Raw genomic sequence first — 64,603 nt, forward strand, 5'->3', positions numbered from 1 at the left:
AGATAAGGAGAGATTAGAGATAATGATGCCAACCACCTCATTTTAAACGATAAGAAAACTGAAGAGATGGTGTTTGACCCTAGAGCAGTGGGGGACCACAGGCCATGTGATTATCTACCATACTCCTATTAATCAGGTGAGCTCCTACAAGCATCTTGGTGCCCACATTGATAATGTTTACTTGGCAAGCCCATGTTGACAGCCTATGCTCTAAACTACAGCAGAGGTTACACTTTTTAAGAAGGCTCAGGTTGTATAGGGTTAACCAGAAAGTTATGTCCCTGTTCTACCAAGCTGTCCTGGAGAGCCTGATTAGGTACGGGATACAGGTGTGGTATGGTAACCTCTCTGTTCAACTAAAATCTAAGCTCACCCGCCTGGTAATAATAATAGTAATAATAATAGACTTTATTTATATAGCACCTTTCAAAACAGAGTTACAAAGTGCTTCACAGATAATAAGAAATAATCCACCCCCCACAGCAGAGGAAACACAAACAACAAAACAAAACAAAAATGTTAATGCAAAAAAGCAAGCTTATAAAAATGTGTTTTTAATAGCGTTTGAAAAGAAATCAGCGAGGTTGCAAGACTCAACAGGAAGACTGTTCCAGAGTTTTGGGGCCCTGACAGCAAAAGCACAGTCTCCTTTAGTTTTGAGTCTAGATTGAGGGACTGTTAGCAAAGCTTTGCTCTGAGATCTGAGGTTGCGTGCAGGAAGATAGGGGCATAAAAGTTCACAGATGTATGCTGGAGCTAGACCATGTAGTGCTTTAAAAGTAATGAGTAAAAACTTAAAATCAATCCTGAAGTTAAGTGGGAGCCAATGCAAAGAGGCTAAAATAGGGGTTATGTGATCTCTTTTATTTGATCTAGTCAACAGTCTAGCTGCAACATTTTGTACAACTTGAAGGCGTGAGCGTGCTTTACTGTTTAGGCAGGTAAAGAGTGAATTGCAATAATCAATTCTTGAGAAAATAAACGCATGAATAACTTTCTCCAAGTCAGAGAATGATAGAAATGATCTGATTTTTGACACCATTCGAAGTTGATAAAAGCAGGACTGAACTACCTTCTTGACATACAAAAATAACTCCTAAATTTCTGGCATTAGGCTTAACAGAAGGCGCTAGGTTAACAAATGTGTCACTGAAATCTGATGTGTCTAAAGACCCGAATAAGATTATTTCTGATTTTTCTTCATTGAGTTGGAGGAAGTTATTAGACGTCCACTTTCAAAAACAAACTAAAAACTTTCTTATTCTCCAAAGCTTATGATTACCTACTGTGTATGTATTAGTGTATTTGTGTGTGTGTGTGTGTGTGTGTGTACTTGTGTGTGTACTACTGTATTGTGGCACTTGTATTTTTGTGCAGTTGATTGCATGTGCGGCTGTGTGACGGGGTGGGGGTTTATGTTTGATTTATTGGGTCTTTATTGCTGTGTGGTATGTTTAATATAACTTGGGTGTATGCTTCATTGGTTCTGTTTCAGCACTTTACTCATGCTTATATTCCTATATTTATGTTGCTCACGTTACCTTTGTTCTCATGTTCTATGCCTTCTATGCCTTTTTTTCTTTTTTTTCTTTGTCTTTCAATGTAAAGCACATTGAGTTTACTTGTAATGAAATGTGCTTCATAAATAAATTGCCATTGCCATCCAGCATTTGAAGAAGTCTTTAAAGAAGTCAAACTGCTGGGGGATCCTGGTTTTACAGACACATAAAGTTGAGCGTCATCGGCATAGCAATGAAAAGAGATATTATGATTTTGTATTAATCTGCCAAGTGGAAGCATGTAAATACAGAATAGAAGAGGACCTAGGACAGAGCCTTGAGGTACTCCGTAGTTCATAGCGGCAGTAGATGATGTGAAGTTACCAAGAGTGACTGAAAACTGTCTGTTTGGAAGGCGGTGTCTGCAACTCCTACGATGTCTTTTAGGTACTTTTAAGGTACTATGATCTACTGTGTCAAAAGCAGAACTTAAGTCAAGTAGGATCAGGGCAGACCCTTCACCAGCATCAGCAGCAAGGAGGAGATCATTGGTCACCCTAAGTAGAGCAGTTTCAGTGCTGTGTTTTTCTCGAAAACCAGATTGAAACTTTTCAAAGATATCATGTTGGCTCATATGGGCTGTTAATTGTTTGTATACAATCCTTTCTAAGATCTTTGAAAGAAGTGGGAGTTTGGAGATTGGTCTATAATTGTTTAGTACATAAGGATCTAAATAATTTTTTTGAGAAGAGGTTCCACAAGAGCGTGCTTGAAAAAAGATGGTACATCCAGTGGCTAGTGAACCGTTGATAATGGAAAGAACAATTGGAAAGATATGTGGTAATACCTCTTTGAAGAGTCTGGATGGGATTGCATCTAGATGACACGAAGAGCAGTTAAGCTGACAGACAGTCTCCAGCAGCGTCTGGAGAGAGATCAATTCAAAAGAGGGGAATGAGACTGTAGGTGGGTGGGTAATAGTAAAGTTACAAAACTGTGGTATGATCTGACTCCTGATTTTTTCAATTTTAGCTGTAAAGAATGTTGAAAAGTTCTCACATGCTTCTGATGAATGATCAGGAAATTAGTCAACATGTTCAATAGTTCTGAACAATATTCTAGGATTATGGTGGCTTTCAGCAATAATATTGGAAAAATATTTTTTTCTTGCAGTTTTGACGGCAGAGTTGTAATTGGACTTTTGATTTTTTAACAAGCAAGGTCCACCTCGAGTCTGCTGTGCTTCCACTTATGTTCCATTGCCCTGCATTCCCTCTTTATTTTGCGAGTATAGTCATTCAACCAGGGAGTACCAATTGGACCAGTTTTCCTTTTGTTTTTAAAGGGAGCAATTTTATTAAGAATGTCCATACAGAGTGAATTAAACCGATCTACTAAATTCTCAGGGGAAGTATGTGCCGTGAAGTTATTGCATGATTGGTCAAATTCCCTAATAAACATGGCTGAAGTTGAGGAGTTTATTACACGTCTCTTTAAGCAAGTGACTGGGGCATAAGAGAGACTGCAAACAGAGAGGTTGAAGGTAATGGCGAGGTGATCAGAGACAAAAAGCTCTTTAGTTGATAGACTGTCCAGGGTAAGTCCATAAGATATAAGAGTATGGCCCCGATTGTGAGTAGGGCCAGTAACAGATTGGGTTACGCCAAATGAGTCACATAAATTTTCGAAGGCCGACCTGAGTCAAAGGCCAACAGGTCATTTGCACAACAAACGTGAACATTAAAATCACCCATAATAACAAATTTCTCATATCTGGACATCATAAATGATAAGAGCTCTGAAAAGTCAGAGATGAAGTTAAGTTTATGTTGAGGGGGGCGGTAGAGTACTGCACAGACAACTGGTTGTTGTATGTTGTTAATGCAGAAAAGTAGATGTTCAAATGAGGTAAATTCGCCAAAGGAGATGGGAGAGCATTTAAACTCATTGCCATGTATTACAGCCACACCACCTCTTTGGCCCAAAGGCCTAGGTTTAGATAAGTGGGAGTAGTTAGGGGGGGATGCTTCAATCAAGGAGGTGGCATCATTACATTTTAACCATGTCTCTGTTAGCATGAGAAAATTAAGATTATAGGAGGAAATAAAATCATGACAAATAAAAGACTTGTTAGTCAGAGAACATTGAAGAGACCACACTTAACAGATACAATCTGATCTGATGACCCACAAACCATAGTGGGTACAGGACGAACTGAGCGTAGAGCGTTAAAATCTACCTGCCACTTATTTGCATATTTATCAATAGACCATACATGTCTCTGAGAAATGCGGACAGGGATGGCTCTGATCATTCCACAAGGGGGAGGTAGTGACAGGGGTAGCAGTAACTGTATGGAGACTACCATACAGGTAGGGGGAGCTAGAGGGGGCTACTGAATGAGTACTGTATGAGCCCAGGACGGTACAGTCAGATGGACTCACTGCAGGTCATGAGGTAAAGGCCTTGCAGGAGTGCAACGTCAGTTCAATGTTGGTTGATAAAAGGCGCCAGCCTTCCTGGGAAGGATGGAGGCCGTCTGGTTTGAAAAGCTGAGGCCTATTTAAAAAGGCAGCAAAATTGTCAACAAAGGAGAAATCTCTGTTCATACAGTAACCCTTTAGCCAGATGTGGAGTTGGCGTAGGCGACTGAACTTCACGTCACCAAAATGCGGGGAGGCTTCCCGGTGTCCAGTAGATTGTCCACGAGGCGCACAAACTCCTGTTTGTGAAGCTCCGACTGTCGGTTTTTGATGTCGTTATCACCAACGTGAACAACGACTGCAGAGGCAGAGTTATGTTTTTCAATCAGCTGCAGAGCGGTGGGTGTAACGTCCTTTACGCAGACACCTGGATAACAGAAAGTCCGGCCACCGCGCACCGCCACGTGCCGGACCATAGAGGTACCGACAACAAGCACCGAGGGTGGGCGCCACGCCTGGGTGTGCACGCCGGACCATCTGCCGGTGTGGCGGTGGTGGGATGGAGCCTGATGTAGAGACCTATGTCGCTAGACATCGGCTGTCCCTGGAATTGCAGGTGATCGAGAGGGACCAGGCTGGGGATCTTGGCGCTTGGTCCGCTGACAGCCGAGGCCGGTTTGAGGCAGAGGGGACGGTGGAAGGTGGGAGCATCCCTCCAGAGGAGGAAACTCCTGCAGACTCAGGATGTTAAACTTGTTGGCGAGCGGGATGTCCAGAAGTGGAGGAAGTGGAGACGAGCGCGTTGCACTATGTTTACCTTTGCGGGCTACAGACCAGTGCTCCGGTTTACATCGAGTTCACCGGGGCATTCGAGTTCACCGGGGCATTCACTCTACCCCCACCGAGAGACCGTGCCTCCGCTGGGATATGACGGAGGGTAGAGCTGGCCATTGCTTTGGGCTTTGCTCCCAGGAGACACCATGGCTCCTCAGGCTGGGCTGAAACAGCCCCAGGCTCTGGCGCTCCTGTGGTGATTGAGCCGGTCCACGGAAGAGTGGTATCGTTGTCCGTGGTCACGTTCCGTTTACTGCAGCCAGACAAGCCCAGGACTGCGAGGTGTTTTGCTTGGGCCGTGGCGACTGTGGAAAACTCCAGGATGTGCTTGTCTTTCTCCCTGAGTTCGGCTTCCAAACAACAACGCTTTTCCTCAACTTTGAGACGGTAAGGTGGCAAGATCTACCCTCAGCCATCACACTTGCAGTAAGTGTAGCACTTAGACTCAGTCACTCAAGTGTACAATACACGACCGAGATGAGTTACACTACACCACTGCCAGGAGCCGAATTTTCCGCAGAGGTCTTCTCTGCTCCAGAACGAACGAACCCCGTACAGACTGCCATGAAGATGATAGGGAAGAAAGAACAGCAGTCCCTTGTGTTAATATATGAACAGTCTGTGCTCAGAGGTGCTTATAGAATACTGGCTGACCCATCTCATGTCCTCCAGTCTGAGTAGGAGCTTCTGCCCTCTGGCAGACGATACAGAGTGCCCAAAGGTAGACTCAATCGTTTTAAATTTAATTCATTTGTCCCGTCCTCAGTTAACATCTTAAATAGTAGGGAGGTAGTACGAGGCAATCTGGACTGTGTAATATAGCGATGTTCATGATAGGCTTCATCTTTAGCTACAACTGTGCAATTCTACAGGGGTGAGCAACTGGAATGTGAGGGTGTGTGCAATATGTAGTGCAATATCTTAGAGTTTTTTTTTCTTAAAGTTTTATGGCATTTTAGAGGTGCAATAACATTTTTACTAACGCTCTTACTTGAACAACGAAGGGTTGACTGTGTCATGTGTCTATGTAGTGTGTATCTGTCAATTGTCTATCTGTTACAGTGCAATGACTCCTGAGTCCAAGACAAATGTCCAAACGGGGACAATAAAGTATATCATATCCAATAAGTCAGCATTTATCTTCTTTATCTCTCCACACTCAGCAAACACCCACGCATGAGAGAGAGAGAGCTAAAGGTGTGTTTTTTTAATTATCCCATTGAGATCACTGACCCCAAGATTAACCATTCCATTTTTATTTGTCATAATCTGCAAAACCTGATCACCCCTCCCTCTTCTCCCTGGACAGCCAGTTCCATTCTGTCCACATATTTCGTTGTTCCCTCCCCTTTCACAGATCTGCCAGTTTAAAGATGGATGTAAAGAGCATGTTGTGAAGTGCAAGAGCTGACAAGCCCATTCACTGCAGATCAGCACATGAACATGAAGAAAAGGAACAGAGGTTTGGTTTGGATCAGAGCCCAACTTCTTTCTGTTGAGAGAAGTGAAACTATCTGACATTCACTGTCACTGAGAAGTGAAATGGCGCAGCGAGGAATTCAGCTGGACGAGGAAAAACTCTGCTGTTCCATCTGTCTGGATCTACTGAAGGATCCGGTGACTATTCCCTGTGGGCACAGCTACTGCATGAGCTGTATTAAAAGCTGCTGGGATGAAGAGGATCAGAAGAAAATCCACAGCTGCCCCCAGTGCAGACAGACCTTCACACCAAGGCCTGTCCTGGTGAAAAACACCATGTTAGCAGAGTTGGTGGAGGAACTGAGGAAGACAGGACTTCAAGCTGCTCCTCCTGATCGCTGCTATGCCGGACCTGGAGATGTGGCCTGTGATGTCTGCACTGGGAGAAAGCTGAAAGCCCTCAAGTCCTGTCTGGTGTGTCTGGCCTCTTACTGTGAGCAGCACCTCCAGCCTCACTATGAATCCTCTACCTTTGAAAGACACAAGCTGGTCGACCCCTCCAAGAAGCTTCAGGAGAACATCTGCTCTCGTCATGACGAGGTGATGAAGGTTTTCTGCCGTACTGATCAGCAGTGTATCTGTTATGTCTGCTCCATGGATGAACATAAAGGCCACTACACAGTCTCAGCTGCAGCAGAAAGGACCGAGAGGCAGAAAGAGCTCGGGGTGAGTCGGCAACAAATCCAGCAGAGAATCCAGGACAGAGAGAAAGACGTGAAGGTGCTTCAGGCGGAGGCTATCAATGGCTCTGCTGATAAAGCGGTGGAGGACAGTGAGAAGATCTTCACCGAGCTGGTCCGGTTCATCGAGAAGAGAAGCTCCGATGCGAAGGAGCGGATCAGATCCCGGCAGAAAGAGGAAGCGAGTCGGGCCGAAGAACTTCAGGAGAAGCTGAAGCGGGAGATCGCTGAGCTGAGGAGGAAAGACGCTGAGCTGGAGCAGCTCTCACACACAGAGGATCACATCCATTTTCTACACAGTTACCCCTCGCTGTCACGTCTCAGTGAATCTACAGACTCACCCGGCACCGATATCCGTCCTCTGCGCTACTTTGAGGATGTGACTGCAGCTGTGTCAGAGGCCAGAGATAAACTACAGGGCATTCTTACAGAGGAATGGCCTAAGATCTCATTGACAGTGACTGAAGTGGATGTTTTACTGCCACAACCAGAGCCCAAGACCAGAGCTGAATTCTTACAATATTCACATCAAATCACACTGGATCCAAACACAGCACACACACTGCTGTCATTATCTGATGGGAACAGAAAAGCAACACGTATGAGAGAAGAACAGTTATATTCTAGTCACCCAGACAGATTCATTAACTGGTATCAGGTCCTGAGTAGAGAGAGTCTGACTGGACGTTGTTACTGGGAGGTGGAGAGGAGTGGGGGGGGAGGTTCAATAGCAGTCGCATATAAAGATATTAGCAGAACAGGGAATGAAAGTGGATTTGGAAACAATGACAAGTCTTGGGCATTAGATTATTCCAACAATAGTTATCAGTTCATACATAACAATATCTCAACTCTCATCCCAGGCCCTCTGTCCTCCAGAGTAGGAGTGTACCTGGATCACAGAGCAGGTATTCTGTCCTTCTACAGCGTCTCTGAAACCATGACTCTCCTCCACAGAGTCCAGACCACATTCACTCAGCCTCTCCATCCTGGATTTGGGCTTTATTATCCTTTTGGATCCACTGCTGAGTTGTGTAAGCTCAAGTAGACAGGAGTGATTTAACCAGCAATGAGTGAGATTTTTTATTTTTTTCATTTTGTCTCCATCTTTGTTGCTCAGCGCTCATTGCTGTGGTGTTTCTGCACTGCACTTCCCAGAGATCACCTGTCAATCAAACAGTGTGGGCGGGACTGTGACGTCTTTTTCCTTGGATTTTCTGTTGATGCAGTTTGACTTTCTGTAGGTGGCGCTCTTTTCTTTGTCTTTCCTTTTCTTTGTGTTATATCAGTCAGTGATAGAGAGTATCCAAACTGACATTTATTCATATGAAAACAGAAACTGTTGTGTGGTCTATATAGTTCTTATGTTTGTTGCATATTTGTATTGTTGCTGTAATATTTTCTGCTATTTCTGTTCCACTGCATGGGCCTTAATGGAGCAGCACTAGAAGTCTCCCCTTTATTATAGCTGAATAGTTGTTAATATGTTGATTTTGTTCCCGGCCCCTTGTAACTTTGTTGAGAAAAGTCAACTACAAATGTAATCATTATTATTAGAATCAATAGGGAGAGCATTCATTGTTTTCCTCCACAGTGATGACATACTGGTTTAACAGATTGATTGTGTGGATGAAGTTAATATGTAGATGGAAAGATTGAACCAGAGTCCTTTCCCAGGCTTTAGTGATTGGATGTGTGAACAAAGTGAATGTTTGCAAAAATGAATACAGTTTTTTTCCAAGAATGAATGAAATATTTCTTGTGTATTCATTCCAGGAAGTGTATGAAAGCTGCTAGAGAAAATGTGAAACTAATATGACAGTATAACTGAGGCCATTTTCCCCCTAAAACACAACAAAGTGCAGTCTGAATGTTTAGAGCACATGTGGAATCAAAAGTGAAATGAAGCAGCAGTGTTTGTATCTTTTCCCTTCTTTCTGATGTATACGGGGGGATTTGTATACATTTCAATTCCCCATCACAGTACTCCTGTTCAAAGGATCAGTCAAGTGTATTGATTATTCAGTAGGAAGTTTGTCCTGCAAACATACAGCACAGTATTTTCTTCCCGTTTCATAATCTCTGGAGGTGAATTATCGTGCTGCGTTTGCTCTGACATTTGCAGTCTGGGCTGTTTTGGAAGAAAATCAAAGCTTTCGTCCGTGTGATTTTTGTGAAGCCTACAGGCCACACCTCTTTTCACAGTCTCATCTTCTCCTCTCTTTTACCAGTTTGAAGAGTTTTGAGTCTCCTGCGAGTCAATTTTCTTGAGCTCACTGACTGCAGTTTGTCTGCTTTACTTTGTTTTGTTTTGTAAAGAAAGTTTGGAGCCATTCAAATCAGCAGAGCCATGAAATGTTATTTTCAGCTTGTTTTTGACGTACAGTATTTGGTGTTTGTGCTTCTAATTGACTCTCTAACTCTACACCTCTCCTCTCACTGCTAAACCCAAAATAATCTGACAAATTCTCCTCACTTTGCAGAATACTTGTTATTTTCTGTCTTTGTGAGGACATTAATAAGAAATAAGCACAAAAACACACCTGTCTCCTCGGGTGCGGCACACACACACACACACACACACACACACACACACACAGTAAGGTCCAAACAGCAGCAGATGATGCAGTTGAATGAAACACAGAAGCACAGCTGCACAGGACGGACAGAAAGACGGCTCACAGTGTGTTTACAGTGATGCTTTACTGAACTTCACACACATTCAGACACAGCAGAGCCACCAGACAGAGGAAAGCAAACAAACAACAGAAAGAAGAAACAAGGGAACAGAAGTAAATGAAGCGGTGGCGTTTGGTCGCAGAGTGACTTTCACATCCGTTTGCCAGTTGAAAGCGACTCAGAGCTTCACATGGTCTCATCGGTCCATGATGTTTGTTTCCAACAGTGAGACTCAGAGATCCTTCAGACACAACAACACTTCATCAGCCTTTAAACTGCAATAATCAGCTGCTGATTTACTTTCACACTTTGTTATTGGTGCTGCTAGTTTGATTTGCTTCTTATTGTTGCTGCTATTCATAGTATTCCCATGATGTCACATGCATTTCCTACCAATATGGAGCTTTACAATACACACAGCTCATTGGCTGTGTTTGTCATGTGATTGTAATCACCTGGGGCCTAGACTACGAAGCAAGTTGAACAAAGTCAGGCTATCTTTGCCTTAGCCGGCTTCACTAAACCTAACATTGTTGATCCAGATAACCGGTCTCACGTAGCTGCTTATCAACTGGCTCTGTCAACCCAGGATTTACCTATCAGCTATGAGCGCGTTCACATGAAAGAGGCGGGGTTTGTAACAAATAGCCAATCACATGCAACATGGACAGATCCAGATCAGACAATTCAGATAAGATAAGATGAAACTATTGATCCCCGTGGGGAAATTAGATTGTTGCACAGCAAAAGTAATATGATTCAGCGAGGAAAAGGACATAGAATATAAGCGCAAAACTATAAAAATAAGAAATAGCCTAAAAATAAGTGAAAATAATAAAATAGGCTAACAAACAATAAAAGCCATAGACAATAGACCTAATTATAGGATGATATAAGCCCTAATATTTCCTGCTGACATTTTCAACACATGGGTATTGGAAAGAAATGGATACTAACACTGGGTTCTTCTCTCAAGAAGAACAAATTCTTATAATTAATAACTGTTAGCATTACAAAACATAACCACGAAAAGTAAAAGTTGTTTCTGCTTCCAAGGCTAGAGAGGATTACTGGAGGAACTGTCTGTCATCAGGACACAGTGGGCATATTTTTCATTGATAAAATAGTTTGTTGACACTTTGAGGCTGTAAAAAGATTTTCTATTCATAAAGTCGGCCTCATGTTCTTCGGGGCTGTGGTAATGGAATATGAAAAAGCCGACATTGAACCAAACACTGTCGGGAATCCAATTAAATAAAGTCAGTGCAATTAATATATGCAACAGTAACTTTAATCCATTAATAATATGGTGAATTAAGTAGCCTACCTGCTATATCTCTGATATAATAAGTTATCATAGAAAACAAAATGATTCTACTGGTCTGTAAACACGTCGCCCTGCCAACAGCACTTCTTACTGTCTGTTCATTCAAAAATAGCCTAAACAGTTTTCAGTTTTTTATTGTGATTTCCATTTGTATATTTGTGCATATCGTGATCCAGTAGGAATTGTGACTCCCTGTTTCCAGAGAGCTGATTGGTCAGAAGGCCTTTCATACGTTTTGATCCGATACCCTGAACTGAAGCTGCTCCGGAGCAGGTTAGCCTGTGGTTCCTGGTGACGTGGTCGGTTCAGGTTTCTCAAACGCTTTCTGACGTTCCTCAAGCGCTCCTCCAGGAAACCTGTAGCAGGTCTGTGTTTTCGACCAGGTGTGTACCAAGCTCCCTGTAACATTAGATTAAATTCAGCTTAAAGTGGCCAGGATGAGTGAGGTGTATACCACAAAGAGATGACTGCAAGGGATTTTAAGGAGCAATCAACAATTTTCCTTGAAAATGGTGTTTTTCTAAATATTGTTTGTGTTCAAGAATGACCAATTTCACTATTCATGGAACTCAATACTGACACCTATCAGATTGGCTAATAGTTATTTTATTTCCTCATTCATGGCAATGATTAGTTTTAGTTTTGTTTTTTTCTGAACAATATGGTTCCAATTTTGTGTACATGTTTACCCCTGTACACGGTCACACCCATAATGTGTAATGCTTAGCCTACAAAACAATTTGAACCATCACCTTTTTGGGGGGCTAAAAATTACTGATTGCTCCTTTTATGTATAGCTGGATGAACTTACGTAACCACTGCCTGTATCATCCTTAAGACATGGAAATTCATTCACCAACACCATGGCAAGTGCTTTCTTGGTGTCTGAGGTTGGCCTGTTAAGTAGACAACAGCAGTTGATGAAGTCTGTCAAAGAAATAGCAATATGGTAGTCTACTGCAGAAGCCAGTGTGATTTTACTCAGATTTCAGTTGGAAATATTTTTGCTATATTCATGATCAAACATTAAGGTTCACTAAAAAAGATGATGGCCAAATATGAATAATTAACTGGCTGGGCGTCAGGGAAATCTCCTATCTCTCATCTGTTTGAAAGCGTCTGGTTTCAAACAGATGCAGCAGGTGGGATACAAGGAGTCTTACAAGTAGCTTTCTCTGCTTGCTGGTGATAGATTGCACTTCATCCAAACTCTTTAATATTGACTTCCCCTCAAGAGTGCCTTCCAAAACCTGGCGAATTGCCTATAAAAAAATAGAATGAATCACAATGAAAGAGTGACATAACCTCTGCGAGGACTTTTTGCATTTTGTAGTATTTTCAAATAACTTCAGGAGCAATTGTAAATGCAAATACATGTTAAATTAACTCATCACTGAATAAATTAAATATTTCAGTTTCATTAGCGTTGCATTTTCATGTAGGTTTTCACATCCTTCCCACCTGACTACCTCTCCTTGGATTTGGATTGAAAAAGATCCATATATGATCCATGCCTCGTTTGTATCGTCCAGCTCAGAAAATCACGTTTGATCGTGTTTGTTGGGTAGCTCGCCTTGCTGCTAAAAACATTTAGGTTAGCTAAGTTGCCATTACCCTGCAGGCTAGCTAGTCAACTCACCACCTGATTGCGGTTATGTCCATCTAATAGTTTTCTCAAATAGTCTCCAAACTTAAGGGCAGAATCGCCAGTGTTAACAAAGGGAAAACGGACAGCTTGCCCACTTGCTTTCTACAGCGGTCTCCCAGTTTGTAACGTTATAGCAACACAAGCATTATCCCTCCTGAGTCAACGCCAAGCTAGTTTTAGAGGAAGGTCCATGGCACTGGCATCTGACAAATTAGTTAGCTAGTTAACTTTAGCACTGGCATCTGACAAATTCATTAGCTAGTTAACTTTAAACAACCCCGTGATGCTCACTGCGGTTACTCAACTCTCCCAAACCACAGTTTTTACTATGTAAATGCCGTTTTGTGCGTAACCTAATCTATTGTTTCAAGTCAAGTTGACGTTATTAGGTGGTTCAGTGAGCTTCTTTCTCCGATAACTAAAGATCCAGACGTTCAGGAGGTTTTTACCAGGAGCCGAGTTATCCGTAGAGGTCTCTTCCTCTCCAAAACATACGGACCCGGCGATTAAAACTGGTAAAAACACTGAATAAAGCAGTTTCACGTTAAAAAATCAGTGTTTCTCCGACGCTGTTTGGCGGACAGCTGCCGCTACCGTTTGCTCAGCTTGTTTCTCCGGTAAAAACACTGAATAAAGCATAAATAATAATAAAGTAATAATAATAAAGCACGGTCGGTATAAACACCATGCCCCTTCACTTAATTTACTGCCATAACGTTACACCACGAGAGATTCCTGCATATGTAACGTTAGCTGGCTAGCTATCGTTAGCTAAAAATGTTAAGATAAAAATGTGCAGTGGGACTGTAAATCCGGGTGAACAATAAAGCTAGGAGACCACCACACAATAAATTGCAAAATTCAAAAAGGCTGCAGATATAGCGTGGTTATCAGATAACGTTATAGCAATTGTTAAAGTTAGTTAGCTAGCATCTAGTAAAAAAATGCTAGCTAGTTAGCTAACGTTAGTTAATAAATGTCACAGAATAAAAAACACTAATCCCCCGCCATAATCCCAGATTGTATTTTTACAGTGAAATGAGTTTAAGATCATGCTGTTACCACAATTTATTAAAAATATAGGAAAAGTATTCATATAACCTACCATAAAATCCTGCCCACCGTGTGTTGTGCGAACCTCTGACCGCAAGAGATGGATCCAGAAAGTTCAACAATCAGACGAGCGGGAAAATGAATGAACCAGCAGCTGGGTCGAAGTAACCCAACCAGCTGTTCAGCTGCGAATGAACCCCTTACAACACCTTTGACCCAGCATGAGCAACCCAACAGTGTGTTTACAGTACCCCAAACAACCCAGAATTATGACCCCGCATAATTAACCCAACAATGTGTTTACAGAAACAACCCAGCACTTTTCTGAGTGTAATATGATTCAGCGGGGAAAAGGACATAGAATATAAGCGCAAAACTATAAAAATAAGTAATAATCTAAAAATAGGCGAAAATAATAAAATAGGCTAATCAAACAATAAAAGCCATAGAGAATAGACCTAATTATAGGATGATATAAGCCCTAATATTTCCTGCTGGCATTTTCAAACAGAAAGAAATGGATACTAACACTGGGTTCTTCTCTCGAGAAGAAGAAATTCTTATAATGAATAACTGTCAGCATTACAAAACATAACCACGAAAAGTAAAAGTTGTTTCTGCTTCCAAGGCTAGAGAGGATTACTGGAGGAACTGTCTGTCATCAGGACACAGTGGGCATATTTTTCATTGATAAAATAGTTTGTTGACACTTTGAGGCTGTAAAAAGATTTTCTATTCATAAAGTCGGCCTCATGTTCTTCGGGGCTGCGGTAATGGAATATGAAATAGCCGACATTGAACCAAACACTGTCGGGAATCCAATTAAATAAAGTCAGTGCAATTAATATATGCAACAGTAACTTTAATCCATTAATAATATGGTGAATTAAGTAGCCTACCTGCTATATCTCCGATATAATAAGTTGTCATAGAAAACAACATGATTCTACTGATCTGTAAACACGTCGCCCTGCCAACAGCACTTCTTACTGTCTGTTCATTCAAAAATAGCCAAACAGTTTTCAGTTTTTTATTGTGATTTCCATTTGTATATTTGTGCATATCGGGATCCAGTAGGAATGGTGACTCCCTGTTTCCAGAGAGCTGATTGGTCAGAAGGCCTTTCATACGTTTTGATCCGACACCCTGAACTGAAGCTGCTCAGGAGCAGGTTAGCCATGCAGCATGAGTTACCATGGTGATCTACTGGATAGCATGGATGTCATGGCTACATGCCTAAAATGTAAATGTAAAATAGTAATATAAACAAGGGCCTGGATTTGATTTTTCTCAAAGTTGTCCCTTTCTGCCAGTTTTTCCTTGAGGAGTTCAACGCCTCGGGCCAGGAGATCGGCTCTCTCTTCGTCCCACTGGATGTGGTAGGTGGCCAGCTGATCTTTAGTCTCATTTCTGCTCTTCTCCACATCCTGAAGAGCAGCTTTGACTTGGGTCAACTCTTTGGTCAGCTGAGCCTGGGCCTCAAGAGCGTTGTTCTTTTTGACACCGATAGAACGTATAACTCTTTGGAGGGTGTTGAATATGGGCTCCATCTCTTTCTGGGCAGCGAGCGCCTCCTCCTTCTGAATGAAGAGAGTGTTTTTCTCTTTCTCCCACTGGGTCAGGTTAAGCCTCACTCGCTCTTGAGCTGCTGTAGCGACGGCCCGGCTGGACTTCAGCTGAGCCTCGAGCTCCGAAACGGCGGCTTTGTCGGACTTCAGCTGGCTCTTTAGCTCCGGAACGGAGGCCGGATACACCTCAGCGACCTTTTTGGAGTTTTCCGGGTTGAACGGCGTCATCTCCAGCTGCTTCTTGGTGGTCTTGCTCTCATGTTCCATCTTCTGCAGGCTGGACCTCATTTGCTCCATGGCGGTCAGGGCCTGTTGTTTGTTACTGAGGAGAGAAGCCCGTTTGCTCTCAGATTCACTTAGGCGTGATCTCAGCTGCTCCTCCACCTCCCTCTGGGCAGACGTGGCCTTTTGAAAGCCCGATGACACGGCCCGTCTGTCTCTGCCGGTCCTCGATAACGGAATCTAGGCGATCCTCAGCTCGGCCTGAAGGTCCATGACTTGTTGCTGACACGGTCCTCCTGACTGAGCGCCCGCTGATGCCGGGACTCATCCAGCCTGTGATGGCTGCACCAAATCGCCGCACATAAAAGTGTTAGTAAAATCCAATCTCACTCCCTTACCTCACCTCTTTTCCTTTGTTCACATTTGGTTAGTTGTGGCACGTTTACATTCATAATACACATGCACAAACCACATAACGACACGACACATAGCTTTTGTTTCAACAACATGCTCAAACTTTATTACTGTAGCATTATCGATATTACATGTTTCTAATTTGAGTGCACGCATTTTAGTTAAACATGTTTTTATCATTTTGCTGTTAATTATTTTGCATTTATATAACGTAACACTCTTCCACTTACTTGCATGTCCACCGGCATCCAAACTGCCAAGACGCACCTACCATTTGGACTGCACTATTATACCGGAAGAGGGGTGTCCGATCAAACCAAGTGCTCTGGAACGGGGGGGGGGGTGTCACCTTTTTTTTTGTTGTGTAAATGTATTTATTTAGTAGTTAAAACCTGATTGTTAATTAATTTAAATGCAAATGTCTTTATATTAAGTATGTTCATTACTTATGTTAAATTGATTTGAATATAGTCATTTTCCTTGTTTATAAATTAATTAATTTATTCCCCTTTGTGTAAATGTACCTGGCCAGGTCTATATATACTCTGCCATTTATGAGGAGGCCCTTGTTTCTGTTCAGTTACATTTTTCTGTTCAGTTACTTGCATTATATTTTGAGCCCACAACAGTTATGTTTTCATTATTTTCTTTGTAATTCACAATTGGTTTTGTTACCCTTTGCCTTTTTTTGGGGTAAATAAAACCCTTAATTTTGCACTCTATCTTGTGTCCTCGTGCCTGCTTGCTCGGTCCATCACACAGCCGCTTCTTGAGGGCGACCGGCTCGTCCTCCAGACTTCTGCGTCGGCGGCTCCACTCGTCTCTCTCCGTCTCTCTGTCCTTCTCCGTCCGACGTGTACCGTTCTTGAGTTTTCCCGTGGCGTCGTGCTGAAGGACTCTCTTCGCCTCGCTCTCTCTCTCTCTCTCTCTCTCTCTCTCTCTCGCGGCGATCTCCAGCTCAGACACCTCAGGACCGTTCTGCCATGCGGCCTTCTCCTTTTCCCGCTCCGTCCTGGCGCTCTCAGCCCGGAGCTTGTCCACGGCTTCCTGCAGAAGGCTTCTCTTCCTCTCGCTCTCAGTTAAGGCCGCTCGGAGGTTATCGATCTTATTCTGTTCCACAGAGGGAAGCGTCTCCCGCTCGACGACCTCTAAAGCCTTTGATATCTTCTCCCGGGTCTTTGATAGCATTGCGGTGCGCTCGTCCGGCTCGGCCGCCTTAAGCTCGTCGTCCTTCATAAGTTTTGCGGCTTCCTTCTCTCTCTGCTCCACCTTTGCTTGTTCCACCTTGACTCGGGCGTATGTCTTGTCCACCACCAGTTTATATTTGCTGCCGATGACTCTTTCCTTCCAAAGCTCCCTTTTATCCTTCTCAAACTCCTTCCTGAGCTCTTCGATCTCCACGAGCCGCTCCTCAAACAGTTTAGTCCTCTGCTGAAGTTTGATGTTAAGCGGGTTGAACTCCTCCTGAGCCGCCATGTCCAGCAGCTTCCTCTGCTCTTCCACCTGCTCACTCTGCTCCTCACCCTCCTTCATTTTCTGTTCTTCCCCCTCCTTCATTTGTTGTTCCTCACACTCATTTCCTCATAAACTCACTGCTAATCTTCCTTTCATTTGTTTCTTCTCAGTGTCTTCTGTTTGTGAAGTTAGTGACTGATGATGGCTGATGATGTCTTTGATGATGACTTTGGCATTTAAAGTGGGGCATGTCAGCGCACGCACACACACACACACACACACACACACACACACTCTCTCTCCTCTGCTGACAAATTTGCTGTCTTTTTTCTATTCATCTCTCCTCATTTGACAAAGACAGTGTTTTGTCTTCCAGTTCTATTTCAATTCTGTATTATTTATTTTAATATACATCAAATAAAGTGCATTTATATAATTTGTTGTGTATTCAGTCAAGACAAGAAAGCTCTCAAAGTAGCACAGAGTGAGATGTCTGTCACTGCTTGTCGTTCAGTCGTTCCAGGTTTGTGAAAACCAGTCTGAGGCGGTCTGAACACATGCAAACAAAACAAACACAGGCTCAGATAATATGAATTCACTCTGTGTCCACAGCCATGCTTTCTCCACAAGTGATTTGACCTTTGTTTCTATTATTGATAAGGAGATCTGGTAGAAAATCAAACCTGAAACAGCTGGTGTTGAAGGTCGAGCGCTCTTCAACTCCTATAGAAATGTGTGCAACCAAAAGTGAATCTTTGCATACACACAAATCACTGAATCTTAACCCAGTTAAGGCAATACCTCAACCACTGAAATTGGCATGTACACGCCTTTAACATCATACTATCATAACCCAGTTAACACAGATAGATTTCTTTTTGAAATCTTCATTTTTAGCATTTCTGCTTTATTATCAGACAGTCACAGTAAAGAGAGACAGGATCTGGAGGGAGAGAGAGATGATGCCATGCAGCAAAGGGAGCGGGCCAGATTCAAACCCATGCTGAACACCTACAACACAACTAGATTTCTGCTCAATCTTTCCGTTTATCGGGGCATGTAAACGCCTTAGTCAGATTTATTTGAGCTTTTTCAACCTGCGCAGGTCAAAGGTCAGCAGACACAGTAACCCAGATGTTGTATTTACAAACCAGAGAACATGATGCAGTGGAGCGGAGAACGGCAGACCCATTATTTCAAAGAGTCCATGTTAAAAAAGAGTTATTACTTTGAACCATGTGAACGTTGCAATTAAAACATTGCCTTAAACTGATTACTCCCAGTAATCAGAGTATTGGTGCGCACCAGAGGTGTGACCAAGTCAACTTCGCTCCAGTCCCAAGTCAAGTCCAAGTCAAATCCCAAGTCTACATGTAGATTACCAAGTCAAGTCCAAGTCAAGTCCATGTCATTAATGTCAAGTCTCAAGTCTCAATGTAGAACAGCAAGTCAAGTCCAAGTCAAGTCCATGTCATTAATGTCAAGTCTCAAGTCTCAATGTAGAACAGCAAGTCAAGTCAGAACAAATCAAGAGTCCAGTATCAATTTAATATGTTAAAGAAAACTAAATATCTAGGACTTTTCAATGCAATGTGGTTTTAATAGGATAAAAACTGGATCACCATGAAAACCAGAATATAATCTCCTCACCAGGATCAGATGCAGCTGGACCAGTTTGTAGCGTTCAGATTTTTACTTCCCATTCATTTGAATGGAAACTGACATTGAACACGTTGGTGAACAGATTCAACAACAGATCCTGCTTTTATTGTGGTTTTCATGGCGGTCCAGTGCTGAATAACCTCCATGTTAAAACTAAGTGGAATATTGATTTAACAAGGAACGACCATGATAGTTATCTTTATCATTCTAGATGTGAATGGCTCATTTTGGATGTTTTTATAGTTGTTGTAGTGGGAACACAGACGTTCTATTGAGATCTTTTTATAGTTATAGTTCTCTTTATAGTTATCCTTCTATGTGAATGGGCCTCTATAGTTATAGTTTTGGAGGTTTTTATAGTTATTGCTGTAGTGGGAACACAGACGTTCTATTTAGAGTCTGACTGGACGTTGTTACTGGGAGGTGGAGAGGAGTGGGGAGGGAGTTTCAATAGCAGTCGCATATAAAGATTGCGATCTTGTTCTAGATGTGAATCGGCCTTAAGAGAGATGGACATGTGAGCTGAGGGACACACTAGAAAACTTTCAAAGTCCTAATCAATTTTAAAAAAAAACATTGTATCACACGCATAACAACAGATTTCAATGATTTTTTTGGTCTCAGTTGTGAATAATCTCACACTAGATGATGAAGAACGGACGGGATCTCACACATTTAACCACATAACTAGACTGTAACAGATTATCAGTCAAAACCTCTAATCTCACAGGAAGTCGCACCATCCATGTGAGTCATTGACGCAGCTTAAAAGACTCACATTCAATAGTTGTGAAATATTTTGGTCTTCTTGTGTCTGTCTCTGTTTATTTTTACAGGTTGAAAGCAAAATCCCACAAATCTTATCAAGATGGCCCAGGAAATTACTTTTTACAGCAAAACCTTCTTAAACAGTATGTTTATTTATCATCTTCACCACACACACACACACACGCACACACACACACACACAATAAACATGAAATATACGGCACAGTGGACTATAAAATGTTGTCACATAGTAACAAGACATTCATTTAGCTCGTCGCCTTTGAAGCTGGACGTTGAGGTTGTGCATGGAAATAAATGAAACACAAACACTGGTGTCATACTACTGTTTTTTGTTGGAATATGAGGCAGAGAAGAAGAACAACAGCACTCAACTGACTGATGAAATGCAGATATCAGTTTGAGAAAGAAAGAAAGAAAGAAAGAAAGAGAGAGAGAGCATCAAACATGTTGAAGAAAGAGAGTTCACAATCAAACCATCAAACATCTCATAGACCCAGGACCCAGCCAACAGTTGTTGTTTTTTTTTCTCTTTCCAGCGACAGCTGAGATAAATATTCATCTCTGTCTGATGTGCTTGTCAAGTATAAAATATAAAAGTATATTTTATATTCTTGGAGTCCCCAGGGAACCTTGTATCTCCGATTTTCACATTTGTCATTTTGGGTGTAATCCTCCCCTTGCAGAGAAAGATTTGTCACCCGGGGGATGCCAACCATTGGCACATGTGCTGTGTAACCTGCAAAATGTTTTTTTCCAAATGTGCAAAAATCAACTTGTGTTTGTGTTTCCAACACAGTCTCAAAAAAGGTTTGGGAATAAGCATGAACTCTGAAATGCAGATTTTGTGTTGTGGGCTCAAATGAAGTAAAGATTCCATTCCTCCATCATGAACGGATTATGTGACAGCAGCACTAACTGGACCAGCTATTTTCACCTGTTTGTCACATGACAAGGTCGGCTAATGGGCCGTCGAGTTTAGGCAAGTAACACAGCTTTGGTTAAGGTTAGGGTTAAGGTGGTGCAGCAGTGTAAAAATGTGCAGAGTCTCTGCAGTAAAGTGAGCAGCTTCATCTGCATCTGCTAATGCATCTCCATATCTGTGTATCATGTGTCTGCTTGGCTGGCAGACACTAATGGATTGCAGTGACTGTTGTAAAAACATCCAGGCAGGGATGTAGTGGAGGGGAAACACAGACAGTCTCAGTTTACCCACCTTTTTATTTGTTTTAACTGACACAAATCAATATGAATTCATCCATAAAGTCAAACTCATATGTTATATGAACATGAGGTCTTTTAATGGGAAAAAAAAGCATGAATTAATGCTTTTCTGAAAATTGATTTTTGTTATTTTGGTGGCTGTTTGCCTTATGATGATCCTTTGTACTTACCACTACATCACTGTATACAGCAGTGTGTATTCCAAATATGTATGTCCAAACATAAAGTTATGTTGGTGAATGTGAATGTGTATTCTGTGTCCTGTAGACAGTGAAGTTAACATCATTTAGGGTTCAGGAGGGACACAGCTAGTATATTGAGAAATGAAGTGAGGCCACCTAGTGGACAGAAAGGAAAAGGCTTTGAGGCTTGAGCATGAACTTAGTGCTGGTGTGAGCCTGCAGCTAAAATATGATGATACTGCCCCCTTGTGGCTTTCCTACAACATTACTATCTGTCTTTAACGTGACAACATGGAAAATGTCTCTTCCACGGGGGAAATGAAAGCCTGTGCTGAAGCAGACATATTCCCAGACGTAAAGTCCAATGAAGACCTGCTGTGCTAGTGTGAACAAGTGATGAAGGAATATCTCACAGTCACAAAGAAAAACGTTGTGTTCTTGTTGCAAAGCAGTGAATTAGCAACCACCACTTCCATGTGATTTCATGTAGTTCAACTTTCTGAACAAAAAACACCATATGTCTCCAAGAAGGTTGTTTTTTAGCATCAACAATACATTTATAAGATACCGGATAAACATTAGCTTTCAGTATGTAAGTAAACAAATGCACGAGGACAGAACACAGGCAGCGTAGTTTCTTAAAGAGACAGTAACAATTACTGCAATACCTAACCTATATGCACTGTATCTGACTTTATTTTCTTTATCGGATTTGCATATCTACTTTTCAGGATCTGATTCTAATGTATTGGCTCTTGTGTGTCTTACTTAATAAAGCCATAGCACTGTGTGTTTCTTAACTTCTTATCAGTGTGTTTCTAGGGAGTTTCTTAAAGTGACAGTAACGATTACTGCAGTACCTAGCCTATATGAACAATACATTGTGTTTCAAAGATTAAATTATTACTCCATTATTAACGTTTCAGATGTGACAGATGTGAGTCAAAACAAAAGGCGTTCATTACCTGTTCACTTCATGTGTTGGCATGACTGAAAACATGCTGCAACTACATAGAGTATTGTTGGAGTATGTTGTTCTCAGTGTGTTCCCCATTGAAGTATTATATTATGTAGCCTCTCCCTCACAGACACACTCAGAATTTGTGTACTATACATACAAGATAAATACATAAAACGTATTTACTTCCAATAACAAGTGCCATTCTTCCTTTGTGTGCTGTGCTGTGTGTTTTAATTGCCCAAACTTTGTTTTTTTTATCTCCAAACAAAAAAGCAAAACAACCAATTTTGGTTCAGTTTATTGCACTTGCCTTAATCTTTGAGTAAAACAACCCAAGAACAGGGTAAAAATGACCTACACATTGTACATGTGCAAGTTTAAGAATTAAATTTTTATTTTAATAATCTTAAGTTCATATTTTAAACGAGGGCTAAACACACACTGCCTCAGGGTGCTTATAGAAACAGTGAGAATCTGTGAGAAACCACCAGTGAAAACACACAGAAAGCCAAACCTTTAAGTAAAAACACACAACCACCGTCTGACACACTCTCCACACACTCAGGAAACACCCACGCATGAGAGAGAGAGAGAGAGAGAGAGAGCGCAAAAGGTGTCTTTTTTAACATCTCATTACATTCACTGACCCCAAGTTTAACTATTCCATTTTTATTTGTCATAATTTTCACTTCATATTGTAAACGAGGGCTAAACACACACTGCCTCTTCCAAACCGCTCCTCTTGTTACGAGTTCACAGAGATCAGACCCAAAAGCAGACACCAATCGCAACTGTCCAAAGTTCAACAAGTTTTAATGGTGACACAGTGAATAATGTGCAGAGGGGAGGGGGCTGTGCTTCCTGGGATCCCACGAGGTGCCGTGCAGGTGACGGTGGCGAGGTGAAGGTGAGGAGTTCCCAGTCAGGACGCCGGTGGAGGTCGGACCGGCGACCCGAAACACCGGACCGAGGAACACACGAGCCCTGAGGCAAGCCGGCGGAAGAGCAGGCCGACAGGATCACCGGACGGGAGAGCAGGTTAAGTGCAGCAGGCAGGCGAGCAGGCTAACACAGGCGAGGGAATCCGGGCACAGGAAAAAACAGCATAAGAACAGGAACACAAGCACAGAATCAAAAACTAGAAACTAACCGGCCGAAGACGTTCGCTACCACCGCGGTCGACGGGACGATCTGGCGACGATCAGAAGAGAGACCGGGGCTTTTATGGAGGGAGTCTGATGAGGGAATGGAAGACACCTGGGCTGCCTGCAGGAAGGAACAACCACGCCCACATGCACACACAGAACACAGACCAGGGAGAGAAACAAGAGGATCAAACAGACAGGGGGAGACTGACAACACCCAGGGAAAGGAGGGGCTGCCATGACCAATCATGACACCTCTTCCTGGAATCAAGCAAAACCTGATCACCCCTCCCTCTACTTCCTGGACTCAAATACAGCCAGTTCCATTCTGTCCACATATTTCCTTCAGAGGCCAGAGATAAACTACAGGGCATTCTTACAGAGGAATGGCCTAAGATCTCATTGACAGTGACTGAAGTGGATGTTTTACTGCCACAACCAGAGCCCAAGACCAGAGCTGAATTCTTACAATATTCACATCAAGTCACACTGGATCCAAACACAGCAGGCAGACGGCTGTCATTATCTGATGGGAACAGAAAAGCAACATTAATGACTAAAGAACAGTTATATTCTAGTCACCCAGACAGATTCATTAGCTGCTATCAAGTCCTGAGTAGAGAGAGTCTGACTGGACGTTGTTACTGGGAGGTGGAGAGGAGTGGGAAGGAAGGTTCAATAGCAGTCGCATATAAAGATATTAGCAGAACAGGGAATGAAAGTCTATTTGGATGAAACCATGACTCTCCTCCACAGAGTCCAGACCACATTCACTCAGCCTCTCCATCCTGGACTGTGGCTTCATTATTATGGAGACACTGCTGAGTTGTGTAAGCTCAAGTAGACAGGAGTGATTAAAGCAGCAATGAGTGAGATTTTGTTTTCTTTATTTTGTCTCCATCTTTGTTGCCCTGCGCTCATTGCTGTGGTGTTTCTGCACTGCACTTCCCAGAGATCACCTGTCAATCAAACAGTGTGGGCGGGACTGTGACGTCTTTTTCCTTGGATTTTCTGTTGATGCAGTTTGACTTTCTGTAGGTGGCGCTCTTTTCTTTGTCTTTCCTTTTCTTTGTGTTATATCAGTCAGTGATAGAGAGTATCCAAACTGACATTTATTCATATGAAAACAGAAACTGTTGTGTGGTCTATATAGTTCTTATGTTTGTTGCATATTTGTATTGTTGCTGTAATATTTTCTGCTATTTCTGTTCCACTGCATGGGCCTTAATGGAGCAGCACTAGAAGTCTCCCCTTTATTATAGCTGAATAGTTGTTAATATGTTGATTTTGTTCCCGGCCCCTTGTGACTTTGTTGAGAAAAGTGAACTACAAATGTAATCATTATTATTATAATCAATAGGGAGAGCATTCATTGTTTTCCTCCACAGTGATGACATACTGGTTTAACAGATTGATTGTGTGGATGAAGTTAATATGTAGATGGAAAGATTGAACCAGAGTCCTTTACCAGGCTTTAGTGATTGGATGTGTGAACAAATTGAATGTTTGCAAAAATGAATAAAGTTTTTTTTCCAAGAATGAATGAAATATTTCTTGTGTATTCATTCCAGGAAGTGTATGAAAGCTGCTAGAGAAAATGTGAAACTAATATGACAGTATAACTGAGGCCATTTTCACCCAGAATATTTCACATTGAACTGAGCAAAATATTCAAAATCCAGCCAGTAAATAGACTGGAATAATTATTGAATACTGAAAATATTACTGAAGTTATTTCATAAATCAAGGTCCTTGCCTCCTTCCTTTGATATCTATCTATCTATCTATCTATCTATCTATCTATCTATCTATCTATCTATCTATCTATCAGTCAGGCTACATGTTTCAACAGGGCATCCAAAATTGTTCATCCATTAAAACATTCACATATACATACGCATATGTACGCATATACATATACATTACATACATAACACATACATACATAACATACAATAAACATTTTTTACCTTAGATCATGCATAAATATCTTAAATGTTGTGTGGAGCAGAAAAATATCAATATCTACCTTGGCAGACAAACATTCAATACTACAGCCATTCTAAAATTTTCCATCATAATTTCCATCAAAACTGTAAGTCACACCATCATGTTGCTTCATTGCCTTTTTTATTTCTCATTATTACTGAATTGGTTTCCTTTCAACCAGTGTTTTAAAGCAGTTAACTCAAGTAAAACTCAAGTAAAAAATAAATATGAGTAAATGTTGTATTACAAGTTTGCAGCTGTCATTGTATTTATCTAAGTATCAGTTTACATATTTGTGAATTTCTTGTCTGTGACTTCAAATTCAGAACACAGTGTGTGAAGTTCTCACATCGAGTCTACAGGCTCTCGGGTTTTGCAACTAACCCTAACCCCATAATCTGTTCTTTCCTACAAACAAAAAAGCAAAACAAGCAAATTTTGGTTCAGTTTATTGCACTTGTCTTAATCTTTGGGTAAAAGTCCCCAAAAACAGAGTAAAAATGGAGATGCTCAGAGATCTGAAGATGCTTATAGAAACAGTGAGAATCTGTGAGAAACCACCAGTGGAAACACACAGAAAGCCAAACCTTTAAGTAAAAACACACAACCACCGTCTGACACACTCTCCACACACTCAGGAAACACCCACGCATGAGAGAGAGAGAGAGAAGGAGAAGGAGAGAGAGAGAGAGAGGAAGAGAGAGAGAGAGAGTCTGTGAGAAACCACCAGTGAAACACAGAAAGCCAAACCTTTAAAGCTACACTGAGTGATTTTCTGACCACTAGAGGGCGACAGAAACCGCAACACATTTGTAAACACACACAGCAAAACTGCTGAGGCTACAGAAGCCCTTTAGGACAAACCGTGCATAAAGACTAATAGCTAATATAAACATACCTACAGAGAAAACCCTAACTGCCGGTTACCAGTCTCTCTTTGCCAGATCTTTCTCCCACTGAAGGTCACATGTCCCACAATGACAAGTGAAGAGGTAGGAAGCAAGTTTACTAGTTGAACAAGTTTACTCACTCGCTTCATCCATTTTGCCATTACCAGAATGTTTTTTCAGGGATGGGAGGGGGACAGCGCTGCTTTCACACAGCGAGGGAGGAGACGAGCTAGTTTTCAAAAAATGAAAAACTGCTGTTCAGTCCCAGTTCAACAACAAGCTTTAGAAAAGAGGAGAAAACAGCAACACAGCTGCTGCTGTGTGGATATTGGTTTATATCATTATGTCTCAATGAAATCTCCACATAGCACACATTAGTTTCAGGATTGGTTATAAGGTCTGAAATCGCTTATTGCAGGTTTAAGTAAAAACACACTCCTGGTAACACACACCATCATACACAAACACACACACACATCCTCATACACACACAGACACACACAAGCACAAACACACACATAACATGCATCCCCCCCAACCAGAATCCCCGTATTACAATGAAAGATACTTTTACCATCCTATAGAGGAAGAGATCAGTGTGTACCAGGCCCAGGGTGGAGTGCTGGTCTGTGGATCTGAATGCTAGAACCGGGACAGAACCGGACACTGTCAGCACTCTGGGGGACAAACACATACTGACTAACACAAGCCTTCCTCTGCCCACATATATCCCAGAAACAATTATGACACAACACACAACAAACATGGCACACAACTGTTACGGCTCTGTGGGTCACCGGGTCTGTATATAGTCAATGGGAGGCTGAGAGGAGACTCCTATGGTCAATACACATGTAGCTCCCCTCTTGGTTGTAGTACTGTTGACTACATGATTACAGACATAGATCCAGTGCACTTCAGAGCATTCACAGTCAGCCCACAAACACTATCTGACCACAACAAAATCACAGCCTACCTGAAACAAGCTGAATCTTCCCACCAGGAAACACAGCCCAGTAATTCAACCATACAGATGGACCAAAGACTGCTGGGAAAATGATCCAAAAACAATTCAATCACTTATCACTGCATTTACTGGCTATCAATATCCCCATAATCACCAAGGGGTAAACCAAGCTGTAATAGACATTAACTATATAGATGACAAATTGGCAACCCAATCTAACCTGAAAAAATTCAAACAAAAGCCAAATGATGAAATATGGTTTGATCCTGGGTGCAAACATTTAAGGAAGGAAAATTATCAAACCATAAACACAGAGACCCTCTACCATCAGGAAATACACATTCAGTATTGGGCAACACTAAAACAATACTAACAAACAACACGGTCTAAAAAAGAACAATACATCCAGCACCAACTTTCTGTGATTGAGGAATCTATTGACTTTATGAAATTCTGGGAAAACTGGAACAATTTGAATAAAACTCAAACAGACAAATTGCATATACGATAAAATTTCACCAAATCCCACCCAAAAAGATATACTCAATAAATTGGACATACAAACAGCCATAAAAGACAACCAAAATCCATTAGATTCCCCAATTACAGAGAAGGAGTTACATGGAAAAATTCAGGCCTTACAACCCAGAAAGGCCTTTGGTGCAGATGGCATACTGAATGAAATGATTAAGCCCGCTGATAGCAACTTCCATAAAGCCCTACTCAAACTATTGAATCATTTCCCTGACATCTGGACCCAAGGATTGATTACACCCATCTTCAAAAATGGAAATAAATCTGACTTAGTAACTACAGAGGCATTTGTGACAACAGCAACATGGTGTTTATTTAGGTTCAATATTCAAGAGTAGAAAAGATTAGAGCCAGAGCAACATTTTCTGTGCTCTCACGTGAACTTTGAGACTTTGTGGGCGGGGTTAGAGAGTAGCTGTTGTCTTCTGTGATTGGCTGTCTGATCGCTGCAGACGTGCTCTACTGACAGGCGGGTTGTGCCGAATGCCAACCGATGCAGGGTTGCCAGGTCAGGCAAAGCTTTCCAGCCCAAGAGCAACCGAAACCAGCCAAAAATATAGACTACCATAGCAATTTTTTTTTTAAATTTATGTTTAGATTGGATGACATTGCAAAAGTCATACCATTCTTAAGATGAGAATGGCAAATAACGGCAAGTAATAATGTAAAGAATTTGTCATTTCCATGGTTGTCACTGTAAAAAAACATAAAAATGTAAGATTTCGAGGAAAAAGTGGAAATAGTACGAGAATAAAGTCATAATATTTTGAGAAAAAAGTGGAAATATTATCAGCAGTAAGGACCTGACAGAGAGAGAAGAGGAGCAGAATCCTGACAGCTGCCAACAGCTCTGTCCAGCTGCTGTCAGCTAACAGGTGACATTACCATAGGAGGTTTTACCACAAGGTAAGGAAGGCAATTGCTTGGGGGCCTCGTCCGCCAAAGGGCCTTGTGATCTTTTTATTTTTATTTTTTATTTATAAAATATTTTTCCTTTCTTGTCACTTGTTTCTTGTTCCTGTCTACATGTAAATGTGGGCCTATCCAATTAAATATCTATATTTGCCAATATTTATTATCACCCACATTTCACATTTAATGGACTATTCCACCTTTGCATGCTGCATTTGCGCCAAATCAAATGACGAAGCAATTTGAGTTACCATCAGAGACAGACAGTCACTATCTAGAGATGAAGCCTTTTCAAAGTGGATCTGAGAAGAGAAAGAGGAAGAAGGAAGATGGCCGCTTTAAGGAAAGTTTGCCTGAACTGATGAAATTGGGAAGTGGCTAATGTATTCAGTCAGTGCAGATGCTGTGTTTTGTTTTAGCTGTCGTGTCTTCAGAAAAAGAGACACACAGCTGGGCAGCAACGGCTTTGATGTGGAGAAATATCAGCAACCGTCTGAAAACTCACGAGCTCAGCAGGAGCACATAGAAAATATGGAGAAGTGGCGCCACCTTGCAGAGAGATTCAAATAAAGTACCACCATCGACTCAATTAACCAAGAGTTCATAAACCTGGAGATCAACCACTGGAAAACGGTCCTTAGGAGACCGTTAGCCATTGTGTGCCGTTTGGCTGAACGGAACCAAGCATTTCGAGGCCACTCAGAGCACCTTGATGAGCCCAGAAATGACAACTTTCTAAATGCAATCTGCACTGAGGCAACAGCATGTTCATTAACTTGGACTATGTGGTCTAGATGTGTGGCTTTAGTCAGAAAGTACTCACAAAGAAGACATTCAAAACTGTATCAGTATATATTCTTGTAACACTGGCTTGTATAATTAAAAACACTGTTATTAACACAATATTGATATTTGCGACTGGAAAACATGTAATTAATGATGGAAAATGTAATAACCAAGGTAAGATGGAGAAAAGTCATTTGAGGTCAATGGACTACAATGTGAAGACAGATGAGATTTATTTAAGAGATAATCCAAGACAAATTGTTATATGTAGTGTAAAGTAATAAACATTTATTTCACAACACACGTTTCATTCTACATGTTCCATGTTAAATGGGTGAAACATACTAAGGAGTATTAAGCATTACAAGACAGTGTCAGATTTGAAGAAGACCAGTCCAGTGATTAGAAAAGACCAGTCCTCTTTGAACTGGAACACTAGTTTATAACAGGTGGATGTTTAGAGAGCCCAGTTCACAGAGAGCAGCTGGAATATGTCGGTACAGGGTAAGATTCAGGAAAACATCTACTGTAGGTGTTACTGTAACAAAAAAAAAAGAATCTAACATGCTTACTGCCAATGTATGAACCAAGGTCCTGGTTAGATAAAAGGCTTTATCATCAGAAAGGATGACAAACAACAGAAAATCTCAAGTCAACCAAAAACATGCCTCTGGAGCATATGAACCTGCCTCACTCAATGTGAATCAGTGGGGTAGAAGACAGTAGAGCTACAGTAGAAGATACTAGACTGTCAAAAGCGAACACTATGACAACTTTCAACAAACTACATTGGAAGTGAAGCTGAAACGGATCAGGCCTACGGGGCTCTGGTCCCTCTTCCTACCTGCTGCATCAGGTTCTGCTGGAGAGGAACAGGAGCTCCCAGCACTCTGGGCTCCTGAGACAGACAGGGCAGAGAGGACAGAAAGAACCTCTAGCTCACTGCACACACACACACACACACACACACACACACACACACACACACACACACAGAAGAACCCAGGTCAACATTAGTGGGGTAGAGCCATACTATATATATAGTACAGTATGGCTATAGTAGAGCTACAGTCAAAACAGTAGAGTTGTAGTACTAGTAGTAATAGAGTTGTAGAATAGAATGGAATCGTAGTAGAAGACAGTAACGTCTGTCATGGTAGAAGGTATTAATCAATACAAGAATCAATGCACTCATAATCTCCCTAGTTAACTGTTAATAATGAGGGTCGATGACAGGTGTTGGGCAGAGAAACAATACCCAAAACTGACATCCATAGGAATCATAAGAATGCATGCTAAACATAGCTAGAGCATAGAGTTAGCAAACAGTTTCCCCATATCAAGTAGGCTAACGCTAAGCATGTCTATTGACAACGTTGCAGCCTGTTAGCCTAGCAGCTAACTACACCTTCGTCATACTGCAGCGATTCGAAATGGCATTTACCAAATGTCTAAACACTGATAAAATGATTCAAAGTTACCAGAGCAAATGTAACGTTACCTGTTAGCTGACAGCAGCTGGACAGAGCTGTTGGCCGCTGTCAGGATTCTGCTCCTCTTCTCTCTCTGTCAGGTCCTTACTGCTGATAATAGTTCCACTTTTTTCTCCAAATCGGACTTTTTTTTTTTTTTTTACAGTGACAACCGTGGAAATGTAATGACAAATTACTTACATTATTACTATTTGCCATTCTCATTTTAAGAGGAGTATGACTTTTGCAATGTCATCCAATCTAAACATAAATAAAATAAAAATAAAACACATGCACGGAGACAGAGATAGGGAGAGAGAGAGACAGAGAGAGAGAGAGGGAGAGCAAAAGGTGTCTGTTTTTTTAATATCCCCTTAAATTCACTGACCCCAAGTTTAACTATTCCATTTTTATTTGTCATAATCTTCACTTCATATTGTAAACGAGGGCTAAACACACACTGCCTCTTCCAAACCGCTCCTCTTCCTGGAATCAAGCAAAACCTGATCACCCCTCCCTCTTCTTCCTGGACTCAAATACAGCCAGTTCCATTCTGTCCACATATTTCCTGTTCCCTCCCCTTTCACAGATCTGCCAGTTTAAAGATGGGTGTAAAGAGCATGTTGTGAAGTGCAAGAGCTGACAAGCCCATTCACTGCAGATCAGCACATGAACATGAAGAAAAGGAACAGAGGTTTGGTTTGGATCAGAGCCCAACTTCTTTCTGTTGAGAGAAGTGAAACTATCTGACATTCACTGTCACTGAGAAGTGAAATGGCGCAGCGAGGAATTCAGCTGGACGGGGCAAAATTCTGCTGTTCCATCTGTCTGGATCTACTGAAGGATCCGGTGACTATTCCCTGTGGGCACAGCTACTGCATGAGCTGTATTAAAAGCTGCTGGGATGAAGAGGATCAGAAGAAAATCCACAGCTGCCCCCAGTGCAGACAGACCTTCACACCAAGGCCTGTCCTGGTGAAAAACACCATGTTAGCAGAGTTGGTGGAGGAACTGAGGAAGACAGGACTTCAAGCTGCTCCTCCTGATCGCTGCTATGCCGGACCTGGAGATGTGGCCTGTGATGTCTGCACTGGGAGAAAGCTGAAAGCCCTCAAGTCCTGTCTGGTGTGTCTGGCCTCTTACTGTGAGCAGCACCTCCAGCCTCACTATGATGCAGCTCCATTAAAGAAACACAAGCTGGTGGAAGCCACCGTAAAGCTTCGGGAGAACATCTGCTCTCGTCATGACGAGGTGATGAAGGTTTTCTGCCGTACTGATCAGCAGTGTATCTGTCTTCTCTGCTCCATGGATGAACATAAAGGCCACGACAAAGTCTCAGCTGCAGCAGAAAGGACCGAGAGGCAGAAAGAGCTCGGGGTGAGTCGGCAACAAATCCAGCAGAGAATCCAGGACAGAGAGAAAGACGTGAAGGTGCTTCAACAGCAGGCGGAGGCTATCAATGGCTCTGCTGATAAAGCGGTGGAGGACAGTGAGAAGATCTTCACCGAGCTGGTCCGGTTCATGGAGAAGAGAAGCTCCGATGCGAAGGAGCGGATCAGATCCCGGCAGAAAGAGGAAGCGAGTCGGGCCGAAGAACTTCAGGAGAAGCTGAAGCGGGAGATCGCTGAGCTGAGGAGGAAAGACGCTGAGCTGGAGCAGCTCTCACACACAGAGGATCACATCCATTTTCTACACAGTTACCCCTCGCTGTCACGTCTCAGTGAATCTACAGACTCACCCGGCACCGATATCCGTCCTCTGCGCTACTTTGAGGATGTGACTGCAGCTGTGTCAGAGGCCAGAGATAAACTACAGGGCATTCTTACAGAGGAATGGCCTAAGATCTCATTGACAGTGACTGAAGTGGATGTTTTACTGCCACAACCAGAGCCCAAGACCAGAGCTGAATTCTTACAATATTCACATCAGATCACACTGGATCCAAACACAGCACACACACGGCTGTCATTATCTGATGGGAACAGAAAAGCAACACGTATGAGTAAAGAACAGTTATATTCTAGACACCCAGACAGATTCATTAACTGCTGTCAGGTCCTGAGTAGAGAGAGTCTGACTGGACGTTGTTACTGGGAGGTGGAGTGGAGTGGGAAGAGAGGTTCAATAGCAGTCGCATATAAAGATATTAGCAGAACAGGGAATGAAAGTGGATTTGGATACAATGACAAGTCTTGGGCATTATATTATTACAACAATAGTTATCAGTTCAGACATAACAATATCTCAACTCCCATCCCAGGCCCTTGGTCCTCCAGAGTAGGAGTGTACCTGGATCACAGAGCAGGTATTCTGTCCTTCTACAGCGTCTCTGAAACCATGACTCTCCTCCACAGAGTCCAGACCACATTCACTCAGCCTCTCCATCCTGGATTTTGGCTTTATGTTGGATCCACTGCTGAGTTGTGTAAGCTCAAGTAGACAGGAGTGATTAAAGCAGCAATGTGTGAGATTTTGTTTTTTTTTATTTTGTCTCCATCTTTGTTGCTCAGCGCTCATTGCTGTGGTGTTTCTGCACTGCACTTCCCAGAGATCACCTGTCAATCAAACAGTGTGGGCGGGACTGTGACGTCTTTTTCCTTGGATTTTCTGTTGATGCAGTTTGACTTTCTGTAGGTGGCGCTCTTTTCTTTGTCTTTCCTTTTCTTTGTGTTATATCAGTCAGTGATAGAGAGTATCCAAACTGACATTTATTCATATGAAAACAGAAACTGTTGTGTGGTCTATATAGTTCTTATGTTTGTTGCATATTTGTATTGTTGCTGTAATATTTTCTGCTATTTCTGTTCCACTGCATGGGCCTTAATGGAGCAGCACTAGAAGTCTCCCCTTTATTATAGCTGAATAGTTGTTAATATGTTGATTTTGTTCCCGGCCCCTTGTAACTTTGTTGAGAAAAGTCAACTACAAATGTAATCATTATTATTATAATCAATAGGGAGAGCATTCATTGTTTTCCTCCACAGTGATGACATACTGGTTTAACAGATTGATTGTGTGGATGAAGTTAATATGTAGATGGAAAGATTGAACCAGAGTCCTTTACCAGGCTTTAGTGATTGGATGTGTGAACAAAGTGAATGTTTGCAAAAATGAATAAAGTTTTTTTTCCAAGAATGAATGAAATAATTATTGTGTATTCATTCCAGGAAGTGTATGAAAGCTGCTAGAGAAAATGTGAAACTAATATGACAGTATAACTGAGGCCATTTTCACCCAGAATATTTCACATTGAACTGAGCAAAATATTCAAAATCCAGCCAGTAAATAGACTGGAATAATTATTGAATACTGAAAATATTACTGAAGTTATTTGATAAATCAAGGTCCTTGCCTCCTTCCTTTGATATCTATCTATCTATCTATCTATCTATCTATCTATCTATCTATCTATCTACCTACCTATCTATCTATCTATCTATCTATCTATCTATCTATCTATCTACCTACCTACCTATCTATCTATCTATCTATCTACCTACCTACCTATCTACCTACCTACCTACCTACCTATCTATCTATCTATCTATCTATCTATCTATCTATCTATCTATCTATCTATCTATCCTGGGTGGGAGTCAGGCTACATGTTTCAACAGGGCATCCAAAATTGTTCATCTATTAAAACATATGCATACGCATATCCACACATATACATATACATTACACAATCGAGTATAATAACCTACAATAAAAAAACATTTACATCAGATCATGCATACATTTCTTAAATGCTGTGTGGAGCAGAAAAATATCAATATCTACCTTGGCAGACAATCATTCAATACTACAGCCATTATACAATTTTCCATCATAATTTCCATCAAACCTGTAAGTCACACCATCATGTTGCTTCATGGTCTTTTTTATTTCTCATTATTACTGAATTGGTTTCCTTTCAACCAGTGTTTTAATGCAGTTAACTCAAGTAAAACTCAAGTAAAAAATAATTATGAGTAAATGTTGTATTACAAGTTTGCAGCTGTCATTGTATTTATCTAAGTATCAGTTTACATATTTGTGAATTTCTTGTCTGTGACTTCAAATTCAGAACACAGTGTGTGAAGTTCTCACATCGAGTCTACAGGCTCTCGGGTTTTGCAACTAACCCTAACCCCATAATCTGTTCTTTTCTACAAACAAAAAAGCAAAACAACCAAATTCAGTTAAGTTTATTGCACTTGTCTTAATCTTTGGGTAAAACAACCTAAAAACAGGGTAAAAATGGAGATGCTCTGAGATCTCAAGGTGCTTATAGAAACAGTGAGAATCTGTGAGAAACCACCAGTGAAAACACACAGAAAGCCAAACCTTTAAGTAAAAACACACAACCACCGTCTGACACACTCTCCACACACTCAGCAACCGCCCACGCATGAGAGAGAGAGAGAGGAGAGAGAGAGAGAGAGGAAGAGAGAGAGAGTCTGTGAGAAACCACCAGTGAAACACAGAAAGCCAAACCTTTAAAGCTACACTAAGTGATTTTCTGACCACTAGAGGGCGACAGAAACCGCAACACATTTGTAAACACACACAGCAAAACTGCTGAGGCTACAGAAGCCCTTTAGGACAAACTGTGCATAAAGACTAATAGCTAATATAAACATACCTACAGAGAAAACCCTAACTGCCGGTTACCAGTCTCTCTTTGCCAGATCTTTCTCCCACTGAAGGTCACATGTCCCACAATGACAAGTGAAGAGGTAGGAAGCAAGTTTACTAGTTGAACAAGTTTACTCACTCGCTTCATCCATTTTGCCATTACCAGAATGTTTTTTCAGGGATGGGAGGGGGACAGCGCTGCTTTCACACAGCGAGGGAGGAGACGAGCTAGTTTTCAAAAAATGAAAAGCTGCTGTTCAGTCCCAGTTCAACAACAAGCTTTAGAAAAGAGGAGAAAACAGCAACACAGCTGCTGCTGTGTGGATATTGGTTTATATCATTATGTCTCAATGAAATCTCCACATAGCACACATTAGTTTCAGGATTGGTTATAAGGTCTGAAATCGCTTATTGCAGGTTTAAGTAAAAACACACTCCTGGTAACACACACCATCATACACAAACACACACACACATCCTCATACACACACAGACACACACAAGCACAAACACACACATAGCATGCACCCCCCCCCCACCCCCACCAGAATCCCCGTATTACAATGAAAGATACTTTTACCATCCTATAGAGGAAGAGATCAGTGTGTACCAGGCCCAGGGTGGAGTGCTGGTCTGTGGATCTGAATGCTAGAACCGGGACAGAACCGGACACTGTCAGCACTCTGGGGGACAAACACATACTGACTAACACAAGCCTTCCTCTGCCCACATATATCCCAGAAACAATTATGACACAACACACAACAAACATGGCTCACAACTGTTACGGCTCTGTGGGTCACCGGGTCTGTATATAGTCAATGGGAGGCTGAGAGGAGACTCCTATGGTCAATACACATGTAGCTCCCCTCTTGGTTGTAGTACTGTTGACTACATGATTACAGACATAGATCCAGTGCACTTCAGAGCATTCACAGTCAGCCCACAAACACTATCTGACCACAACAAAATCACAGCCTACCTGAAACAAGCTGAATCTTCCCACCAGGAAACACAGCCCAGTAATTCAACCATACAGATGGACCAAAGACTGCTGGGAAAATGATCCAAAAACAATTCAATCACTTATCACTGCATTTACTGGCTATCAATATCCCCATAATCACCAAGGGGTAAACCAAGCTGTAATAGACATTAACTATATAGATGACAAATTGGCAACCCGATCTAACCTGAAAAAATTCAAACAAAAGCCAAATGATGAAATATGGTTTGATCCTGGGTGCAAACATTTAAGGAAGGAAAATTATCAAACCATAAACACAGAGACCCTCTACCATCAGGAAATACACATTCAGTATTGGGCAACACTAAAACAATACTAACAAACAACACGGTCTAAAAAAGAACAATACATCCAGCACCAACTTTCTGTGATTGAGGAATCTATTGACTTTATGAAATTCTGGGAAAACTGGAACAATTTGAATAAAGCTCAAAAAGACAAATTGCATATACGATAAAATTTCACCAAATCCCGCCCAAAAAGATATACTCAATAAATTGGACATACAAACAGCCATAAAAGACAACCAAAATCCATTAGATTCCCCAATTACAGAGAAGGAGTTACATGGAAAAATTCAGGCCTTACAACCCAGAAAGGCCTTTGGTGCAGATGGCATACTGAATGAAATGATTAAGCCCGCTGATAGCAACTTCCATAAAGCCCTACTCAAACTATTGAATCATTTCCCTGACATCTGGACCCAAGGATTGATTACACCCATCTTCAAAAATGGAAATAAATCTGACTTAGTAACTACAGAGGCATTTGTGACAACAGCAACATGGCGTTTATTTAGGTTCAATATTCAAGAGTAGAAAAGATTAGAGCCAGAGCAACATTTTCTGTGCTCTCACGCGAACTCTGAGACTTTGTGGGCGGGGTTAGAGAGTAGCTGTTGTCTTCTGTGATTGGCTGTCTGATCGCTGCAGACGTGCTCTACTGACAGGCGGGTTGTGCCGAATGCCAACCGATGCAGGGTTGCCAGGTCAGGCAAACCTTTCCAGCCCAAGAGCAACCGAAACCAGCCAAAAATATAGACCACCATAGCATTTTTTTTTTTTATTTATGTTTAGATTGGATGACATTGCAAAAGTCATACCATTCTTAAGATGAGAATGGCAAATAACGGCAAGTAATAATGTAAATAATTTGTCATTTCCACGGTTGTTACTGTAAAAAAACATAAAAATGTAAGATTTCGAGGAAAAAGTGGAATTAGTACGAGAATAAAGTCATAATATTTTGAGAAAAAAGTGGAAATATTATCAGCAGTAAGGACCTGACAGAGAGAGAAGAGGAGCAGAATCCTGACAGCTGCCAACAGCTCTGTCCAGCTGCTGTCAGCTAACAGGTGACATTACCATAGGAGGTTTTACCACAAGGTAAGGAAGGCAATTGCTTGGGGGCCTCGTCCACCAAAGGGCCTTGTGATCTTTTTTTTTTTTTTTTTAATTTATAAAACATTTTTCCTTTCTTGTCACTTGTTTCTTGTTCCTGTCTACATGTAAATGTGGGCCTATCCAATTAAATATCTATATTTGCCAATATTTATTATCACCCACATTTCACATTTAATGGACTATTCCACCTTTGCATGCTGCATTTGCGCCAAATCAAATGACGAAGCAATTTGAGTTACCATCAGAGACAGACAGTCACTATCTAGAGATGAAGCGTTTTCAAAGTGGATCTGAGAAGAGAAAGAGGAAGAAGGAAGATGGCCGCTTTAAGGAAAGTTTGCCTGAACTGATGAAATTGGGAAGTGGCTAATGTATTCAGTCAGTGCAGATGCTGTGTTTTGTTTTAGCTGTCGTGTCTTCAGAAAAAGAGACACACAGCTGGGCAGCAACGGCTTTGATGTGGAGAAATATCAGCAACCGTCTGAAAACTCACGAGCTCAGCAGGAGCACATAGAAAATATGGAGAAGTGGCGCCACCTTGCAGAGAGATTCAAATAAAGTACCACCATCGACTCAATTAACCAAGAGTTCATAAACCTGGAGATCAACCACTGGAAAACGGTCCTTAGGAGACCGTTAGCCATTGTGTGCCGTTTGGCTGAACGGAACCAAGCATTTCGAGGCCACTCAGAGCACCTTGATGAGCCCAGAAATGACAACTTTCTAAATGCAATCTGCACTGAGGCAACAGCATGTTCATTAACTTGGACTATGTGGTCTAGATGTGTGGCTTTAGTCAGAAAGTACTCACAAAGAAGACATTCAAAAATGTATCAGTATATATTCTTGTAACACTGGCTTGTATAATTAAAAACACTGTTATTAACACAATATTGATATTTGCGACTGGAAAAACATGTAATTAATGATGGAAAATGTAATAACTAAGGTAAGATGGAGAAAAGTAATTTGAGGGCAATGGACTACAATGTGAAGACAGATGAGATTTATTTAAGAGATAATCCAAGACAAATTGTTATATGTAGTGTAAAGTAATAAACATTTATTTCACAACACACGTTTCATTCTACATGTTCCATGTTAAATGGGTGAAACATACTAAGGAGTATTAAGCATTACAAGACAGTGTCAGATTTGAAGAAGACCAGTCCAGTGATTAGAAAAGACCAATCCTCTTTGAACTGGAACACTAGTTTATAACAGGTGGATGTTTAGAGAGCCCAGTTCACAGAGAGCAGCTGGAATATGTCAGTACAAGGTCAGATTCAGGAAAACATCTACTGTAGGTGTTAAAAATAAAAAAGAATTTAACATGCTTACTTCCAATGTATGAACCAAGGTCCTGGTTAGATAAAAGGCTTTATCATCAGAAAGGATGACAAACAACAGAAAATCTCAAATCAACCAAAAACATGCCTCTGGAGCATATGAACCTGCCTCACTTGGCGTGCCGAAAGTGAGATAAAAAGAAAAAGATGGGGATGCTTGTCTCATACCTTACAACCTTCTTTGACTTCATTTGAGTAGGCCTTTCCCAAATACCCAAACAAATAAGTAAAAACATATACAGTATGAACACTACATCTGAATACATATGAATTTACTAACTAGTGAAAAGGCCAGGACACATCATCAACAAGTTGATTTCTCTTTGCTCTTAAACACTGGGAGCATTTTCCACAGAAGTGTCAGGTGGTTCTTGAAGAGCAGGAGTTTCTGGAACAGAAGAAGTGCAGTAAGTATCAGTACAGTACAGTAAGAGGCTCAGTGTCTTACAGGAAACAGTTGGCATACAAACATCAACATCATAATGATCATTACATGACAGGGTGAAAACTATTTCATTAGTGAAGCACTTGCTACAGTAGAGGTGAAAAAGGTGTTACCAAGTAATTGCTGACTGTGACCATCTCACCTTGAAAATGCTCAATATGAAGTTCAAAATAAATCTCCTTCCCATTCCACAAAGGAGGCTCAGAAAAGCAAGAATTACTATGAAAATCCTGACTAGAGTTAGCCTGACAAATCAATCTTGAATGAATGGCTTCCACAAAGCCAACGTCCAGCTACTGTAATCAGGCTAATTCAAGTCTGGCTTGAACAAGCAAGATAATTGCATATTAAAGTATGCATACAGTATATGTATACTTTTCATTTACACATTCATGTCCAAGTGTTTAACCTATGCATGTAAACCTATGCATATAAATGCAAATACAAAAACAGCCCTGGTGTTTCATGTATTTCTAAGCAGTAGTCTTGGATATGTATGTACAAGTGTTTCAGATACATACGTATAAATGTTTCACTTATTATGTGCAAGTGTTTCATATGTATGTGTATGAGTATACAGGAGTATACATGTATGTGTCAGTGTTTCACATATGAATGTGAATCAGTGGGGTAGAAGACAGTAGAGCTACAGTAGAAGATACTAGACTGTCAAAAGCCAACACTATGACAACTTTCAACAAACTACATTGGAAGTGAAGCTGAAACGGATCAGGCCTACGGGGCTCTGGTCCCTCTTCCTACCTGCTGCATCAGGTTCTGCTGGAGAGGAACAGGAGCTCCCAGCACTCTGGGCTCCTGAGACAGACAGGGCAGAGAGGACAGAAAGAACCTCTAGCTCACTGCACACACACACACACACACACACACACACACACAGAAGAACCCAGGTCAACATTAGTGGGGTAGAGCCATACTATATATATAGTACAGTATGGCTATAGTAGAGCTACAGTCAAAACAGTAGAGTTGTAGAACTAGTAGTAATAGAGTTGTAGAATAGAATGGAATCGTAGTAGAAGACAGTAACGTCTGTCATGGTAGAAGGTATTAATCAATACAAGAATCAATGCACTCATAATCTCCCTAGTTAACTGTTAATAATGAGGGTCGATGACAGGTGTTGGGCAGAGAAACAATACCCAAAATTGACATCCATAGGAATCATAAGAATGCATGCTAAACATAGCTAGAGCATAGAGTTAGCAAACAGTTTCCCCATATCAAGTAGGCTAACGCTAAGCATGTCTATTGACAACGTTGCAGCCTGTTAGCCTAGCAGCTAACTACACCTTCGTCATACTGCAGCGATTCGAAATGGCATTTACCAAATGTCTAAACACTGATAAAATGATTCAAAGTTACCAGAGCAAATGTAACGTTACCTGTTAGCTGACAGCAGCTGGACAGAGCTGTTGGCCGCTGTCAGGATTCTGCTCCTCTTCTCTCTCTGTCAGGTCCTTACTGCTGATAATAGTTCCACTTTTTTCTCCAAATCTTACTTTTTTTTTTTTTTTTTACAGTTACAACCGTGGATATGTAATGACAAATTACTTACATTATTACTATTTGCCATTCTCATTTTAAGAGGAGTATGACTTTTGCAATGTCATCCAATCTAAACATAAATAAAATAAAAATAAAACACATGCACGGAGACAGAGAGAGAGAGAGAGAGAGAGACGGAGAGAGAGAGAGAGGGAGAGCAAAAGGTGTCTGTGTTTTTAATATCCCCTTAAGTTCACTGACCCCAGGTTTAACTATTCCATTTTTATTTGTCATAATCTTCACTTCATATTGTAAACGAGGGCTAAACACACACTGCCTCTTCCAAACCGCTCCTCTTCCTGGAATCAAGCAAAACCTGATCACCCCTCCCTCTTCTTCCTGGACTCAAATACAGCCAGTTCCATTCTGTCCACATATTTCCTGTTCCCTCCCCTTTCACAGATCTGCCAGTTTAAAGATGGGTGTAAAGAGCATGTTGTGAAGTGCAAGAGCTGACAAGCCCATTCACTGCAGATCAGCACATGAACATGAAGAAAAGGAACAGAGGTTTGGTTTGGATCAGAGCCCAACTTCTTTCTGTTGAGAGAAGTGAAACTATCTGACATTCACTGTCACTGAGAAGTGAAATGGCGCAGCGAGGAATTCAGCTGGACGGGGCAAAATTCTGCTGTTCCATCTGTCTGGATCTACTGAAGGATCCGGTGACTATTCCCTGTGGGCACAGCTACTGCATGAGCTGTATTAAAAGCTGCTGGGATGAAGAGGATCAGAAGAAAATCCACAGCTGCCCCCAGTGCAGACAGACCTTCACACCAAGGCCTGTCCTGGTGAAAAACACCATGTTAGCAGAGTTGGTGGAGGAACTGAGGAAGACAGGACTTCAAGCTGCTCCTCCTGATCGCTGCTATGCCGGACCTGGAGATGTGGCCTGTGATGTCTGCACTGGGAGAAAGCTGAAAGCCCTCAAGTCCTGTCTGGTGTGTCTGGCCTCTTACTGTGAGCAGCACCTCCAGCCTCACTATGATGCAGCTCCATTAAAGAAACACAAGCTGGTGGAAGCCACCGTAAAGCTTCAGGAGAACATCTGCTCTCGTCATGACGAGGTGATGAAGGTTTTCTGCCGTACTGATCAGCAGTGTATCTGTCTTCTCTGCTCCATGGATGAACATGAAGGCCACAAAAAAGTCTCGGTTGCAGCAGAAAGGACCGAGAGGCAGAAAGAGCTCGGGGTGAGTCGGCAACAAATCCAGCAGAGAATCCAGGACAGAGAGAAAGACGTGAAGGTGCTTCAACAGCAGGCGGAGGCTATCAATGGCTCTGCTGATAAAGCGGTGGAGGACAGTGAGAAGATCTTCACCGAGCTGGTCCGGTTCATGGAGAAGAGAAGCTCCGATGCGAAGGAGCGGATCAGATCCCGGCAGAAAGAGGAAGCGAGTCGGGCCGAAGAACTTCAGGAGAAGCTGAAGCGGGAGATCGCTGAGCTGAGGAGGAAAGACGCTGAGCTGGAGCAGCTCTCACACACAGAGGATCACATCCATTTTCTACACAGTTACCCCTCGCTGTCACGTCTCAGTGAATCTACAGACTCACCCGGCACCGATATCCGTCCTCTGCGCTACTTTGAGGATGTGACTGCAGCTGTGTCAGAGGCCAGAGATAAACTACAGGGCATTCTTACAGAGGAATGGCCTAAGATCTCATTGACAGTGACTGAAGTGGATGTTTTACTGCCACAACCAGAGCCCAAGACCAGAGCTGAATTCTTACAATATTCACATCAAATCACACTGGATCCAAACACAGCACACACATGGCTGTCATTATCTGATGGGAACAGAAAAGCAACACGTATGAGTAAAGAACAGTTATATTCTAGTCACCCAGACAGATTCACTTACTACTATCAGGTCCTGAGTAGAGAGAGTCTGACTGGACGTTGTTACTGGGAGGTGGAGTGGAGTGGGAAGGTAGGTTCAATAGCAGTCGCATATAAAGATATTAGCAGAACAGGGAATGAAAGTGGATTTGGAAACAATGACAAGTCTTGGGCATTATATTATTACAACAATAGTTATCAGTTCATACATAACAATATCAAAACTCCCATCCCAGGCCCTCTGTCCTCCAGAGTAGGAGTGTACCTGGATCACAGAGCAGGTATTCTGTCCTTCTACAGAGTCTCTGAAACCATGACTCTCCTCCACAGAGTCCAGACCACATTCACTCAGCCCCTCCATCCTGGATTTATGTTTTATTATTCTATTGGAGACACTGCTGAGTTGTGTAAGCTCAAGTAGACAGGAGTGATTTAAGCAGCAATGTGTGAGATTCTGTTTTTTATGTTTTTTTATTTTTATTTTGTCTCCATCTTTGTTGCTCAGCGCTCATTGCTGTGGTGTTTCTGCACTGCACTTCCCAGAGATCACCTGTCAATCAAACAGTGTGGGCGGGACTGTGACGTCTTTTTCCTTGGATTTTCTGTTGATGCAGTTTGACTTTCTGTAGGTGGCGCTCTTTTCTTTGTCTTTCCTTTTCTTTGTGTTATATCAGTCAGTGATAGAGAGTATCCAAACTGACATTTATTCATATGAAAACAGAAACTGTTGTGTGGTCTATATAGTTCTTATGTTTGTTGCATATTTGTATTGTTGCTGTAATATTTTCTGCTATTTCTGTTCCACTGCATGGGCCTTAATGGAGCAGCACTAGAAGTCTCCCCTTTATTATAGCTGAATAGTTGTTAATATGTTATGTCATTATTATTAGAATCAATAGGGAGAGCATTCATTGTTTTCCTCCACAGTGATGACATACTGGTTTCAAAGCTTTCGTCTGTGTGATTTTGCTCGGCAACAAGTTGCTCTTTTGGTTTTCTGCCCAGTGATAATGTTGCCAGATCAGTTTGGGACAAAAACCTGGAAGTCTACAGGCCACACCTCTTTTCACAGTCTCATCTTCTCCTCTCTTTTACCAGTTTGAAGAGTTTTGAGTCTCCTGCGAGTCAATTTTCTTGAGCTCACTGACTGCAGTTTGTCTGCTTTACTTTGTTTTGTTTTGTAAAGAAAGTTTGGAGCCATTCAAATCAGCAGAGCCATGAAATGTTATTTTCAGCTTGTTTTTGACGTACAGTATTTGGTGTTTGTGCTTCTAATTGACTCTCTAACTCTACACCTCTCCTCTCACTGCTAAACCCAAAATAATCTGACAAATTCTCCTCACTTTGCAGAATACTTGTCATTTTCTGTCTTTGTGAGGACATTAATAAGAAATAAGCACAAAAACACACCTGTCTCCTCGGGTGCAGCACACACACACACACACACACACACACACACACACTCTCTCTCTCTCTCTCCTCTACTGACAAAATTGCCAATATTGACACCATCTCTGCCTTTTTTCTACTCATCTCTCCTCATTTGACAAAGACAGTGTTTTGTCTTCCAGTTCTATTTCAATTCTGTATAATCAATCTGTGTTATTTCTTTTAATATACATGAAATAAAATGTAAATATGAATACATGTGGCTTGTGAGACGTGTCTTTTGTTCTCCAAAAGAGGTTACAGTCTGTTCATCTGGACTGTTAACGCTGCTCATTTCATCTTGTTTATCATGAGGTTTTGTTGCCTGGCTGCTTGTCTTTTTTACTTCAGTGGAAGCAACAAATATTTGTTGCAGCTACAAGTTGCCATCTATTGTGGCTTATCAAAGTTTTGTTGTTCCCAGTGGAAGGTGAACACAGGAGAGTGGACAAAGAGGTGTGAATGTTGATTAAAGGGAGTTTTGGCATGGAGAGAGCAATGTTTATGAATTGAATTTGGATTTCCTAACGCATAGGGCCGATAAAGAACAAAATAAAGCATGACTGATATTACTTTAATGTCACTGACAATCACTTTCTGTCATGCATTTATTGTATAATATACAGCTGCCCATAAGTATTAACTCAGTAGTCACAAAGATATTCTACTTTAATGTGATGTTGAGCTTTTATAGTATCTTGGCTTGTGTCTCTTCCTCCATGATAAAACCCCCAAATCAGTGATTCTGTGATCTGTTGCTCCGGTAGAGCAGACTGGAGAATTGTGTTTTTTTTCTCTCTCCATTCACTGCCATTGTATGGAGGAACAGTCTGAAAATCACTTCTAGCACATAAAGCAGACGACAAAGTAGATTCTGACAATGTATGAAAAAAACGAGTCATGCTGCTGAACTGTTTTTAAGCCGATGGAACAAAGAAAATGCCATCAATAATTGCAAATAGGTGAAAAAAGTACAATTATGACACAATTTCTTTTGTGGGCGATGAAAGCACTGGGGTCTTAAGGGTCTATAAAATATGCACTTTGAATGAAAAAACATAACCGTAATAGTATTTATATCATTTGTTGTGTATTCAGTCAAGACAAGAAAGCTCTCAAAGTAGCACAGAGTGAGATGTCTGTCACTGCTTGTCGTTCAGTCGTTCCAGGTTTGTGAAAACCAGTCTGAGGCGGTCTGAACACATGCAAACAAAACAAACACAGGCTCAGATAATATGAATTCACTCTGTGTCCACAGCCATGCTTTCTCCACAAGTGATTTGACCTTTGTTTCTATTATTGATAAGGAGATCTGGTAGAAAATCAAACCTGAAACAGCTGGTGTTGAAGGTCGAGCGCTCTTCAACTCCTATAGAAATGTGTGCAACCAAAAGTGAATCTTTGCATACACACAAATCATTGAATCTTAACCCAGTTAAGGCAATACCTCAACCATTGAAATTGGCATGTACACGCCTTTAACATCATACTATCATAACCCAGTTAACACAGATAGATTTCTTTTTGAAATCTTCATTTTTAGCATTTCTGCTTTATTATCAGACAGTCACAGTAAAGAGAGACAGGATCTGGAGGGAGAGAGAGATGATGCCATGCAGCAAAGGGAGCGGGCCAGATTCAAACCCATGCTGAACACCTACAACACAACTAGATTTCTGCTCAATCTTTCCGTTTATCGGGGCATGTAAACGCCTTAGTCAGATTTATTTGAGCTTTTTCAACCTGCGCAGGTCAAAGGTCAGCAGACACAGTAACCCAGATGTTGTATTTACAAACCAGAGAACATGATGCAGTGGAGCGGAGAACGGCAGACCCATTATTTCAAAGAATCCATGTTAAAAAAGAGTTATTACTTTGAACCATGTGAACGTTGCAATTAAAACATTGCCTTAAACTGATTTCTCCCAGTAATCAGAGTATTGGTGCGCACCAGAGGTGTGACCAAGTCAACTTCGCTCCAGTCCCAAGTCAGTCTCAAGTCAAGTCCCGAGTCTACATGTAGATTACCAAGTCAAGTCCAAGTCAAGTCCCAAGTCTACATGTAGATTACCAAATCAAGTCCAAGTCAAGTCCATGTCATTAATGTCAAGTCTCAAGTCTAAATGTAGAACAGCAAGTCAAGTCAGAACAAATCAAGAGTCCAGTATCAAATTAATATCTTAAAGAAAACTAAATATCTAGGACTTTTCAATGCAATGTGGTTTTAATAGGATAAAAACTGGATCACCATGAAAACCAGAATATAATCTCCTCACCAGGATCAGATGCAGCTGGACCAGTTTGTAGCGTTCAGATTTTTACTTCCCATTCATTTGAATGGAAACTGACATTGAACACGTTGGTGAACAGATTCAACAACAGATCCTGCTTTTATTGTGGTTTTCATGGCGGTCCAGTGCTGAATAACCTCCATGTTAAAACTGAGTGGAATATTGATTTAACAAGGAACGACCATGATAGTTATCTTTATCACTCTAGATGTGAATGGCTCATTTTGGATGTTTTTATAGTTGTTGTAGTGGGAACACAGACGTTCTATTGAGATCTTTTTATAGTTATAGTTCTCTTTATAGTTATCCTTCTATGTGAATGGGCCTTTATAGTTATAGTTTTGGAGGTTTTTATAGTTATTGCTGTAGTGGGAACACAGACGTTCTATTTAGAGTCTGACTGGACGTTGTTACTGGGAGGTGGAGAGGAGTGGGGAGGGAGTTTCAATAGCAGTCGCATATAAAGATTGCGATCTTGTTCTAGATGTGAATCGGCCTTAAGAGAGATGGACATGTGAGCTGAGGGACACACTAGAAAACTTTCAAAGTCCTAATCAATTTAAAAAAAACAAACATTGTATCACACGCATAACAACAGATTTCAATGATTTTTTTGGTCTCAGTTGTGAATAATCTCACACTAGATGATGAAGAACGGATGGGATCTCACACATTTAACCACATAACTAGACTGTAACAGATTATCAGTCAAAACCTCTAATCTCACAGGAAGTCGCACCATCCATGTGAGTCATTGACACATCTTAAAAGACTCACATTCAATAGATGTGAAATATTTTGGTCTTCTTGTGTCTGTCTCTGTTTATTTTTACAGGTTGAAAGCAAAATCCCACAAATCTTATCAAGACGGCCCAGGAAATGACTTTTTACAGCAAAACCTTCTTAAACAGTATGTTTATTTATCATCTTCACCACACACACACACACACACACACACACACACACACACACACAATAAACATGAAATATACGGCACAGTGGACTATAAAATGTTGTCACATAGTAACAAGACTTTAATTTAGCTCGTTGCCTTTGAAGCTGGACGTTGAGGTTGTGCATGGAAATAAATGAAACACAAACACTGGTGTCATACTACTGTTTTTTGTTGGAATATGAGGCAGAGAAGAAGAACGACAGCACTCAACTGACTGATGAAATGCACATATCAGTGTGATAAAGAAAGAAAGAAAGAAAGAGAAAGAAAGAAAGAAAGAAAGAAAGAAAATAGGCACCTCTGTCTGAAACCTCCAAAACCGTTGGAGAGAGAGAGAGAGAGAGAGAGAGAGAGAGAGAGAGAGAGAGAGAGAGAGAGAGAGAGAGTTAAAACACAATCAAACCATCAAACATCTCATAGACCCAGGACCCAGCCAACAGTTGTTGTTTTTTTCTCTTTCCAGCGACAACTGAGATAAATATTCATCTCTGTCTGATGTGCTTGTCAAGTCTGAAAAGTATATTTTATATTCTTGGAGTCCCCAGGGAACCTTGTATCTCCGATTTTCACATTTGTCATTTTGGGTGTAATCCTCCCCTTGCAGAGAAAGATTTGTCACCCGGGGGATGCCAACCATTGGCACATGTGCTGTGTAACCTGCAAAATGTTTTTTTTTGCCAAATTCCAAATGTGCAAAAATCAACTTGTGTTTGTGTTTCCAACACAGTCTCAAAAAAGTTTTGGGAATAAGCATGAACTCTGAAATGCAGATTTTGTGTTGTGGGCTCAGATGAAGTAAAGATTCCATTCCTCCATCATGAACAGATTATGTGACAGCAGCACTAACTGGACCAGCTATTTTCACCTGTTTGTCACATGACAAGGTCGGCTAATGGGCCGTCGAGTTTAGGCAAGTAACACAGCTTTGGTTAAGGTTAGGGTTAAGGTGGTGCAGCAGTGTAAAAATGTGCAGAGTCTCTGCAGTAAAGTGAGCAGCTTCATCTGCATCTGCTAATGCATCTCCATATCTGTGTATCATGTGTCTGCTTGGCTGGCAGACACTAATGGATTGCAGTGACTGTTGTAAAAACATCCAGGCAGGGATGTAGTGGAGGGGAAACACAGACAGTCTCAGTTTACCCACCTTTTTATTTGTTTTAACTGACACAAATCAATATGAATTCATCCATAAAGTCAAACTCATATGTTATATGAAGATGAGGTCTTTTAATGGGAAAAAGGCATGAATTAATGTTAGTCAGGGTTCAGGAGGGATACAGCTTGAGAAATGAAGTGAGGCCACCTAGTGGACAGAAAGGAAAAGGCATTGAGGCTTGAGCATGAACTTAGTGCTGGTGTGAGCCTGCAGCTAAAATATGATGATACTGCCCCCTTGTGGCTTTCCTACAACATTACTATCTGTCTTTAACATGACAACATGGAAAATGTCTCTTCCAACTCACTTTTGTAACTGACTTTATTTTCTTTATCAGATTTGTTTTGATTAAAACCGTTGGGCTACATCTCTTTTCAGGAACTCATTCTAATTCATTGGCCCTTGTGTTTCTTATGTGATGAAGCCATAGCACTGTGTGTTGTTGCAATGGAGTTTCTTAAAGTGACAGTAACAATTACTGCAATACCTAGCCTATATGAACAATACATTGTGTTTCAAAGATTAAATTATTGTAAACATTCATAAACAAAGTAAAAGATAAGGAGAGATTAGAGATAATGATGCCAACCACCTCATTTTAAACGTTAAGAAAACTGAAGAGATGGTGTTTGACCCTAGAGCAGTGGGGGACCAAAGGCCATGTGATTATCCACCATACTCCTATTAATCAGGTGAGCTCCTACAAGCATCTTGGTGCCCACATTGATAATGTTTACTTAGCAAGCCCATGTTGACAGCTTATGCTCTAAACTACAGCAGAGGTTACACTTTTTAAGAAGGCTCAGGTTGTACGGGGTTAACCAGAAAGTTATGTCCCTGTTCTACCAAGCTGTCCTGGAGAGCCTGATTAGGTATGGGATACAGGTGTGGTATGGTAACCTCTCTGTTCACCTAAAATCTAAGCTCACCCGCCTGGTAATAATAATAGTAATAATAATAGACTTTATTTATATAGCACCTTTCAAAACAGAGTTACAAAGTGCTTCACAGATAACCCCTGCAGCATTTTGTACAAGTGGCTGTATAAGTGGCTATGTGATAATGGAAAGAACAATTGGAAAGATATGTGGTAATACCTCTTTGAAGAGTCTCCATGGGATTGCATCTAGATGAAGAGCAGTTAAGCTGACAGACAGTCTCCAGCAGCGTCTGGAGAGAGATCAATTCAAAAGAGGGGAATGAGACTGTAGGTGGGTGGGTAATAGTAAAGTTACAAAACTGTGGTATGATCTGACTCCTGATTTTTTCAATTTTAGCTGTAAAGAATGTTGAAAAGTTCTCACATGCTTCTGATGAATGATCAGGAAATGAGTCAACATGTTCAATAGTTCTGAACAATATTCTAGGATTATGGTGGCTTTCAGCAATAATATTGGAAAAATATTTTTTTCTTGCAGTTTTGACGGCAGAGTTGTAATTGGACTTTCGATTTTTTAACTGAGCAAGGTCCACCTCGAGTCTGCTGTGCTTCCACTTATGCTCCATTGCCCTGCATTCCCTCTTTATTTTGCGAGTATAGTCATTCAACCAGGGAGTACCAATTGGACCAGTTTTCCTTTTGTTTTTAAAGGGAGCAATTTTATTAAGAATGTCCACACAGAGTGAATTAAACTGATCTACTAAATTCTCAGGGGAAGTATCTGCCGTGAAGTTATTGCATGATTGGTCAAATTCCCTAATAAACATGGCTGAAGTTGAGGAGTTTATTACACGTCTCTTTAAGCAAGTGACTGGGGCATAAGAGAGACTGCAGACAGAGAGGTTGAAGGTAATGGCGAGGTGATCAGAGACAAAAAGCTCTTTAGTTGATAGACTGTCCAGGGTAAGTCCATAAGATATAAGAGTATGGCCCCGATTGTGAGTAGGGCCAGTAACAGATTGGGTTACGCCAAATGAGTCACATAAATTTTCGAAGGCCGACCTGAGTCAAAGGCCAACAGGTCATTTGCACAACAAACGTGAACATTAAAATCACCCATAATAACAATTTTCTCATATCTGGACATCATAAATGATAAGAGCTCTGAAAAGTCAGAGATGAAGTTAAGTTTATGCTGAGGGGGGCGGTAGAGTACTGCACAGACAACTGGTTGTTGTATGTTGTTAATGCAGAAAAGTAGATGTTCAAATGAGGTAAATTCGCCAAAGGAGATGGGAGAGCATTTAAACTCATTGCCATGTATTACAGCCACACCACCTCCTTGGCCCAAAGGCCTAGGTTTAGATAAGTGGGAGTAGTTAGGGGGGGATGCTTCAATCAAGGAGGTGGCATCATTACATTTTAACCATGTCTCTGTTAGCATGAGAAAATTAAGATTATAGGAGGAAATAAAATCATGACAAATAAAAGACTTGTTAGTCAGAGAACATTGAAGAGACCACACTTAACAGATACAATCTGATCTGATGACCCACAAACCATAGTGGGTACAGGACGAACTGAGCGTAGAGCGTTAAAATCTACCTGCCACTTATTTGCATATTTATCAATAGACCATACATGTCTCTGAGAAATGCGGACAGGGATGGCTCTGATCATTCCACAAGGGGGAGGTAGTGACAGGGGTAGCAGTAACTGTATGGAGACTACCATACAGGTAGGGGGAGCTAGAGGGGGCTACTGAATGAGTACTGTATGAGCCCAGGACGGTACAGTCAGATGGACTCACTGCAGGTCATGAGGTAAAGGCCTTGCAGGAGTGCAACGTCAGTTCAATGTTGGTTGATCAAAGGCGCCAGCCTTCCTGGGAAGGATGGAGGCCGTCTGGTTTGAAAAGCTGAGGCCTATTTAAAAAGGCAGCAAAATTGTCAACAAAGGAGAAATCTCTGTTCATACAGTAACCCTTTAGCCAGATGTGGAGTTGGCGTAGGCGACTGAACTTCACGTCACCAAAATGCGGGGAAGCTTCCCGGTGTCCAGTAGATTGTCCACGAGGCGCACAAACTCCTGTTTGTGAAGCTCCGACTGTCGGTTTTTGATGTCGTTATCACCAACGTGAACAACGACTGCAGAGGCAGAGTTATGTTTTTCAATCAGCTGCAGAGCGGTGGGTGTAACGTCCTTTACGCAGACACCTGGATAACAGAAAGTCCGGCCACCGCGCACCGCCACGTGCCGGACCATAGAGGTACCGACAACAAGCACCGAGGGTGGGCGCCACGCCTGGGTGTGCACGCCGGACCATCTGCCGGTGTGGCGGTGGTGGGATGGAGCCTGATGTAGAGACCTCTGTTGCTAGACATCGGCTGTCCCTGGAATTGCAGGTGATCGAGAGGGACCAGGCTGGGGATCTTGGCGCTTGGTCCGCTGACAGCCGAGGCCGGTTTGAGGCAGAGGGGACGGTGGAAGGTGGGAGCATCCCTCCAGAGGAGGAAACTCCTGCAGACTCAGGATGTTAAACTTGTTGGCGAGCGGGATGTCCAGAAGTGGAGGAAGTGGAGACGAGCGCGTTGCACTATGTTTACCTTTGCGGGCTACAGACCAGTGCTCCGGTTTACATGGAGTCGAGTTCACCGGGGCAGTTCACTCTACCCCCACCGAGAGACCGTGCCTCCGCTGGGATATGACAGAGGGTAGAGCTGGCCATTGCTTTGGGCTTTGCTCCCAGGAGACACCACGGCTCCTCAGGTTGGGCTGAAACAGCCCCAGGCTCTGGCGCTCCTGTGGTGATTGAGCCGGTCCACGGAAGAGTGGTATCGTTGTCCGTGGTCACGTTCCGCTTGCTGCAGCCAGACAAGCCCAGGACTGCGAGGTGTTTTGCTTGGGCCGTGGCGACTGTGGAAAACTCCAGGATGTGCTTGTCTTCCTCCCTGAGCTCGGCTTCCAAACAACGACGCTTTTCCTCAACTTTGAGACAGTAAGGTGGCAAGATCCACACTCAGCCATCACACTTGCAGTAAGTGTACCACTTAGACTCAGTCACTCAAGTGTACAATACACGACCGAGATGAGTTACACTACACCACTGCCAGGAGCCAAATTTTCCGCAGAGGTCTTCTCTGCTCCAGAACGAACGAACCCCGTACAGACTGCCATGAAGATAATAGGGAAGAAAGAACAGCAGTCCCTTGTGTTAATATATGAACAGTCTGTGCTCAGAGGTGCTTATAGAATACTGGCTGACCCATCTCATGTCCTCCAGTCTGAGTAGGAGCTTCTGCCCTCTGGCAGACGATACAGAGTGCCCAAAGATAGACTCAATCGTTTTAAATTTAATTCATTTGTCCCGTCCTCAGTTAACATCTTAAATAGTAGGGAGGTAGTACGAGGCAATCTGGACTGTGTAATATAGCGATGTTCATGATAGGCTTCATCTTTAGCTACAACTGTGCAATTCTACATTGGCGAGCAACTGGAATGTGAGGGTGTGTGCAATATGTAGTGCAATATGTTAGAGTTTTTTTTTCTTAAAGTTTTATGGCATTTTAGAGGTGCAATAACATTTTTACTAACGCTCTTACTTTAACAACGAAGGGTTGACTGTGTCATGTGTCTATGTAGTGTGTATCTGTCAATTGTCTCTCTGTTAAACTGCAATGACTCCTGAGTCCAAGACAAATGTCCAAACGGGGACAATAAAGTATATCATATCCTATAAGTCAGCATTTATCTTCTTTATCTCTCCACACTCAGCAAACACCCACGCATGAGAGAGAGAGCTAAAGGTGTGTTTTTTTTAATTATCCCATTGAGATCACTGACCCCAAGATTAACCATTCCATTTTTATTTGTCATAATCTGCAAAACTTGATCACCCCTCCCTCTTCTTCCTGGACTCAAATACAGCCAGTTCCATTCTGTCCACATATTTCCTGTTCCCTCCCCTTTCACAGATCTGCCAGTTTAAAGATGGATGTAAAGAGCATGTTGTGAAGTGCAAGAGCTGACAAGCCCATTCACTGCAGATCAGCACATGAACATGAAGAAAAGGAACAGAGGTTTGGTTTGGATCAGAGCCCAACTTCTTTCTGTTGAGAGAAGTGAAACTATCTGACATTCACTGTCACTGAGAAGTGAAATGGCGCAGCGAGGAATTCAGCTGGATGAGGAAAAACTCTGCTGTTCCATCTGTCTGGATCTACTGAAGGATCCGGTGACTATTCCCTGTGGGCACAGCTACTGCATGAGCTGTATTAAAAGCTGCTGGGATGAAGAGGATGAGAAGAAAATCCACAGCTGCCCCCAGTTCAGACAGACCTTCACACCAAGGCCTGTCCTGGTGAAAATCACCATGTTAGCAGAGTTGGTGGAGGAACTGAGGAAGACAGGACTTCAAGCTGCTCCTCCTGATCGCTGCTATGCCGGACCTGGAGATGTGGCCTGTGATGTCTGCACTGGGAGAAAGCTGGTCCGGTTCATCGAGAAGAGAAGCTCCGATGTGAAGGAGCGGATCAGATCCCGGCAGAAAGAGGAAGCGAGTCGGGCCGAAGAACTTCAGGAGAAGCTGAAGCGGGAGATCGCTGAGCTGAGGAGGAAAGACGCTGAGCTGGAGCAGCTCTCACACACAGAGGATCACATCCATTTTCTACACAGTTACCCCTCGCTGTCACGTCTCAGTGAATCTACAGACTCACCCGGCACCGATATCCGTCCTCTGCGCTACTTTGAGGATGTGACTGCAGCTGTGTCAGAGGCCAGAGATAAACTACAGGGCATTCTTACAGAGGAATGGCCTAAGATCTCATTGACACTGACTGAAGTGGATGTTTTACTGCCACAACCAGAGCCCAAGACCAGAGCTGAATTCTTACAATATTCACATCAAATCACACTGGATCCAAACACAGCATACACACTGCTGTCATTATCTGATGGGAACAGAAAAGCAACATGTATGAGTAAAGAACAGTTATATTCTAGACACCCAGACAGATTCATTAACAGCTGGCAGGTCCTGAGTAGAGAGAGTCTGACTGGACGTTGTTACTGGGAGGTGGAGTGGAGTGGGGAAGGTTCAATAGCAGTCGCATATAAAGATATTAGCAGAACAGGGAATGAATGTGGATTGGGATACAATGACAAGTCTTGGGCATTACATAATTACAACAATAGTTATCATTTCAGACATAACAATATCATGAATTCCATCCCATGCCCTCTGTCCTCCAGAGTAGGAGTGTACCTGGATCACAGAGCAGGTATTCTGTCCTTCTACAGCGTCTCTGAAACCATGACTCTCCTCCACAGAGTCCAGACCACATTCACTCAGCCTCTCCATCCTGGATTGGGGATTTATTGTATTGGAGCCACTGCTGAGTTGTGTAAGCTCAAGTAGACAGGAGTGATTAAAGCAGCAATGTGTGAGATTCTGTTTTTCAAGTTTTATCTTTTTAAATTTTGTCTCCATCTTTGTTGCTCAGTGCTCATTACTGTGGTGTTTCTGCACTGCACTTCCCAGAGATCACCTGTCAATCAAACAGTGTGGGCGGGACTGTGACGTCTTTTTCCTTGGATTTTCTGTTGATGCAGTTTGACTTTCTGTAGGTGGCGCTCTTTTCTTTGTCTTTCCTTTTCTTTGTGTTATATCAGTCAGTGATAGAGAGTATCCAAACTGACATTTATTCATATGAAAACAGAAACTGTTGTGTGGTCTATATAGTTCTTATGTTTGTTGCATATTTGTATTGTTGCTGTAATATTTTCTGCTATTTCTGTTCCACTGCATGGGCCTTAATGGAGCAGCACTAGAAGTCTCCCCTTTATTATAGCTGAATAGTTGTTAATATGTTATGTCATTATTATTATAATCAATAGGGAGAGCATTCATTGTTTTCCTCCACAGTGATGACATACTGGTTTAACAGATTGATTGTGTGGATGAAGTTAATATGTAGATGGAAAGATTGAACCAGAGTCCTTTACCAGGCTTTAGTGATTGGATGTGTGAACAAAGTGAATGTTTGCAAAAATGAATAAAGTTTTTTTCCAAGAATGAATGAAATATTTCTTGTGTATTCAGTCCAGGAAGTGTATGAAAGCTGCTAGAGAAAATGTGAAACTAATATGACAGTATAACTGAGGCCATTTTCCCCCTAAAACACAACAAAGTGCAGTCTGAATGTTTAGAGCAGATGTGGAATCAAAAGTGAAATGAAGCAGCAGTGTTTGTATCTTTTCCCTTCTTTCTGATGTATACGGGGGGATTTGTATACATTTCAATTCCCCATCACAGTACTCCTGTTCAAAGGATCAGTCAAGTGTATTGATTATTCAGTAGGAAGTTTGTCCTGCAAACATACAGCACAGTATTTTCTTCCCGTTTCATAATCTCTGGAGGTGAATTATCGTGCTGCGTTTGCTCTGACATTTGCAGTCTGGGCTGTTTTGGAAGAAAATCAAAGCAAACACACTCAGTAAGGTCCAAACAGCAGCAGATGATGCAGTTGAATGAAACACAGAAGCACAGCTGCACAGGACGGACAGAAAGACGGCTCACAGTGTGTTTACAGTGATGCTTTACTGAACTTCACACACATTCAGACACAGCAGAGCCACCAGACAGAGGAAAGCAAACAAACAACAGAAAGAAGAAACAAGGGAACAGAAGTAAATGAAGCGGTGGCGTTTGGTCGCAGAGTGACTTTCACATCCGTTTGCCAGTTGAAAGCGACTCAGAGCTTCACACGGTCTCATCGGTCCATGATGTTTGTTTCCAACAGTGAGACTCAGAGATCCTTCAGACACAACAACACTTCATCAGCCTTTAAACTGCAATAATCAGCTGCTGGTTTACTTTCACACTTTGTTATTGGTGCTGCTAGTTTGATTTGCTTCTTATTGTTGCTGCTATTCATAGTATTCCCATGATGTCACATGCATTTCCTACCAATATGGAGCTTTACAATACACACAGCTCATTGGCTGTGTTTGTCATGTGATTGTAATCACCTGGGGCCTAGACTACGAAGCAAGTTGAACAAAGTCAGGCTATGTTTGCCTTAGCCGGCTTCACTAAACCTAACATTGTTGATCCAGATAACCGGTCTCACGTAGCTGCTTATCAACTGGCTCTGTCAACCCAGGATTTACCTATCAGCTATGAGCGCGTTCACATGAAAGAGGCGGGGTTTGTAACAAATAGCCAATCACATGCAACATGGACAGATCCAGATCAGACAATTCAGATAAGATAAGATGAAACTATTGATCTCCGTGGGGAAATTAGATTGTTGCACAGCAAAAGTAATATGATTCAGCCAGGAAAAGGACATAGAATATAAGCGCAAAACTATAAAAATAAGAAATAGCCTAAAAATAAGTGAAAATAATAAAATAGGCTAACAAACAATAAAAGCCATAGACAATAGACCTAATTATAGGATGATATAAGCCCTAATATTTCCTGCTGACATTTTCAACACATGGGTATTGGAAAGAAATGGATACTAACACTTGGTTCTTCTCTCAAGAAGAACAAATTCTTATAATGAATAACTGTCAGCATTACAAAACATAACCACGAAAAGTAAAAGTTGTTTCTGCTTCCAAGGCTAGAGAGGATTACTGGAGGAACTGTCTGTCATCAGGACACAGTGGGCATATTTTTCATTGATAAAATAGTTTGTGGCACACTGAGGCTGTAAAAAGATTTTCTATTCATAAAGTCGGCCTCATGTTCTTCAGGGCTGCGGTAATGGAATATGAAATATATATGCAACAGTAACTTTAATCCATTAATAATATGGTGAATTAAGTAGCCTACCTGCTATAGCTCTGATATAATAAGTTATCATAGAAAACAACGTGATTCTACTGGTCTGTAAACACGTCGCCCTGCCAACAGCACTTCTTACTGTCTGTTCATTCAAAAATAGCCTAAACAGTTTTCAGTTTTTTATTGTGATTTCCATTTGTATATTTGTGCATATCGGGATCCAGTAGGAATGGTGACTCCCTGTTTCCAGAGAGCTGATTGGTCAGAAGGCCTTTCATACGTTTTGATCCGATACCCTGAACTGAAGCTGCTCCGGAGCAGGTTAGCCTGTGGTTCCTGGTGACGTGGTCGGTTCAGGTTTCTCAAACGCTTTCTGACATTCCTCAAGCGCTCCTCCAGGAAACCTGTAGCAGGTCTGTGTTTTCGACCAGGTGTGTACCAAGCTCCCTGTAATATTAGATTCAATTCAGCTTAAAGTGGCCAGGATGAGTGAGGTGTATACCACAAAGAGATGACTGCAAGGGATTTTAAGGAGCAATCAACAATTTTCCTTGAAAATGGTGTTTTTCTAAATATTGTTTGTGTTCAAGAACGACCAATTTGACTATTCATGGAACTCAATACTGACACCTATCAGATTGGCTAATAGTTATTTTATTTCCTCATTCATGGCAATGATTAGTTTTAGTTTTGTTTTTTCTGAATAATGGTTCCAATTTTGTGTACATGTTTACCCCTGTACACGGTCACACCCATAATGTGTAATGCTTAGCCTACAAAACAATTTGAACCATCACCTTATGTGAGTGTGCACTATGAAAAACATATTTGAGAACATAAATAATCCCTTTTATGTATTTACTTTTTTGGGGGGGCTAAAAATTACTGATTGCTCCTTTTATGTATAGCTGGATGAACTTACGTAACCACTGCCTGTATCATCCTTAAGACATGGAAATTCATTCACCAACGCCATGGCAAGTGCTTTCTTGGTGTCTGAGGTTGGCCTGTTGAGTAGACAACAGCAGTTGATGAAGTTTGTCAAAGAAATAGCAATATGGTAGTCCACTGCAGAAGCCAGTGTGATTTTACTCAGATTTCAGTTGGAAATATTTTTGCTATATTCATGATCAAACATTAAGGTTCACTAAAAAAGATGATGGCCAAATATTAATAATTAACTGGCTGGGTGTCAGTGAAAACTCCTATCTCTCATCTGTTTGAAAGCGTCTGGTTTAATGTGTGGATGAAATATGTGTTGTAAGCACTTGGTAGCACATGGTTACCCGTCCCTGCTGTATGTTCACAGGCCAATTTATATGCAGCTCACTCATGTTTCACCATTGGTTTCCAGCAGGTGGGATACAAGGAGTCTTACAAGTAGCTTTCTCTGCTTGCTGGTGATAGATTGCACTTCATCCAAACTCTTTAATATTGACTTCCCCTCAAGAGTGCCTTCCAAAACCTGGCGAATTGCCTATAAAAAAAATAGAATGAATCACAATGAAAGAGTGACATAACCTCTGCGAGGACTTTTTGCATTTTGTAGTATTTTCAAATAACTTCAGGAGCAATTGTAAATGCAAATACATGTTAAATTAACTCATTGAATAAATTAAATATTTCAGTTTCATTAGTGTTGCATTTTCATGTAGGTTTTCACATCCTTCCCACCTGACTACCTCTCCTTGGATTTGGATTGAAAAAGATCCATATATGATCCATGCCTCGTTTGTATCGTCCAGCTCAGAAAATCACGTTTGATCGTGTTTGTTGGGTAGCTCGCCTTGCTGCTAAAAACATTTAGGTTAGCTAAGTTGCCATTACCCTGCAGGCTAGCTAGTCAACTCACCACCTGATTGCGGTTATGTCCATCTAATAGTTTTCTCAAATAGTCTCCAAACTTAAGGGCAGAATCGCCAGTGTTAACAAAGGGAAAACGGACAGCTTGCCCACTCGCTTTCTACAGCAGTCTCCCTAACGTTAGCTGGCTAGCTAACGTTAGCTAAAAATGTTAAGATAAAAATGTGCAGTGGGACTGTAAATCCGGGTGAACAATAAAGCTAGGAGACCGCCACACAATAAATTGCAAAATTCAAAAAGGCTGCAGATATAGCGTGGTTATCAGATAACATTATAGCAATTGTTAAAGTTAGCTAGCTAGCATCTAGTAAAAAAATGCATTTTGCAACATTAGTTAATAAATGTCACAGAATAAAAAACACTAATCCCCCGCCATAATCCCAGATTGTATTTTTACAGTGAAATGAGTTTAAGATCATGCTGTTACCACAATTTATTAAAAATATAGGAAAAGTATTCATATAACCTACCATAAAATCCTGCCCACCGTGTGTCGTGCAAACCTCTGACCGCAAGAGATGGATCCAGAAAGTTCAACAATCAGACGAGCGGGAAAATGAATGAACCAGCAGCTGGGTCGAAGTAACCCAACCAGCTGTTCAGCTGCGAATGAACCCCTTCCAACCCACAGTGTGTTTACAGTACCCCAAACAACCCAGAATTATGACCCTGCATAATTAACCCAACAATGTGTTTACAGAAACAACCCAGCACTTTTTTGAGTGTAATATGATTCAGCGGGGAAAAGGACATAGAACATAAGCGCAAAACTGTTAACAGTCACCAGGTTTTCACAATAAATTCTCACAATAAACTACTGTAATCACGCTTTTGCAATGCATGACGGGTAATTATTTGGAATGTTACAGTAAGCTGCTGTGAATTAAAATTGAAGCGGCTTTCTGACATTTTTGCGATGCATGCCGGGTAATTATTTGGAACATTACAGTAAGATGCTGTGAATTCGAATTGAAACGGCTTTCTGAAGCGAGCGCGCAAATTGCAGACCCGGGAGAAGGTGGACTTGAACGCACCGTCTTCAGTCCACGGGAGAAGAGACTCGGGAGCGGTGTCACTTAACAAGGTATGTGCGGTTATTTCAGCATGCAATTATGTGAATATATTTTACTGAATGTGTACCTCTCGATCACGATTAGCAAACATGTTTGTGGCAGGTTAATAACAGTAACGTTATCATTAGCTTGGCAAGCTATACGCTAGCTAGCGTAAAGTTTCCACAGTCTGTAAACTGTTAATGTTGGTATGCCGTGATTGCTGCTTCCTACAGAGCAAGGCAAGCCTAATAAGGTGATTAAAGCTAGATTGTTGTTGATGTTATTTTTGGCAATTCTTTTGTCTGCCTTGTTATACCTAGCGCAGTTGATAAGTAATGTAGTTGGCTAAGTAAGTCAGCTAAAAAACGTAACGTTATCTGGTGTACTGTTAACATCCTAGACTGTCGTGTAACGTTAATGTCAAGCTGTGAGGCCGGTGTTCTGACGATTTATGCTGCCATGTCGAAAATCATTTTATATTACACCCCTACTCACTCCATATATACTGTAAGAATATGGGGAACATGTTGAAATACTCTATTTTACTCTAAGTAGCACATCTCGATAAGTAGCACATATCGACAGAACACCGGCCAATGATGCAATGCTAATGCCCGTTCTGGATCGCGCAAGTTTGTAATGCATTTTAAGACTGTGATTAATTAGTGTTATTTGGAGCTTGTGGGTTTGTGATTGCAGTGCGAGTTGGGTTGTGCTGTGGTGTTGTTGGGTGGCCTAGGCTACTGGTTAAAAAGGCAGTGTGTTAGCAGGGTTGACAGCTAGTTGGGGATTATTAAGTCCGTGGTCGCTGTATTGAGAGTTGGCACAGCTCACGCGTTATGACCGCCACCGCCCGTACCTCCTGCTAAAATAATCTGCTCAGGACCAATGAGATTGACGTTAAAAAAAAGACTTTCAGAGAATTCTTTTATTTTCTGTCACACTAAATATTCTGTCTCTGTTCTCGGTGCGCCATCGGCCATGTGCTCTTGGCTCATTCCCTTCTTGACCATTGCAAGTAGCGGACATTAAATATTACAGAAGACTTATTCCATGTTAGTAAAGCAAAGCATTCATCTAATATCCCATTTGACCATCTTGTATTTGCTATTTTTTGACTGAGATTTCATCTCTACATCAGTTTGACTGGAAGCAAGTGGTGGCAGTAAGGCTGCAGCCACCTAGCTAGCTGAAATGCAGTTATCTAATTAGCTAAATCAATTTTAGCATACTTGCTTGGTGGTTTATTTTTGTTATTTTGTGTGGATTTACCTTTTTGTGCCAAACATTCACCTGTTCTGTATTTTTGTGATCTAGTCTGTTCAAATAGCTTAGGCTGAGCTAGAAGCTAGCAACGCAGGTCTTGGTGCCTGCCTGGCAAGGTTTGAGGAAGTCAACTACCCAACAACTGCACTGGGAAAGTTTCCTTGTTAGGTTGTAATTGGGCAGTATTGGGGAGTACATGCCTAGTTAGATTACTAGATCAAGTAAATTCAAGTTGTGTGGTAGTTTAACTACATTAAAATCTTAGTCGCTTTTTTGCAGTAGTTTTAGTCATGTTGTTAAGATAGTTAATTACAAACTACATATTCACCAAAATGTCCCTGTTGTCCTAAAACAAAACCTCAGGCATGCCTAAGTGAGGTTTTTCCTCCCCTGGCCACTAAATCAGACACACACACACACACTTTCTGTCAGGTCAGTAGCAGTGGCGTGGCGTAGGAAAAAATTGTGAGGAAGCCAAGTTAAAGACAGGTCATCTAAAAATAGGGCATAATGGGACACGTAGCCCAAGGTTATCATTTTACAAGCAAAATAAACAGATTTGAAGTATGGATACACAGCGGTGGAATACAACAAACCACATGCAATCATACTGTAGTAGTAAACCGCAACATTTTTACGTTCACATCAAAAAGAAGCAATGCACGTATCAAACAGATACGTGACTTACACACCTGTCTCTTATACATATTCTTGACATACAAAAATACATACGGTATTCCAAAGTTAATTACCCACTCAGATTTTAAGTAGCCTACGGATACGAAACATGTAACATTCAACCCACAAACAGATAGAGATTTAAAGATGTACGTTCAGATGCACTTACCAAACCGATACATGACTTACTCGCGTCTATCTGCTTGACATACAACAATAAATACAGTATTCCAAAACGAATTACTAATTCAATCTAAATAGCATGGCCTAAATGCAAAGCAAGGTGAAAAAATATATAATTCTTGACCACTAACAAATGCAAAATTATTATTCAAAGCCACGACGGGCCCTGTCCATGGTGCTGACTGTGGCTCTGTGTGTGTGTGTGTGTGTGCGTGTGTGTGTGTAGACAGTAGGCAGTGGCACAACTTCAGTAGGCCTGACTACAACACAAACAGCTAAATTCACAAACAAACAAGGTAACAGGTAAATATAAGCAATATAATGAACGACCACATCAACAACTGCACAACATGTTAATGCCAATGTCTATATCCACGGCGGGCCATATTGCCACCAGTAAAGCAACATACACACAGAGAGAGAGAGAGAGAGAGAGAGGGGGGGGGGGGGTGCATTTGACTCACCCTATTTGAAGAGGAAGGCCATTCTCCTGTCTTTCATCGTGGCAAAACGCTCAATAACCATGTCATATAATTGTCCACTGGACTTCAGATCATCCACAACAGAGGACTCCATTGATATCTTTGCCAAGTGGCCAAGCCTCTCCTGCCCACATGTGTTCCTCAGGTAAGTTTTATCCTCTTTAAACAGGAAAAGGAGCGCTCTGCTGATGTGCTGGTAGCCGGTATTGTGAGCATAAGCTGAAGCAGCTTGTAGACCTCGGATAGCGTGGTCTGTAAATCATCTTTAATAAGCAGATCTAGCAGCTCTCCTGGTGGCTTGTGGAACAACTTGTTGTTGTAGACTGTGTGCAACTCGTTCCTCAACGTCTGCTCATCAAAGAATGGGTAAGTCTTGAACAGCTGAGCCAAATCACCGCTGAGGAATGCAGTGGGGTTACAGAAGGACGGAAATGATCCATGATCCAGCACATGAAAAAAACAGAGGTTCTTCATGTCTGCAAATCTTTCGGTCATGTGCAATACAATGCTATCAACAATCTCGAAGTACAGACGTCGGAAAGAAACAAAAGGGCCTGCGTCGTCCTCTTCCTCTTCCTGATGGTTGACCCCCTGCTCCAGGTCCTCCCAGCCACGGCGACGACGTTTGCGTCTGGTTGTAGGCATTCCCACTGCCTGGACTGGTTCATCACAAATGCCACGGAACGTGGCATCACTTCTAGTGTCTTTGAGAGCATTGATAGTGCTGTTGATCCGATCGTGGCATTTCCTGATGTCCAGCGTCTTGCTCTGCAGTACCTGGAAGAGGGGTTCCGTGAGGTCGAATATGGATTGAAACACCCCGAGCAGAAAAACAAAATCAAAATCATCCAGTTTTTGCTTCAAGGCTGCGCTCTGTGCAATGGAGTCTTTATCCCATCCTGGCTCTGTCATGATCTTGTCGAAGGCAATGCAGAGCGATCTGCGTCCTTCATGGATGGCGTGAACAGCCCGACTTTTAAAGTTCCATCTGACAGCACATCCCCCTGGTATACGCACTGCCCGATCAACCTCGCAGAGTAATGCTGTTCTCTTACATGAACGCGAGAAAAAGTTGTGAAAGGCGTCAAGATTGGCAAAAAATATTTTGGCCGCTTGAATGTTATTAGTGCCTTGTGCCAAAACCAAATTCAACTTATGAGCATAACAATGGATGAATAATGCATTAGGACAGTACGATTTCACTAACACCTGTACTCAACTATGCTGCCCACTCATGCAGCTTGCTCCATTGTAGGTCTGGCAAATGAGTTTAGTGGTGGGACTGTAGTTGTCGATGGCTCTCATCACCACTGTTGTGACGGACTTTGCATCTCTGTCTGAGCTGATATCAAAAAAGCCAAGAAATCGTTCACATGGTGTGCCTTTCTCGTTGACATATCTGATAATAACAGAGAGTTGGCACTTGCTGGAAATATCTGAAGTGTCATCCACTTCCACCGCAATAAAAGGACATATGCTTATTTCCTTGTCCATCTCATCTTGGATGACACGAGCAATACTTTCAATTCATTT

General features: G+C 41.7%; 4 protein-coding genes and 1 long non-coding RNA gene across 5 annotated transcripts; 4 read left to right on the top strand and 1 right to left on the bottom strand.

Moving 5' to 3' along the window:
* The first annotated feature begins 6,155 nt into the window (after positions 1 to 6,155).
* LOC139662709 (tripartite motif-containing protein 16-like) lies at positions 6,156 to 8,798 on the top strand. Its single transcript, XM_071541432.1, has one exon. The coding sequence runs from the start codon at positions 6,299 to 6,301 to the stop codon at positions 7,961 to 7,963; it is 1,665 nt and encodes a 554-aa protein (XP_071397533.1). The 5' UTR covers positions 6,156 to 6,298; the 3' UTR covers positions 7,964 to 8,798.
* Positions 8,799 to 31,416: 22,618 nt separating this feature from the next.
* Positions 31,417 to 33,922, top strand: LOC139662721 (E3 ubiquitin/ISG15 ligase TRIM25-like). Its single transcript, XM_071541445.1, has one exon. The coding sequence runs from the start codon at positions 31,566 to 31,568 to the stop codon at positions 33,228 to 33,230; it is 1,665 nt and encodes a 554-aa protein (XP_071397546.1). The 5' UTR covers positions 31,417 to 31,565; the 3' UTR covers positions 33,231 to 33,922.
* A 4,910-nt stretch (positions 33,923 to 38,832) lies between these two features.
* LOC139662723 (uncharacterized) lies at positions 38,833 to 41,480 on the bottom strand. Its single transcript, XR_011696682.1, has 3 exons — positions 41,039 to 41,480; positions 40,398 to 40,495; positions 38,833 to 39,578 (listed from the first exon to the last, which is right to left on the bottom strand). It is a non-coding gene; the product is annotated as an uncharacterized lncRNA (long non-coding RNA).
* Positions 41,481 to 41,638: 158 nt separating this feature from the next.
* LOC139662722 (E3 ubiquitin/ISG15 ligase TRIM25-like) lies at positions 41,639 to 44,641 on the top strand. The gene has a single exon (XM_071541446.1). It carries the CDS (start codon positions 41,789 to 41,791, stop codon positions 43,457 to 43,459), a length of 1,671 nt encoding a protein of 556 aa, XP_071397547.1. The 5' UTR covers positions 41,639 to 41,788; the 3' UTR covers positions 43,460 to 44,641.
* A 9,266-nt stretch (positions 44,642 to 53,907) lies between these two features.
* LOC139662715 (tripartite motif-containing protein 16-like protein) lies at positions 53,908 to 55,179 on the top strand. Its single transcript, XM_071541440.1, has one exon. It carries the CDS (start codon positions 53,908 to 53,910, stop codon positions 55,162 to 55,164), a length of 1,257 nt encoding a protein of 418 aa, XP_071397541.1. The 3' UTR covers positions 55,165 to 55,179.
* The last annotated feature ends 9,424 nt before the right edge of the window (positions 55,180 to 64,603 follow it).

The sequence above is a fragment of the Centroberyx affinis genome, unplaced genomic scaffold, assembly GCF_046629955.1.
Source record: "Centroberyx affinis isolate AG114_WGS23_722 - 3 ecotype Tasmania unplaced genomic scaffold, CSIRO-AGI_Caff_v1 ptg003878l_1, whole genome shotgun sequence".
Taxonomy (NCBI): Eukaryota; Metazoa; Chordata; class Actinopteri; order Beryciformes; family Berycidae; genus Centroberyx; species Centroberyx affinis.

Bases quoted from the DNA above. Each gene is read 5' to 3' on its own strand.
- LOC139662709 (XM_071541432.1), top strand. From the start codon at position 6,299: ATGGCGCAGCGAGGAATTCAGCTGGACGAGGAAAAACTCTGCTGTTCC.
- LOC139662721 (XM_071541445.1), top strand. From the start codon at position 31,566: ATGGCGCAGCGAGGAATTCAGCTGGACGGGGCAAAATTCTGCTGTTCC.
- LOC139662722 (XM_071541446.1), top strand. From the start codon at position 41,789: ATGGCGCAGCGAGGAATTCAGCTGGACGGGGCAAAATTCTGCTGTTCC.
- LOC139662715 (XM_071541440.1), top strand. From the start codon at position 53,908: ATGGCGCAGCGAGGAATTCAGCTGGATGAGGAAAAACTCTGCTGTTCC.